Here is a 60,948-nt window from a genome sequence, read left to right on the forward strand (position 1 = left end):
CGATTGGGGGCATAAACACAGGCCAGGGTAACCATTTGGGTGGCAACAAAACCTTTAATGAAGAGGCATCTACCCTCCTGATCCCTCCAGGTGTCAACATGCTGAAACGGCAGGGATTTATGGAGTAATATAGCGACCCCCTTAGTTTTGGAATCCGGGGAGCTAGACGTGTAGAGGAGAGGAAAGTGTTGAGAATATAATTTGGGTTCCCTCCCGGCCCTGAAGTGGGTCTCCTGAATAAAGGCGACCTTAGATTTATCAGACCGCAAGAAGCGAATCAGTTGAGAGCGACGCTCCGGCTTATTAAGGCCCCGAACATTAAGGGTAGTAAACCTCACTTTATTCGATTGCATGAGTGTGACACCTAGAGAGACAGCAGAAGAGTGAGCAGAGGACACGCGCCATCAAGACAACAAAATCCATACAAATATAAACACAAGAACCATAAAACATAACAAAGCGTGGACAAGCCACGAGGCAGGCACCAACACGAAGAGTGCCTAGCAACAGGAGAGCCATAACGTCCAAACAATGGACAAAACCAAAGGCCTGGTACACAAGGAACCAGGATGGTCAGCTCAGGGAGCAGAGACAGCAGAAACAACACAGAAAGAAAAATAAACAATTACAAACCAATAAAAAAAAGGGAAAATTATAGCAGGCACCATGGCCCACCACATACCAGAAATATGACAAGGGAGGAAAGAAACCAAAACGGCGTAAGAATAGGCAAAAATAGGCAAATAAATGGGGATAAAACAAGTAAATGTGTAGAGGCATGTGTGGCCACCAAGGACCGTGGAATGCGCAACCGTGTGCTACAGACACCCAACCCGCCACTGGCAGGTGAGCGCTACGCTAGCAAAAGAGAAACCATGACAGGAGCCGGGAGCAAAAAGAAAGGAGAAGGGAAAGGCTTCCCGACCGCCATGGCTAGAAAGAAAAACGACTCCCGGAGGAGGAGAAGGGAGCAACAGAAAAGACCGACAGACACGGAGGGCTAACGAACAGAAGCGCAAAAGCGGATAAGTGTGTGCGAGGCAAACAGTCAAATAGCCCAGGGCCACAAAGTAGCTACCTAGCATGGCACACAGCCTATTGCCCTGGCAAAGGTTGTGGAGGAAAAAGAAAGCCACTACAGGAGTCGGTAGCAGAAAGAAAAAAGGAAAAGGCTTCCCGACCGTAGTGGCTAGGCAGGAAAAAGACTCCCAAAGGAGGAGAAAGGACGCAACAAAGACTGACAACTCAAACACAAAAAGGGGCTAACAGGGATGCGGAAGAGTGTATTCGAGCACGGGCTAACCCGGAAACCGGAGACCAAGGGAAGCGCTGCGGGGAAAACTCACAACCCGCCATCCAGGAAGGCCCTCAAAGGAAAGAGGGAGCCATGACAGAGATCGGTTGAGAAAAGAAAGGAAAAGAAAAAGGCGTCCCGATCGTCATGACTAGGAAAGAAAAAACCCCCAAAGGAGGAGAAAGAGCGCGGCAGGGACAAAAAGCAAAATAAAAGCTACCAAAGCGGAAAACAATAGGGGAGCCGTAAAGGCGAGGGACCCCCAATACTACACATCGAGTCCCGGTAAGCAAGAGCCCTGCGAGGCAAGACCAGGTACACGGCAAATAAAAGCACAAAACAATAAGAATAATAAAATAACAAAAAAGAGAGAAGCCAAAGCAAAGATAAACACAAGGAAGGGTCGACCCTCGCATGAACCCGACAAACAGTGCAAGTACCGGACAAGCCGGTACCAACAACGTCCGCAAGGAGAGAGAGGGAACACACGGGTAGTCCATGAGCGGTAGCCAACCGCAGAAGAGCCTAAAGTCATCCAGGACGATAGGGAGCGGCGATGTGCAGCCAGAGGTCAACCCTCGAAGCGGAGCCGGGCGATGAGAAGACGTGAAGGAGTCCAGGGAAGCGCCAGCAAAAAGTCCCGTGAAGAACAGCAAGGTAAGCTTACAGCGTAATCATGGAGAGCATCATTCCGGTCTGGATTTACGGCGCCTCTGGGGTCTGGCTGACCAGTCACGCGAGGAGACGCTCAATTTGGGTGGGAGAGGGAAGGAAAATTCCCAATCAGGAATAGCGACAGCAGGTAGGCCCAGCTTCTCAAGGAGGTCCGGTACATCCTCAGCCCGACGGACGATAAAGCGGTCCGGTCCCTTGCGAACCATCAGGGAGAACGGGAAGCCCCACTGGTAGGGGATGGCGGCATCCCGGAGGGCAGATGTAAGAGGCCTGAGCATCCGACGATACTGAAGGGTGATGGGAGACAGGTCGGGAAAGATTTGTATAGCGTTACCATCCCAATCCAAAGAGCCGGCCTTGCGACACGCAGCAAGTATAGCGTCCTTCACAGCGTATTCCGTGAGACAGCACACTATATCCCTCGGCGGGCGACCATCAGGCTGTCTAGGGCGAAGTGCCCGGTGAATCCGGTCAAATTTAATTACCGTGTCATCCGGTTGTTGGAGCAGGCGGTTAAAAAGAGCACAGGTCACCGTAGTGATATCGGGCCCAGCAACAGACTCCGGAATGCCACGTACTCGCAGGTTAGAGCGACGGCCTCGGTTGTCAAGGTCTTCGACCTTTTGCGTCAGCCGGGCAATAGTCTCAGCTTGTAGATGAAGTTGTTCCGAAGCGACATCCACTGCCGAGCGAGTAGCAACCGCATCACTTTCAAGGGTAGTGACTCTGTCGCCCATGTTTTGGAGGTCCCGCTTGATTTCCGCGAGGTCTGCTTTCAGCGGAGCATGAGTGTCTTGAATAATAGAGATAAGATCCGCTTTGGTAGGTAGATCTTTCAGGGTGTCCCGCCAACCGTCACCATCTCGATTCGTCCGCAGATGCGGCGGATCCTGGCTGGATTCAGACGGCAAATCCGAGGCCACGCTACAAGGACTGCCAGGTGGCGAGGCCTTCTCCAGGGAATCACGGGACTCCGCGTCCGGCAAATTGTGAAAGAAGGACTTCACAGAGGTAGGTAGCGGTCGACCCTTCGGCGGGGCAGGCTTAGGGGTAGCGATAGCCTTCGAGTGTTTCCCCATTTTCAGTAGAGAAGCGCCGTTTGGAGCTAATTAATGCGGCGGGCCAGCGGAGCCAGCAAGTTAAGCGTCCATGTTGGTCGGCTGTCAAACCACGCCCCCCCCCAATAAACATTCTGAGCTACTAAAAGAGAAGGACCTTAAAAGGTGGAGGTAAAGTGGATTTGAAAATTAATGGTCATCATTCGGAATCATTTCCATTTGATTTTTTTGCTTGCTTCACTGTAAGTTAGCTTTAGGTTATAGCAATTTAATGTATTATCACATTAAGAATGAACACAATGAAGGTCTACACCTTATGAATAGAAGCTTTGATTGTGATATATCATTTCCATAAATCTAGAAAGTGACAATATGTGATAGTAACTAGTATTTACGTAAGTTATCCAAAATTATGCTGTTAGACATTCTTCTTATGCATCCCCTCTTTGTGAGGCCCTTCATTGGCTCCCTATTTCCTCAACAATTACATTTAAAATCTGGTATGAACATAGAAAAAGCCCCCCATGGTACTGCTCTCTCCTATATCTCCTTAGCACTCTTTCTCTTTTTGCCACCGCATACACACACCCCATCCCCTCTAGATTGCATGCCAGCAAGAAGGGCCCTCTTTACTTAATAAATGAGGTTTGTTCATACCCTTTGAATATACAGTATGTACTGTAAAAATGCTGTGTAAATTGTTTGTGCTGTTTAATTACAAGATAATAATTAATAACATACAGATAATGCATTGTCATAGCTTTTGGTCAAGAATGAATGTAACTGAAATTAATTTAAAATAAAAAAGAATAAAATGTATAGTATAGCCACAGAAGAGTTTTGGTGGGGTTGGCATAATATCAGCTCAATCCAATGGACTAAAGCCACTTTACATTTATTAACAGAAGAAAATGGTAATGCGTGATTTGGATCCAGTTTGTGTTCTTATTTGGCATTTACCTATAAGCAAAAAACTAATATTTGTGCAGTCTAACGAATGCATCTACTCTAGTTTTTTAGGTAAGTCCACATTGCTATCTAGATCTGATCTAAGTTGGCTCCCAGAGAACTGAAATGCATTTAGCACCAAATCAAATATCTTAACTCAAAATTGACCTTAGTAAATGCATTCCATAGTGTCTACTCAACCATGTAAATAGTTGAATTAAATCCAACATCTAATAACTTTTTTTTAGTTTACCTGCATGGTCCAATGACACCAATGTGTGGATTGAGCTGAAAGCTATTTCTTTTGGCATGGTGTATTCTGAGTCACTGAATCATAAACTTACAAAGAAGCAAATCTTCTGCAGTGTAATTGTTTTTGCAGCATCCAACAAAATGGGACATCAAGTCAGATTCTGTATGAGATCTTCACATTCTACAGATCAGAATTATTCACAAATTCAACAACTTACAAAAATGTACCTATAACAAGGAGGGAAAACCTGGTATATATTACATATCAATTACTAAGGTAAGAACAAGTGAAGATTTTGTCTCAAATGACAAAAAAAAATTATATTTTTTATCTTTTGTCATACACACTGTAAAAAGTGTAAATTTCAACTAATCCCCAACTAATGTGTATAAATACAAATACATACATAATTTAAACTTTTAGAATACTATTCTGGAAAGAAATTCTGGAAACCTCTAGATATAACTTGATGAGGGGTATGCTGTATTAATATAAATTAGGATATTTTAAGCTTGGTTTAATTTTGCATTGCATGTTTTGCTTTGCCACATGATTAGGTGTGTAATAAAATGTAATCAATCACCAAAATATGAATTACAAAATGGTAAATTGTTACATAGGGACATGTTGGTTAATTGCAAAACATAATTAACAAGCAGCATGCTCTGTGATAAAGGTCATATTTTATTTAATTTCCCAAGCTTAGATTAGTTCTCTGTTGGACGAAATGTCAAAAGCAGTTCATACACTAAGGTGTCTACTCTCATCTAGAAATAATTAAACTGATTAGTTTGTACTATTTATAACATGACACTTTTATTCTGCATTAGCTGCACATATCGAATCACACAGACTTGGACATTGGGATGAGTCCAGCACTAAGATTAAACATATCTGCTCGACTTTGTTTCCTTTGTCTGCAGAGACCAGCATCGTTTCCTTAATAACGGTAAGGTATAAAGGCGCCTGCTTGGATCTCTGATTGCTCCACCTGCTGGCTGATCACTCACATTGGGAACAGCAGGGCATCCGTAATCTATAAGGGTTTCCGATCTATATGGGACTGCAAACAGTGCAAAAAAAATGAAAATGTAAAAACATTTAAAAAATGCCTATTTTTTTTTAAAACATACTCCAATATCCATTATCCATAACACTACAAGTAAAAAAAAAAAAAGAAAAACCCACTACACCAAACCCCTTAAGCCAGTAGTATAAAAATATATATGGTAATATATAGAGGGAGGATGTGGCCCTCTTTAACATAAAAAACTAAATATGCAGAATTTTACTGTACTGTGATGTTGAAGGACACAAATTGAGAAATCTGGAGCAAAACTGCAAAACAAAATATTTTATTATAGCATAGTTTTTTACATATTGGGGAGAGCAGTCTCATGAAGAGTGATGTAGATCTCTGTCTGTTATCTGAGATAACAAGGTGGTGGGCCAAGGATGCAGCACTGACCAAAGTGTTTGGTTCATGTAATGACCAAAGCCAAGCAATGTAGGTGGAACTCATTCCGGCCCTGGCTGAAATTTTAACATCCCTTGGTTTTAATGCAGAAATAAGGTACAAGGCTGGGACATTCCTAGAGTCACTGAGAAAGTTTCAAACTTCAATCACAGCCCAAATGTATCTATTTATTTTCAAACATACCTCTTCCTTGTCCCTTTATCCAATGGTGACAGAGACAATAGACAAGTTAAGAGACCATGTGCACCAATCAGCCTTGGCCCCCCATGACCTTGTTGCCGGTTCACCACTACTTTTGATAGGTAATGACCACTGCTGCCCAGGAACACCCCACAAGAGCTGCAGTTTTGGAGATGCTCTGACCAACTCATCCAGCCATCACTATTTGCTCAGTGATCGCTCAGATACATCAACTTTGAGGACAAAATGTTCACTTGCTGCATAATATATCCCACCTACTGACAGGTACCATGATAAGAAGATTATCAGTGTTATTCACTTCATCTGTCAGTGGTCATAATGTTATGGCTGATCTGTGTATTTGCGTGTTTCATATTTTGGTAGCCATTGTCTCTGTTAACGCACCTATATTTGCTATTTAAGATTCAGCCTGACAATGACTTTAATAAATAAAATGGCTGTGGCTTTTTCAAACCCAAGAAGTCCGGCAGTTGTGTTTTTATTATTTGGTTAACTGGGAAAAGACCTGGCTCATAAGTCTTGGCTACATCTGTCATTGTACAAGAGGTGATGAGAGCTATTTTTTAAAAGGTTTGGATAAAAGACAAGCTATATTTTTCATGTCGGGGAAAGAATCATATTAAATGTGTTGGGCACTAAACACTAAAATTGAAAGTTTGGGTTACTGATTTTTATATTGAAAGCTGGAATAAAACAGCATGAAAGGGAAGGTAAAATAAAGGGGTGCAGAAGAGTGGGGTTGCGATGAAGACAGCAAGTATTTTTCTTTTCGTTGTTGCTTTACTTGTAAATTGCAATGTTATATAACAGAGGGGAGAGAATAAAGTTTTTGTACATACTAATAATGAATAGATCCAATATACAATGTGACTTAAAGACATTATACAATCATACCATATAACGTATAAGATAAGAAAACTGTTTTCCCTAGATAGTAAAAGAGGTAGCACTTGGCCATCTATTTTAAGCTGTTGCTTTTTACTTAACCACATTTTAATCTAACAGTGCATATGCATTTATAACCCTTTGCATGTTTTCTTTTCTCTAGCCCTCAAGCAATTTGACTGTAGAACTCTTTCAATATTGCTGAGACATAAAGCGTTCTAACACTTTGAAGTGGAAATTGTAACAAGCCAAAGTGCTTGAATGATTCCGATAAAAAAAATATTGAATTTAAACAGCTGATGTAACAGTAAAGTAGACATGAAGCATATTTTTAAACCCTGAAATAAAAACCAAATGTTTTACTGCCATGGTTATAATATCGAACAGAAATGAAGTGGATGTTCGAAATGAACACTATTTCCCCTAGGGGTCTAAACATAGATTTTGAAATCAATGAATTTTTGTGATGGGGAAGACTCTTCTTAATATGGACCAAATACTATGAACTTTTTTTTAAAATAGATAACAATAAAGGGTTGAATTTTACTCAGTATGTTATACAAGATCAAATATGTGTTGTATCCATATATTAATCAATTTGTATATATATGTAGTTTTGGATTGATTATTGAATTTTAACTGTATCTGTCAGTACCATATTGGCTCGGATATAGGCCGCACCCGAATATAGGCCGCACCCTAAAAGTTAGGTGCTTTTTTAAAGAAAAAAGTTTCTGACCCCCCACGAGATGCTGCCACTCTATCCCCCCCGAAATATGCTGCCACTCTGTCCCCCCGAGATATGCTGCCACTCTGTCCCCCCCGAGATATGCTGCCACTCTGCCCCCCCCCGAGATATGCTGCCACTCTGCCCCCCCAAGATATGCTGCCACTCTGTCCCCAAGATGCCCCCCCCCACCAGACTTACCGGTGCAGACTCCACGGGGTCTTGCGGGGCCGGCGGGAGACGTCTATGCATAAGGCATATTCAACTTCCGGTGCCGGCACTTCCGCCGTGGGAAGTACCGGCAAGGAAGATTGTTCGCGCAGACGTTCACCGGCAGCGGCGATGCGACCATAAACAACCTCCGCTACCGGCACATCTGCAAGATGTGCTTTAAAATCTCCCTTGCCGGGACTCCCCCTGTGGGAATTCCCAGCAAGGGAGATTGTTAAAGCACACCGAGCAGACGTGCCGGCAGCGGAGGTCGTTCGCGCTCATCGCCGCTACCGGTGAACGTCTGCGCGATGCGCTTAGACAATCTCTCGTGCCGGCACTCCCCCCGTGGAAAGTGTTGGCAGGGAAGGCTGTCTGAGCGTATCGGAGAGTAGGATGCAGGTCCCCTGCACCGCTGCGGGGGATCTGTATCCTAACCCTGCTGCCTGCCCGGCGCCCGGGACTGCATGTCCCGGGCATCGGGCGCTAGACCCTGAATATAGGCCGCACCCCCACTTTAAGTCTTTAAGCGGAAAAAAGTGCGGCCTATATTCGGGCCAATACGGTATTTCCCTTTTTGCCCTTTTCCAAAATGGCTGCCGGATTTTGCCTTCCATAAGAGCCTTTATAATGTGTGATGCCCATATTGGACTGAGTTTAAAATACAGCCGAAGATTGCACCAGGACCTAGTACCTAGCAGAAACCAGAGGTTGTGTCGGAAGTGACACACCGGAAACCGGAAGTGCTACATCAGAAACCGGAAGTGACGCACCGGAAACCAGAAGTCTGTGGAATTGGCACCAAAACCAGCGTTAGGCACATTATAAATACCGTATTTGCTCGATTATAAGAGAAGGTTTTTTTCAGAGCAAATATAATCGAGGTCGTCTTCTAATTAGACCTCAAAAAAATTTTGCTGGGGCCAGGCTGCTTACCAGTGCTTTGGTCGCGAGCAGCGTCTCTTCTATTAGCAGCAGGAGAACAGGAAGCTAGCAAAGTGTCACATAATTCTGCCTCCCCCTCCTTCCTCTGGGGGCGGGGCCAGAGAAGTTGCTCGCACAGCCGGGCCCCTGTAGAAGTCTTCGAGTGAGAGATCTGCAGTTCGGGTAAGGGAGTGGGGGAGGGTTTTTGTGATTAATGTGTGAAGTATGTGTGATTAATGGAATGAATGAGTATTTAAATGTTTGTGAATGAGTGTGTGTGTGATAGCATGGATGTGTAAGGGGGGGTGGTAGCATGGCATAGGGAGGCTGTACTCACACTCCTATCATCCCCAGGTTCCAGCATGTACTGGCTGCCTTGGCTTGATAGGAGTGTGATTGCTGTTAGCAGTCATATATATATATATATATATATATATATATATATATATACCTCCAGAAATGCCTTTTAACCCCCTATATGCCACTCTGGCATATAGGGGGCTAAAAGGCATATCATGGGGCAGAGTGGCATATAGCAGGGTATAAGACATTTCTGGAGGCAGAGTGGCATATAGAGGGTTAAAAGGCACATGATGGGGCAGAGTGGCAAATAGGGGGTATAAGGCATTTCTGGGGGCAGAGTGGCAACCTTGGGGGCAGATGTGCATAACTGGGGGGGCAGGTTGGCAAATAAAAGGAAATAAAAAAATATATATTTTTCTCAATCATAGCTTTTATTAAATATGAAAAAATTGTTTACATGAATTAATATTTACTAGTAAAACTTTTTTTCCTATAGGGTAGTCTTATATTCAGACTTTTTGTTTTTTTCCTAAATTAATATTTAGATTTTGGGGGGTCGTCTTATAATCAGGGTCATCTTATAATCGAGCAAATACGGTATGTAACCAAAGGACTTGAAAAGACATAAATTCAAAACGCGTTGTGTTTTAAAGTTTACTTTTTATAGTTGGGGAAAAATAGGTTTTTATACCTAGTTCTCCTTATTTTAATAAAAGAATGCAGAAGGAAAAGAACTGTGTGGATGCTTTACTGCCTGTAGTGGGTTCAGAAGGAAGGCATCCTTTCGTTTACACCCCAAGTGGGCACCCTGAGCTGTTTATATAGAGCCTGTTCATGGATCTATCTCATGTGAATTTATTCTATACCCCATTAATATCATAACTGCATTTATGGGTTACACTATGATCGCTCTGTGTCTCAATTTATAGGGCTAAAAGAGAGGTCTAAACCACATTATATGCAAGTATATATACAGATATACTCTAAGGTTGTGTATTGGGGCATGTGCGCTTACACCTTTATGTTTATTGTTATTTGTATTATTTGAGTGGAAATTTAGAGTGTTTTTTTTCACGAGATTTCACACCAAACTTATCCAACCATATCTTTATGGACTGGGCATCATGTTGGGATAGAAAAGGACCATCCCCAAACTGTTCCCACAAAGTTGGAAGCCAAGACATTTTGGAATGCAAAGTCCCTGTTTGTGTAATGGTCAGGTGTCCCAATACTTTTGTAATAAAGTATATATATACAGTATCTCACAAAAGTGAGTACACCTCTCACATTAATATTTTATCAGTGACAACACTGAAGAAATGAAACTCTGCTACAATGTAAAGTAGTGAGTGTACAGCCTGTATAACAGGGCAAATCTGCCGTTTCCTTAAAAATAACTCAACACACAGCCATTAATGTCTAAACCTTGGCCACAAAAGTAAGTACACCCCTAAGTGGAAATATCCAAATTGGGCCCAAAGTGTCAATATTTTGTGTGGCCACCATTATTTTCCAGCACTGCCTTAACCCCTGTGAATTCAGTTAGAAACTGCTGCAGAACCAATCAAAAGTGGGCTGATGATGATCAGATCACTCCTGGCCAATAGGAGTGATCTAATCATTATTGCAGCCCCTGGATGACCCTGCCCTAGAAAAAGAGAAGGGTCATTTAAGGTAATGAAGAAAACTCACAAATTATTAATACAAAATACATAATTAATATTACCTGATCAAATTTTAAGTCACTGATTATTGATCAGTCTCCCTGATCAATGTCAGTGGCCTAAACTTGCCACTTACAAGTGATCTGATAAAAAAAATAGTAAAAAAAAGTTAAAAAAATTAAATGTCCCATTTTTTACTGCACAATATCTAAGAAACATGACTTATCTATGCATGTGGGGTATTGCTGTACTTCGGGGGTGTTACTGAACACAAATCAACACTTATTTTGTTCTTTCACACATCCACTCAAAAAAAAAAACATGGTAAAACTGTAAAGTTGATGTGAAAAATGTTTTCTTTTTTGTTAGACTTTGGAAGGCACTGGTGTTGAATCAGCTGCATGGGACAGGGCAATGTTCCCCTATCTAGATTCCCTGAGCTGTCTTGTTTTTGGAAATATATAGTTTTAGGGGTTAAAATGAAATATGTCCCATATTTCATTTTAACCTCATAAAACTATATATTTCCAAAAACTAGACAACTCACCAGTGGCCCAAAATAGCTTGTCTGTGTCATATTTCTCACCCAATATCTTCTCTGCACCATTTTGTCCCCAAGCAGCTTGTCTGTGCCATCTGTGTCCCCAAACAGCTTGTCTGTGCCATCTTCATCTCCAGTTTGTCTGTGCTATCTTTCCTCTACACAGCATGTCATTGCCTCCAAACAGCCTGTCTGTGCCACATTTGTCCTCAGTTTCTCATTGCTCCCAGATTGCCTGTGCTATCTTTGCCACCAGATTTTCAGTTCCCCCAAGATGCCTGCCTCTGCCATCTTTGCGCCAAACAGTCTGCCTGTGTCATGTTTACCACCAAAAAACATCAGTAAAAAAACTGGTGGTGTGGAGTGGGGTCATCTGGGGAGCTGGGGCCATCTGCGGAGAGGAGCTCATACCATTTGTGCTGTAAGGCCCTCAAAATTTCTGTTGGACGACCTGACGTAGAGTGCTGAGGTAAAGCTATGCAAAAAGGAATATGGTGAAAGTTTTTTCTGCTTTACTGGAAATTCCACAAATAACTACGGAAGTGTCTGGACAATATTATTTGTATGATGGCTAGTTCCTCTCTGTGCTCTTTTTAATGCTTTTCTGTGCAGTACCTTTTTGTAAATACATGACGTCAAACTGGATACTACATATTGAGCATAGTATTAACAAGGTATATTATGTTCTGCTTTATGTTTTTACTTGCTCACTTACCTTAATTACAGGGGTGTACTTTCTTTCTATTACTTTGTAAATTGAGCATAAATACTATTTGCGCTCAGCATTTTTGCCAAAGAAAATAGTTTTTTTTAATTTTTTTTATATCTGGCCAGATGTCAGGAATGCAAAATTTAGACAGGTTATGAGCACAGAGAGATAGTGATTGAGCATACTAAAATATATACAATAAAATGTTTCCTGCATTGCTCGCACATTGTGATGTTACAATAAATATTTTATTCATTTTTTATCCATACAGGTTGACAGCTCTTCAGAACAATCTAGAGAACTCTTTGCTGTGGCACTTATGAATCAATAGGTATTACACATATCTGCTCTGTGTCATCTGTACACACTGCATGCAAAGCATATTAATGTGTTTAGGTCACCTCGAGCTTATAACAAATTGAAGTGTATTTATCAAACAGATTATATTATCTGAGAGAACATTGTAACTTTATGATATGGAATTCACTAGAGCTGGTTTATGAAAGCATAGGGTATTGCAACTTGATTGTTGTGAAAACCCATAGAAGACAACCCCCCAAAATCAAAATATTAATTTAGGAAAAAAACAAAAAGCCTGAATATAAGACTACCCTATAGGAAAAAAGTTTTACTAGTAAATATTAATTCATGTAAACAATTTTTTCATATTTAATAAAAGCTATGATTGAGAAAAATATATATTTTTTTATTTCCTTTTATTTGCCAACCTGCCCCCCCAGTTATGCATATTTGCCCCCAGGCTTGCCACTCTGCCCCAGAAATGCCTTATACCCCCCTATTTGCCACTCTGCCCCATGATGTGCCTTTTAACCCTCTATATGCCACTCTGCCTCCAGAAATGTCTTATACCCTCCTATATGCCACTGTGCCCCATGATATGCCTTATCCCCTATATTCCACTCTGGCATATAAGGGGTTAAAAGGCATATCATGGGGCTGAGTGGAAGACGACCTTCTGATTAGAAGACGACCTCGTTTATAAGACAAGGGGTATTTTTCAGAGCATTTGCTCTGGAAAAAACCTCGTCTTATAATCGAGCAAATACGGTACATACGTAAGGGTTAAATTAAATGATCTTTGCATGTATTCTTAGTGGAAACTTTAAAGATATTGAACAATTTGGTTTTTATATCAGGCAGCTTTAAATGAATAGTAATGGTATAAAGTGTTGTGGGATAATTCCTCCAAACAGATTTGATTTTGGTATGACGGTAACGATTTTCAGGCACTGTCCAACTAATCTGCCCCAGGTCTCATTTTTTTGTGGACAATGGGGAGCATGGGCTAGTTGGAGAGATGTATTGTAATAAAGTCTTGCTTAATGTAAGAAAAATTTACTTTACTTGGGGGGTAGTGATGTCTGGAACAGCCTCCCAGCAGAACATGTATGCGGTCCACAGAACCCCTGAGATTTTACTTTTAATTACTGTAATAAAGTCTCACTTAATGTATTTATTTTGCTGTATCTAACCTTGATTATTTCCTAGGCATTTTACCTTTGCTAATGCTTAATAAACAGCACCTGTTAAATGTATTGGACTCTGGATGCTCAACATTGTACCCACTTTGAACCTTGACCGCATTTTCTAGGAATGCTGCCAAAAATGCTAATCATAGCTTGTTTAAGCCTGTCTGACCCCAGACTAAGTAACATTTTGCAACTGTCCCAGAAAATGTGTGAAAGAGAGAAATGACTCAGCTATAGCAGGCAAAGGAATGAACAAAACTTAATGACATTTTGGTGGGTTTGCCATTATTTTCATTTGTTTTATTGGGTCTCTCCTCATTATTGAAGATTCTTACAAAATAAGCATTTTCCGTTAAAAACCAAGTTCATACCGAGTTCATGTCTTTCTCTACTATGTGGATGCACCCAGGTATATTGTATTGATATTCAGCAGAATTGATTTTCAGTTTTGTTAAAATAGATTTGTCACGGTTTCCAAATATAGCTTTTTCAATTCAATACACTATAATAATCATGTTAAGGATTAAGAGAAAAACAATATACCATATTTGCTCAATTATAAGTCGACCCTGATTATAAGACGACCCCCCAAAATCTGAATATTAATTTAAAAAAAAGAAAAAGCCTGATTATAAGACGACCCTATAGGAAAAAAGTTTAATTCATGTAAACTTTTTGTATGTTTTTATTTTCTTTTATTTGCCACTCTGCCCCCAGAAATGCCTTATACCCCCTATGTGCCACTTTGCCTCCCTGATATGCCTTTTACCCTCCTATATGCCACTCTGCCTCATGTTATGCCTTTTAACCTCCTATATGCCACTCTGCCTCCAGAACCTCCTATATGCCACTCTGGCATATAGGGGGTTAAAAGGTATATCATGGGACAGAGTGGCATATAGGGGGTTAAAAGGCATAACATGGGGCAGAGTGGCATATAGGGGGACACTTACACACCCAGACACTAATATACCCACTTACATACCCACACCCTAATATACACTCAAGCAACTAAGAGACTTCACTCACTATGATGCCTCAGCAGGCGCTTACTGCAGCTCCCACCGGATCACACACAATGACGCTGTGTGACCCCGCTAGGCCCCGCCTCCTCCAGAAAATTACCGGATCTGCCGACGACTTTGGGACGGCACAGTGCCACCGGGGTCCCAGTCTTTCTTCTGATATCTCCGACCGGCTCTGCTTCCCCGGGAGTGGGCGGGCTATCCCGGCAGTGAGAAGGTACGCACATATGCAACCTCCGCTGATGTCCGCACTTTCGCCGGCGCTCGGTGATTGACGCCGGTGGAAGTGCCAGCAGCAGCTGAGGTTATCAGACAGGAGGATCCAGGTCCCCTGCAGCGCTGCAGGGGATCTGGATCTTAGTCTCATAGTCAGACCTCTATTTGAGGTCTGATTAGAAGACGACCCCGATTATAAGACGAGGGGTATTTTTCAGAGCATTTGCTCTGAAAAAAACCTCGTCTTATAATCGAGCAAATACGGTAATAGTGTTTGCGGAAAATAATGATCTGCAAACATTTTCTCCACGGATAGGATAGCCACCTAGCAACAGTTGATGGGTTAGGCAGCAGCTTGTGTGCATAGAGTTAGTGGCCCAACCACCTGTCTGTGACCATGCTTCGATCGACTCAGCCTACCTATGCCACTCCATTGGCTTTCATTTCTGATCAAGAGTTGTTGGTTTCACAGCTTTCTTGTGGATCCAGGCTCATCAAGGACCCCTGCGAGTCTGTTGCACTCCCTTACTATAGGAAACTCAGTGTCAAAGCCTGCCTAAAATTGTTCCCAACTCTCCTTCCTAAGAACCAGGTAGGACCTAACACCCTCACTGAACGTCTTCTGAAATGGAATGTGTCAATACCTGCCCTTCCCTATGCACAAAGAATCCAGCCTCTCATGTCATTAACTTTTACTGGTCTCTAGGTAAATTAACTTTTACTGGTCTCCAGTTAGGAGTGTATTTAAAGATGAGTGAGAAGATGTAAGTAGAGGAACCACTATAAAGCGTCAGAATCCTGAAGTCCACAGTCAGCAAGTAAAGAGACTGACAGATAGGTTGTTAATAAAGTGATGGGTGGGGAAAATATGTCTGGAAACAGCATTTATGGTGGATTCTAGAGGGGCAAGACTGGTATGAGGGAGACCAGCTAAGACAGGGTTGCAATAGCCAAAGCAGGAGATAATGATGGCATGGACAAGAGGCTTCTTTAACTAGTATTGCTCTGAATGCTACCTGTGTAAAATATCTATCGTCTTCTCCATTCTTCATGCCTTTCCAGGTAAGTTTTTTCCTCTAATCCATGAACCATTTTAGTAGCCCTTTTCTGAACTTTCTCCAGCAAATCTATATCCTTCTGGAGATACAGTCTCCAGTACTGTACACAATACTCAAAGTGAGGTCTCGCCAGTGCTCTGTACAATGGCATGAGCACTTCCCTCTCTCTACTGCTAATATCTCTCCCTATACAACCAAACATTCTGCTAGCATTACCTGCTGCTCTACTGCATTGTCTACCTATATTTAAATCCTCAGAAATAAATCCCTTTCCTCACACATTGCAGTTAGGACAGTATCAAATATTCTATACTCCGCCCTTGGGTTTTTATGTTCCAGATGCATTATTTTGCTTTTATCCACAATAAATACCAGTTGCCACAGCTCTGGCTTATCCCTCCAGGAACATCAACCCTGTTGCAAATGTTTGTGTCATCAGCAAAAAGACATACCTTTCCATCAATACCTTCTGCAATATCACAATTAAAAATATCACTCAGCCACTGCCTAATCCACTCAACACTATTGGGATCTAAACTCAGAGATTGCAGTTTATTGATAATGTGGGACAGTGTCCAAAGCCTTACTGAAACCCAGATATGCAATGTGTACTGCACCACCTTGATCAATTACTTTAGTCACCCAATCAAAAGTTTGGCATGATCTTCCTGAGGCAAACCCATGTGACTTCAGGTGTTCAACAATCCTATCCTTTAACATAGTTTCCATTAATTTCCCCACTACAGTTGTAAGACTTACTGGTCTGTTGTTGCCAGACTCCTCCCTACTGCCTTTTTTGTGAATGGGCACAGCGTTCGCTAATTTCCAATCCCCTGGGACGACTCCCGTTACCAATGATTCGTTAAATAAATCCATTAATGGTTTTGCTAGTACACCACCAAGCTCTTTTAATAACGTGGGGTTTATCCCATCAAGCCCCATCGACTTATTTGTCTTTACCCTAGACAACTGAAGTACAACCTCTTCCTCGATAAACTCACATATATCAAATGACTCAGCCTTTTTTCCTGAAGTCCCTTTCCCTCATTTTAATTTGTAAAAACTGAACAGAAATTATCATTAAGGCAGTCAGCTAGACCTTTATCCTCTTCTACATACCTTCCTTCTACTGTACGCTAGCATGTAGTTCTGCATGTACATGTTATTCAGCAAAGATGTAAAGAGCAATACTTTATCCTAATTTATCTTTTTTGTACTGATGTCTCAAGTCCTTGCCCTTTAGCACCACGTTCCTGCTATTCCTGTGCCATTTTTTGCCCATCAAGTGCAATCAGCTCTGCATTGCTGATGCATTGCCTGACTTCTATACCTACCATGACATAACCATTAGCTTCTTGGATAAATTCTGTTAAGTGCTTCTCTTTGGATCTGTGTATTAAACCCTCTGATGTACACCTGTCACAGAAACATGTTCCAAGTATGACTGGTGAACAGGATAAGTGAACACAGGGAGTGAACAAAGTGCATTTCCAGTCATGTATGATTAAATAATTTATATGTACTAAGAAGTCTTTTAATGCAAAAGCATAGAGAAATATTTGATAGTAGGTTCCTTCATCAATCTGAACTGGTGTGTCAGAGTCCCTAATGAGAGCCAAAACTCATCAGTGAAAATAGGTTTGAGTTAAAGCTGCAAAAACATAAAACAAGATCATTTCAAATTGAAATGCAGCCCGTCGAGCAAAAAAATTATTTTACAAAAGCATGCCTGCAGTATATTTCTTTTGAGTCACATTCCATTAAATGATGGCCCCTGGGTTACTATAAGTGAATTCTAGTCAATAAGGTGATCAAGTACATTTATGAGTAAGAATCTATCATTTATGGCTAATTCTATTCATATTTGCAGTCTACTGACAATATAGATGAGAACATAAAAAAGAGGCCTAAAATTATAATTTTAAGAGGTGTAAAAAAATTTGAGACAAGAAAAAGAGATGAGGAGAAGGGAAGTGTTGAGATGAGAGAGTGTGGAGAAAAGAGGTAACTGGGGAAGGAGAGAAAAAGAAGACTCATGGGAACACGATTATAGAAGGGAAACATCTGCCTTTTTAAAAAATAAACTCTCTCAGGTTAGTTCCTATACCTATCAAATGTCCCAGCTCCAAAAGGACAGTCTCAGTATCATATCTGAATCCCACTATCCAAAAATGTCTTATTACTTTATCATAAATGATGTTCAATGGATATGTATGCACCAGATCCAGAGGTGTGAAACTCCGGGCCTCAAGGGCTATAACCATGCCAGATCTACTGGATATCCCACCATGGACAGTGGCAGCTCAATCATAATGGCTGTAACTAGTTTAATCACTTGTGTCCAAAGAAAGGATTTACCTAAGTTTTGGTCTATTGTGAAGACCATGAGACCTGGAGTTCCAACACCCCTGTATTGTCCTGCGCAAAAAAACAGAAACACAGACACATACTCATGTTACGTGTATGGTAAGTCAGTGGATGTGGTCACCAAATATAGCATTGTACAGTGAGTGCAATGAACTGTGTTGGTAACTAATTTTTTTTTTAAATTGCGGGGGTGGGCGCAAAAGAGTACTCTAGCCTAGGGTGCCACTTGGTACAGGACCAGCTCTGTATACACTTTGGCTAAAACATACACATTAATTGTGACAGATGATACAAACTTACACACTCATGCACACACTCACAGTTACACATACACACATGCTGACAAACACACATGCACACTCATGCTAACATATATACGCTCATGTTAACACGTACACACTTACACATACATGCTAACACACACTCACAATTACACAAACACACTCACCTAACATACATACATACATACTCACTTCCTAAATTGCGTATCGTTTCTTTTGCTCTCTCTGTCCCTGCCTCCTCCTATATATCACCCATTTACCTTCCTATTGTTAAAGAAATTAAACAATTCCAGCATTTCGCTTACATACTATAAAACTTTTTGCTGAACAATAAGATCATTTTTGCAAAGTACAGAGAAAACTGCGCCCAAACTACAAGAACACAAGATAAGAAGACCTACTACACCCAGACTGCTGGTCCATGAGATAAAAGAAGACTTGCGTCACTATGTGTGATGGGTGTTGACGTCATTTAGACTATAATAAGTCCCTCATTACCTTGATGAGGAGCGCGCTCTCGGGTTACACTAAGTGCATGTCTATTTGTATATCACTCCGTTGTAAGCCCTTTGAATAAATTAATTCACTCAATTTGGACCAACTGTTTCACGTTGATTTTTCCACAACACTATCTTCTTCTTTAGAGGCTCATACAGTGTGTGCAAGCAGCTGTGTTTTCACAGCAGGTCATGTAACAATGCGTTATGTGACCCCGCCACATTCCCATCTCCACTAGTGGGACTATCCAAGTAGGACTGGCCCCTTTTACAAATTTCAGAACAGCATAGGGAACGATTACCCACCTGCCCCAGGGCCAGCCGGCCCCTGAAAACAGTAATATTTCCTTTGACAAGTGTGTTTTGGACAAGGCTGAGTCTACCAAATGAGTTCTGCTACTTTTTTCCTAGGCTTGACTTCCATCCAACAAAAACTCCACGTTTGTTGCATTTTAAACTTTAAAATTAAGTCAGCAGAAAAGAACTTTGCTGTAGTAAAGATTTGATGCAAATACAGTTGTCAGGAATTTGAAAGGTATAAATTAATTAAGCCACCTTAAACTCAATATTTCTAATGCTTTTTATTAGCATTTGTTACATTGTCTTTCCATGGGTGGGGGACCCCCAAATAAAAAAAAAAGAAAATACATAGATTAGCGTTGTCTGAGGAATTGAAGGTAATACAGCCAAAATCCTAAAATATACATCTCAGAAATGACATATTCTAATAAAAGTGGAACAATGTAATCAATTTGTCAACGCACAAGTGTAATTCTATGGTATATGATCTTTTTTAAAGGAAAAAAAAATCTTCAATGCTTGTCCCGAAGACTAAAAGACCATGTTTTTCTTTTATGTTCATCACAATGATAAGTTCACTTAAGTTACATTATGGAACACTGAACTATTTATTACTAATGAGATCCTTGTCTAGAAAGTATGTGTTTGCCACATGACGAAAAAATCTAGGGCATGAAAATAGGATTGTAAGGGAGACAGTTTCATATAAAAAGGCTTGATTGCACATTTGTGATAACTGTTTAAAATCTTGTCTTTTAATCTTGTCTGTTTAAAATCTTGAAAAAAACTGTGTGTATATATATATATATAGTTTCTGGTCAGTCTCCTCTCCCTTGGTATCCATTTTTTTCAATTTACATAGTTACATAGTTAATAAGGTTGAAAAAATACCTAAGTCCATCAAGTTCAACCCTTCTACCTAACCTTCCTATTCTTGATCCAAAAGAAGGCAAAAAAACCCTAATTAAGCTACTTCGAATTCTGCCATCAGGGGAAAAAAATTCCTTCTTGACTCCAAGAGGCAATCGGATTCTTTAAAATGTGCATGTTGATTGCCACATGCATTCACAGTTTTTTTGCTTGTGTCTATGTTGACCCATACATGTACGGGCTCAAAATGCATTGTTTTCCATTGTCCTTAAGGGGTTAATCCGCCTAAGGATTTTGGAAACACAGCATTTAAGAAAAATAATAACATAATAATATTTTTATTATTTTTGTGTGTTCTCTTCCTTGATAGCAACTAGTTTCATTTAATCTTTTTTAACTACTCATCCCATAGGATATCACACCCCACAAATGATATAACTTCTGGAAGCCACCCTCATTACCATTCAAGATATTTTGTTAATAATGTTTTTATCAGTAGGTCCTGAAACAAATGCTGTTCGACTCCAAACACTTTGTTAAAATCAATGATAATAATAAAAAGGTTAGAATGTCAGTGCAAATCAAAGTAAGGACTAATCAGTGTTGCATAAGATATAATATTAATAATCTGAATGCGTCTGTAAATAGGCATTGTGGTAAAATCCAATTTAATACAAAAGTGTTTTCAAAAAAAGTGATCTGTGTGAACAATAAGTGATTTCCCAGCTACCCAAATGCTTCCATTGACAACAGGAAAAGTTGCTTGGGCTCTTTCCTAATTCTATGGTACAGTGCAGGTACATAAGGCTCAAGCACTGCATTTTGAGTAGATACTTAAAGCCAACCCTCATACAATAATCCCAGTCCTAAAAATTCTTCTGTACTAAAATTGGTGTGTAATTTTAAAAAATGCACACGTGTTAGAAGAATTATTAATAAGGCTAGGTGAGCAGGTATTGGCTAAAGCCTAACTCAAGCCCAACATCAAGCTCAGTCAGGCTAATGAAGAAAGATGGAATATGAGAAGGAGCCAAGCCAGCTTAAACCCCTGCTTGTTCAACATTGTTCACTTCCTTTTCTTTTGACAGCAATAAAAAATAGGCAGACTAGATGGACCACATGTCTTGTATCAGCCATCAAATTATGTATCTGTGTTGTACACCAGTCTGGCTCATCGTGCTGTGCAAGAGCCTGTTGTAACTGAAGTACAGGACCAGCTAGCTCCCATTATTGACCATTTATTGGGCCAACATAGATGAAGACTTAAAGTCATGTAAACTTGGAAAATTCTAATCAAACTACTGCACTGTTCATATACAATAACATATTAACCCTGATAAGAAGGAGCACAGTGGAACAGAGAAGAACACAAGCAATTAGTGATCTCTGTTGAATCTTGCCATTCCGTGTCACCACCTATGAGCATTGGGGCTGACCGTATTCATATTGTTCTTACTAATCTTTTTAATATTCCCTTGGCCTTTTACAGTATTAAAAATGACATGTTTTGCATATTAACTTAAACATCACAGTGACTGCAGTACTCTTTTTAATACAAGTGTTTGCTGAAAAGTAGCATACTATTTACATACATGTTTGAAGATATATTCTTCATTGTACATACAACGGGACAATTAATGTATTCAGCTCTGCTGATTTCACCCTTTATATAGGCATTGATTTTCGGACACATCTTCTCCATTCGCTCAACACAGAAAAGGCATACAGTACAAAAAATATATATATATTCACTGGGTACATTCACATATTAACAATAAAAGACAGAACTGTCACTAAATGGAAATAGCCAAAGGCTCAGACTGAAAATGACATTTCAGAAAGGATGTCCTCTCATTCACTTCAGTCCTCAAGGAAGTCTTTCGGTTGACTGCAGATAGAGAAAATTGCTTTTTACACACAGACGATTTTTTCATTCTCACCCACATTGAATCTGTTTTACCAAATGAAATTGCATCCTGTCCATTTACTCAACACACTGCATCGCTATAATTTATTTTCATTGTCTCTGTGTACATAGTTGTTTGGGGGGTTTTTTTATTTATTTTTTTCTTTTGGTGCCTTCATTAGTGTGGCAAATGTCCTTTCATTTCAAGTGTTACAGATTAATTTTAGATCTCTTTGTCCCATTGCACTTTATAGATCATGTCCTCTCACAGTTTGCTTTTTCGAAATTATCACACAAAACAGACATCAGGTAGGTGAGTTAAAATAATGTTCTTGGCATAGTAATGACTTTTTGTTTTTAACCCTTAAGGTTTTGCTTGAGTCAATGCCTGAATTCAGTTCACCGCAGTACAGAGTATGCTTACTGTTATTTCCGCATGTCTCGGTTTCCACTCATTTCAAGTCATTGTTAATTATCATGTCATCGTGTACATCGCAGCAAGATGTCATTTTTCTCTTCTTTCCAAAGGTGGAAAAACTATTTTTTTCTTCGTGTTCTATGTAGAGCCCCTGCTTATTGGCCAGTAGCGTTGGGGTCCCAGGAATATAAACATTATGCTGATAATCCAGCGATGGTATGTGCTGCTGGAAAGGTAAACCATATTTCGGGCTCCACACCCCGTTCGATGTTGGAGTCGTCTTTTTTACATCTGAAGGAGGAAACATAACATTTAAAATATTGTTTTAAATATAAATATATTGTTTTAATATATTTATAATATATTATATAATATAATATATATAATATATAATATATAAATAATATAATATATAATATATATAATATAATGTATCACATATATGTATATATATTAGAATATAATATAAATATAAATATATTGTTTTTAAAAAAAAAACATACTTTCAGGACATGTTTGAACATGCCACCAACACACACATATATATATATTCTATCTGAACCCAATTAAACTTAGCAGAACGTCTCTGATCAGGACCATAGCTTTGTGAGTCAACTGGATCAGTGATGTTTTAGTCTCTTTAGTCAGCAGCTCTGGCATTAAACAGATCAGAAGCTAATGTGTGTTCTTCATAATGACTCTGTAATTACCATACAAAGAGGAGACAGATTCTGTCTGACAATTTAAATATGTAGTTCCTAAAATAATAAATTATAAGACTTCTGGAACTGTCATTCAAAATATGTTATGTAGCTTTAGTCTACTTCTTTAGAAGGTTGTTTGTTAGACATAGAGAAGGGATTGAAAATGTACATGTGTTAGTTAAGCAATTATGAGGCAATTATTACAAGATATGATTAGCGATACAGAAGGCCCAGAGATAATACAATCATTAATTACGCTCAGCAATGTTTACTCTGAGGCTGATTTCATTTTCACTGGAAGTTGATCTAAATTAAGAAAGGCTATCTAAATTAAGGATGTTTACATAAACCAGTATTTGAAAAAGGGACATGATGACTAATAAAAAATATGTGGAATATTAAAAAAAATTGTACGAATCCATAAAGGACATCGGGTTATTTCTTGGTTTTTAACAAAGAAAGTTTAAAATACAATAAGACATGGAATTAATTACAAATTAAATATAAGCTATCATGTTACGTGTTAAGTTATTGTTTAGTCACTGAGATTTTAATGTGTGCTACGTCACCAAAATAAGTGACACAGAAGCATGATGGAGTTTGGGGGTCACTCCATTTCTCAAAATATTGTAACAATAAATGTAAATGTCGTGGTATAACCTACGGTGCATTTATTAAACTTTCTAACTTGGACTTGCTAACTAAATATATTTCTTAGATATTGACGCCCAAAACTCTTATACCAATATGAAGGACCTCAAGAACCGTGTTATTCTCAAATAAGAACAAGGGATGGGAGGAAAACAAATCATATGAGCAGGGCCCTCTTCTCCTTTTATACTGGTTTATTATTTTTTGTGATTTTCAATGTACCCTACCGACTGTTATATAAACCCTTACATCCCAATTCTTACTTCCCCGGACCCCTGGCGGAATCTCAATGAATTTCCATACAGTGAGGAATATCACTATCGCTCACTCCTTGGGGTTTCACTAAAGGGAGAATTGTCAGGAGAGCTGTGGTTTCAGTTCCCTCACTTCAGTATTCATTATTAAGCCCCAAGACTGTCGGGTTTCTCCATCAAGAAGAACTGAGAGGGCCCTGCATAATGCATAGTTCTATGGGTAAAATTTGACACTTATTGTCTATGTATAAAATTGGTTCTGATATAAAGTATCAACAGAGGTCTTGCCCCATACCAACCAGAGAAATAGTCAAATTACCAGATTGATTTGATTACTACGCACAATAGGGACAATCTCCAGAATAATTTTTTTATACATATACCCCATAATGTTAACACTTTTTAGAGCTCGCCTCTATAATGACTACGTCATTGAGTAAGGTGTTCAGCTTGCAGTTTTTAAAAAAAGTTTGTTTTCGTGTCATCATGAACCTAAGGATTTTGAAACTGGAAAACTTCACAAACGTTCATCTGGGATTTGTTCCATAAAACAGGGCATACATTTGTAGACGTTTTCTTACCTAAATAAAAACATTTTGGAAAGTCTTTCAAGTAGAATCAAATCTAGCCTTTTTTAACATTTTTTATCTAAAAAAAAATGGTGGAAGGACAATATGCTTTTTACAGTTATATTTAATTCATACTTTTCATAAGAATGATTTCTTTTTGAACATTGTGGACAGAGACCACATGACATCTTTGAAATTAAACAATAACCGTTGTTAAAAAAATGTTTATAGATCGCTGAAGGTAGCTCTTGCAATGATAAGGCTAACCAAAGCATATTCCTTCCAGCATTACAGAGATAATTTAAAAAAATCATGGTTTTATGTGTCAAAATATTAAAAGAACAAATTTTCGACAATGCAACATATAAAAAGTATGTAAAATGAACAATAAATTAGGTATGTGGTGGGGGAATATATATTTATATACATATACTGACCAGTTACAGGGGAAACTAGCGTACGTAGTCTGTCATGATCTTTTTTAACACCTTTTCGAGTTCCAAGGTCTTCAAGACTCTGAGAACTAGAGATTAAGAACAGGGAAATATGTATTTGTTTTCGTAAGTTATAAATATTTGTATATTTGTGAGCACCAGAGAGTACGAGCAACGCCCTCAATTCTTAGTCAATGAACTTTGCAGGATTTCATTCAAAACCAGTTTCGCTACAGAGTATTTTTTGACCGATACGCTAAATCACTTAATAATAAAAATAAATTGTCCCGTTTAAGGGAAAAGAGACATCTGTGTCTCTCTTCCCCATTCATTTACGCACCTTAGACCAGAGACGTTACCTGGGGCAAACATACCAAAGGGATGCTAGCTGTCACCCCCAAATATTTACCCTTCTCTATGCCTACATTGGCACTCTAAACGTAAGGAAATGTGTGTTGGGTGACCTAGCTGCACCTTGCCTTGAGTGCTATTTGAGGATAGGCCCTGCCTCAGATTACTCCAGGATTTCCACGGCCAACCTGTCCAATCAGATAACATAGATTACGAAGAGATGAGGTTTAGGAGGCCAGACATGCTGGGTCCCAATGGACTCTTTCTGGGCCTAGTCCAATTTGATCCCCCCCCCTTATACAGTTTATAGTTAAATCAACGCTTGCAACTTTACTTTCAAAACTATTTTTTTTTAAAAGGAATGTTAGTAATAATTACTGCAATCAGCCTTTTCATGTGTGATTTTCAAAATCTGACATTTGCAAATTCTAGAAAAAAGTCTGTTTTGGGGTAGGGATTTATCATCAGTTTCAAGAAAATCAATGATTTACCAAATAATTGCTTGTGCATATGAGAGCATTGAAACTCTGTATATCAAAAACAATAGTGGCATTAAAGCGAACACATTTTGAAAAGGTAATTAAGCCTTGCTCATTCGACGAGTATAATTTCCCTTTAACATCATCAAAATGGGGTGTGACTTGATGACAGTAATTGCTCTTCAAATTCCTATGAAGTAGCATGATTAACTGCAAATCAAGAAGCATGCAAATTACATACTTTCCTACAATTATCTACTAAAAGATTCACACATTCGGAATTTATTAATTTTAGTAATTATAATACTAATAATAATTGTTATTATTATTATAATTAATATGCAGTAAAGACTAATATGAGGCATATACTTTGCAGTGATGTACTGCACATGTTTCACTGTGTATATTACTGTCAAGGATGCTGAAAAGGATACATCATAGACTGTTGTTGAGCTTCCATGATCCTCATCTACATTCCAATAATGGTTTTGCTACCCCTGTTGGGTTGGCCAGGATCATATACAGCAAATATACACACAGCATCTTTGCCAAAATTGTAATTTGCCAAAAAAATTGCTGCCTGAGCCAGACAGGATGAAAAGTGACTCGGGCACTTTAAGACCAGCAGACCCTAAATTGGCCACCAGCAGTGGTGTATTTACTTTTGGGGCTGTTCTAGGCCAAGGAAAGCCTTTAAGAAGCTGGGCATCCGGATACGATGTGATATCATGGCATTCTGAGCTAGCACAGCCTCCATAGCATAATTAGGTCAATTGGGGAGATCAAAGATCTCCCTTGTAACCATCCCACTGGAGTCCCAGGATAAGTCACTGGCCACTTACTCACTGGTCATTTTCCCTGATATACAAGATGGCCAGATTAAGCCTGGCAGCTGCAAAAGGTCTCGGTAAAATATTTTGAACATCTAAGTTTTTGTCCCAGCCTTTAACTATGCTGACGAATTTACTGGATATGGGTCCAATGGCAGATTTGCATGCGGAGTGCAAGAATTGAATTGAAAGTGCATGAAAATAGGAGGGTTTCCTGGTAGTCTGATGTCCTAGTACGGGGCATTTTAAAGTTGGTAAATATGGTGCATCATTAATCCAGATAGACATTTCTGTATTTTGGCTTAATATTTTAGTCTGTAGTGTATTTATATGGGAAGATGCCCTATACCTGACACAGGGCAACACCCCAAGCTAGCCTCCAAGACCTACCTTAGGCAGACAACCCTCTTCCGTGTGCCCTGCACCCTCTGTGCTGACTGTCAGGACATCACCAAAGGATAAGTGGCACAGGGAAAGAGATGCTACAGAGGTACGCCAGCTAGACACAGACCTCTGTAGTATAAATGAGCCGCTTACAAACAAGCTCAATAAGCAGTGATACAGCCTGAAGCCACATTGCTAAGTAGGGAAATCTTCCTCTGATACTGCTGCCATCCCTCAGGCATGACTCCATAGGCCCAGGCAAGAAAATTACATGTAAGGCTATTTGGAAACTATGTAAGATGGCCAGACATTAAGACCCTCTATTAGGATGGTCATTGTGATGATAGTTGGGAGCTATGCAACCTGTAATCAAAGTGGAATGGTGAAGTGTCCCCATTAACTTAAGCCACTCATTAAACCAATGCTCCATGGTAGGTATAAACAATGCAAGTGGAAGAGTCCCACATTTAATATTCCCACTTTATAATGTCACAGTCTACAGTCCCGTGTCCATAGCAATGCAAACACAGCATTTCTATGTTTATCAGACTATATGCTTAATAATAATGTCTAATAAATACTACATTATTACTACTTGTAATTATATTACAAAGTTCAATCTAAGTTAAGATATACCTTTTGAGACCTGGCTTCTGTGTCTTTTGTGGCGACCAATCTGTATTTGGAAGTTTAATCTGTAAAACAAGACAGAAAAGCAAACTTAAATGAGGTATAACAAGTTATTTGTTTTGTCCTTTAGTGAAGGTACTTTGCATATTGCTTGATATCATGTTTTCTTAGTTCTGATCTTATCATGACCCCCAACTGGCAAGATTTTTAGCGCATCTCTGCATGGGACCAATTTGCATACACTCAGCTTTAATTACATTTAAATGGAGATGATTTGCAGGTGGCTTGGATATAAAGAAGCTGATCTGTCGGAAGAATCCTTTGGAAAACATACAAGAAAAATCCTTAAAGCAGACCTGTCACTTTTTCCAAATCCTACATTTTACTGTTCTGTATACTAAATAAACTTATGTAATGGTATGAAGTTATAAACAGTCTCAACAAGCACTACAAATGTATTAGAATAGAAACACTCCATTGGTATGCCATGGAAGCAGCAATGTTAACTATCTGTTCTTAATGTTTATAGACTTTATGACTTTATGACTATATCCTTTCCACAATATTCCCAAGGGTTAAGGCGGAGAAGGGACAAGACCTGAAAACAGGACCAGTTAAAATCTGAGATGGTAAGGGTGAGCAGATGTCCCAGTTTTCAGAAGGCAATGATCTGGTTAAGACACACTGACCCCAGTTATTCCCCAGAAAAGAAGCAATATCAGCTATTTCAGCAGTAGAACATTAGGCAACTTTAGCCTTATTGTAAATACAAATGTGTTCCGTTAAAAGATTTTGTAACTACAAGCAAGTGGTTAAAACTGAGTATCTAACAGGAGATTCGACTTTCATTTGATCATCTAATTCAGAGGACACCTCAGATACAATTGTTCACAGTTTATTACCACTGATGAAAAGTTATCTAACTTTTCTTTAAAATTATATGAGGGAATTGCTTTTTTTAATTTTATTTATATAATTTTATTTAATTTATATTTATATATATAATTGTTTTTTTTAACATATTTCTTAAAAAATAGAACCTGGCCTAATACCTGAAAGGCAAAATGGTCACAAACAGATTTTCATCCAGAAAAACTGAATTAATCTATTTAATAAGGAAATATGTCCCAACCGATCAGGTAGAATGGCAACGGTCAGTGGTGGAACTACCGGGGTCGCAGGGGTCGCGACTGCGACCGGGCCCCGGCGGCAGGTAGGCCCAAGCCAAGGGGCCGCCCGAAATCGGGCCCCGGCGGCAAGGGGGCCCAAGCCAAGGGGCCGCCCGAAATATTTTTTCAGTTTTTATTTATTTATTTTTTTTTTAAATAAGGCAAGCCGGGCCACGGAGCTGGCGACGGCTGCCTAGTCATTGATGCAGCGTGAGGGGCACCGGATCGCATCAAGCATGAGCATGAGGGGTGAAAGGTCCGCCCCCTCACACAGACTGCAGGAGCAGTGGATCGTGCCACGAGAGCTGCATGAGGGGTGAAAGGTCCGCCCCCTCACACAGACTGCAGGAGCAGTGGATCGTGCCACGAGAGCTGCATGAGGGGTGAAAGCGCCGCCCCATCACACGGCTGGAGCTGGAGCTGGAGCACCTCACTCACTGACATCCTGTTTGAAAATAAAATGGCAGTCTTCATCTATCAGGGCCCCAAAGTGGAAGGAATAGTTAGGTCAGTAAAATAATGTATTTAAAAAAAAAATTGTATGTGTGTATATGGCATTAAATTATTATTTAATTATTATTTAAATTATAAACATAAAAATAAATCTATGTGTGTGTCTGTGGAGGGGGACAAAACGCATAAAAAGGCCCTTAATAGATTCTTGCACCCGGGCCCTGAGGCGTCTAGTTACGCCCTGGCAACGGTGTAACCTGGAAGATCAGCTGCTACAAAAGCATATACTTAAGGTAAGAGCTATGGCTCCCATGATTCCCACAGGCAGAATAGGCATCTTGGGAACCCTAGTCTATATCTAACAGAGTTCAGAATGTTAGCCATCATTGGAAAGAGGTGTTCAGACATTTTCAATAAGGCAACTACTTAAAAAGCATCCTGATGGGTAACACAGATATTAATGACGTCCTGTATTCGTGTTCCATGACGTTATGGTCTCTTCATCCGAACTTAGATATATTTGTTTGAAAGGATTACCTTAACATTGTGTGTTATGAATACATTTAGTGTTCTGGCTATCCTATGGCTTTTGTGATTTGCAGAATTTAAAAAAAACTGTCATTTTTTAAATAGAAAATCTCCAGAAAATTACACTGATAGACAAACAGAAAGCATAAGCACTATTTAGTTTTAATACGTGAATTTAGTTAAGCTGCAAAGGCAATGGAGTTCTTTGCTCATTTTATAATAATCCTGCTTTACAACTTTACAAAAGAGAAATTCCTGTTATGGTATAAAAGCTTTATCTGCTCTGTAACATGCTCTGTTGGTCTTTTATGAGTAACAGTTACGGGGTAAAGTTCTAAATGTAGAGCCATTCTCGTAGAAACCAATGTAATATTACTGCCATTTGCCTCACATTTCATAATTAATCCTAGAGCTGCGCTTTATAAACCTCAGCCATCAGACAATATGTAACAAAAAATGGCTTTATCACCACAGCAACTAACGAGGGTTGTTATGGTGATGAGCATACCTGGAAAGATCCACTTTCTTTCTAACCACACCCACTTCCTTCCTACGGGGTAGTGGCTTTATTAAGGGGTGGGGTTAATCCCAAGTAGCCTTTAGTGGATAAGTGGTACAGCAGGAGGGAAGGAGGTGTGGTTAAACACCGCTCGTTTTCACACACACAAAAAGAAACTGACTCAGAGAGCCAGGGAAGCTGGGCTTCACCTGTCATCCTATGACTTGTCAGTCCCGCCTGCTACTATGGGGAAATAGCTGACATGCTCCTGTCTGGAAGGGTGCAAGGTCACATGACCACACGTGTGACATCTTTTGATCCCAGGTGACCCCCGTCTGACCCTAATTGCCTCGTTCTTGGCCTAAATGGTCTGTTTTATCTCGGGACCTTCAGTGTCCAACTGTCGTTTGTTGGTGTAACGCTCTACGCTTGTTCCTGCGTGATTTTCCTGCTGTGACCTGGCTTGAGTTGACCAAAGTGACCTTGCTCGCTGTTTCCTGATTTGGTGTGTTGAAGGTGCCCTTCTAGTTCTAACCCAGCTACATTAGACCTTGTCCATTTGTCTGAATATTCTAGCCCCTGCCTTCCGCTTGTTCCGGGTCCCGGTCCTTGTCCCTCACGTCCTGGCCTAATTAGCTACCAGGGATCCTCCACTTCCGAACCACTACAGTAGCAATGACCATCTACTGATCCCCCCCAAATAAGCAAACAGATGTTGGCCTGGGTTAAAAAGCCTGGACCACTGCATGAATCAGTTTGCCTAGGCACTGCAGACTCTCCTTGTCTCCACTGATCCTTCTCGTATCCAGACTCCAGTGGTAGCGCCTCCCCGTTATGTGAGTGAACTGTCTGGTTGCAGGAGATTTATGAACCTAGCAGAGCTCGAGTAGCATATGCACCAACAGAGCACTGGCATGGGTCTTGTGACAGAATGACCTGTCATACAGGGCCCCAAGGTAGTCAGAGATGGCTCCAGCCTGGCTTCCAAACAAAGATAGCACAGGCAGGAACTCCATTGTTTAATTAATCCCATCAATAGGATTGCTGCCTGGGGATTAAAGGTTGGGTTGTATGCATGTTAATTTATGTTAATGCAGTTCTCTGGATATATGAGTCTATGTTTTATATCAATAAACTGTTCATTCCTGCTGTACTCAATTCAAGGTAGTTGTGTGTCTAGTTATTGGGTACACATAGCAGGGCTCAAAGGTGTGCATGCTGGCTGGTGCTGGAAGTTATTCCGGGGACAACAGGAGGATACATGTGGGTGATCTCTGGGAGTTACTACAGCTCTCTTGGTGAACCCGTTACAGGTCTCTCCTCTACAATGGCTTTGTTGCCACCTTCAGACAGATGTTTGACATGTCAGGCTATAGTCACACTGCTTCGTCCAGCTTACAATAGACTATTGTAGCATTTCTGTGGTAAGTCATCAGTGCCACTGGTTTCAGTATGGACCTGGTATATGGACCAATGTGCTACATAGCTAGCATAGCTACTTTCCATGTTATTTTAGCTGTAGGCTGCTGCTAGATATACAACCATCTTCAGCATGAGGAAAATAGGCATCTGCCCTGTATTACCTTAGCAGCTACCAGTGTCTGGAGATTTGTACAGCCACCGGAGTAGAGCTCTCCACTATTGCTTCCCCTATCAAGGTATGTGCACCACTTGGTTTTGCAGAGCACCAGGATATGATGTCATATACAAAGCCCAGCATCAGACATTACACAGACCTAGAGGAAGGAAGAGTTAGTGGATATGTCTATGCCAGCATTTGCACAGACGCCTGCCACCCTTGTACTGCACCGCCAAGGTAGAATGGTGCTGCTTTGGAGCTCTGGGGTACAACTGGGCTTGGAGTATTTGTGGCCTCTAAGGAAAGCTTGTCCTGCCCCCATTTGTATGCATCTATACCCACAGTTTTGTCATTATATTTATTTCATTAAAAATCAATGGGTTTTGATGGTTTGGAATTCCATATATCCCCACTCATTCTGTCAGCTAATATTTTCTAATACAAATAATGACTAGAGGAAGTGGGCACAATTCTTTAAATTGCTATTTTACTGGTAATAATGCTAATTCTAAATTAATTCAAGCATTCTTTTCAGGGAGTTGAAAAAAAAACGAATGGTTCTTCGTTATACTCGACAGCCATTAATTCTGATTCATGTGACTTTATTTCACTACATAATTAGCTAGTTGGGAAGCGTTTCAAAACTAAAGCAATACAATGCTGACATCTAGTGGGAGAATCCTCATTATACTTAAAGTTTCCTTAAAATTTCACAAATCTTTTAAAAGATCATGTAACTACTTTCTATAGTGTAATCTATTAAAATAGATTATTTATAGTCATACAATCCAATAACCACTTTTTGAACACCTCTAACAAAAATAGCTCTTTTAATGACTCTGTTAATAATCTCTACCCACAGCCATATGTCGACAGATTTTAGAAAAAAAACACAATGATAAATGTATTTGTCATAGTGCCAGTATTTTATCTCAAACCTTCCCTATAGCATTATGTCTTTTTTAAGCTATAGATATCCTGCCATCCTGCATGTTTGACAGTTCAACCTAAACTTCAAAATGGTCAGGAATATGGGGGATATCTGTTACACCACACTATATATGTCAGTAAGTAAGAAATTAAGTGGATACCACAGAACGAATAAATAAAAAATGTTCATGAATTATTAGGAACTTGTGTATTTGAGTGCAATATCAAAAAAAAAAAAGAAATGTTGGGGAGACTTAATCCTCTGTTTCTTTCCAATACTTACTGGCAACATGGTGTCTGTGTTGAGCAGATGATATCTAGGATAATCAGATTGCACAGGATCTTGGAATCTGTCCCAATTCCAAAGCACAAAAAAATCCCAAACTGACAGTTTAACATACAGAATCCCAAGAAAGAGATTAATGAAATAGACACCAGAAGATACAATGTATCTACTGTAGAGAAGTTATGTGTGCAGACGTGTGTATGTGTATGAATGAGGGAGAAACATTATGTCCATGTTTGTATATATGTGTGACGGATTGTTAGTGTATATTCAAGTATACATACGTCAAGTAGCAAATTTGCCAGTATTGTCCCATTTTGGAACCTACTGCCATTCGGTGTTGCTCTTGGCAAGGACAAATAACTATGTAAAACACCCATTAAATTTTCATTGTGACTGAGCAAGCAACCAGCTAGTGCTTCCTTAATGAGAATAATAAACCTACAGGCAATGTGTCAGGTAAGAGCTCATGCACACTTGAGTGACATGTTCCTGCTGAAGCAACATCCTTTCTACAATCACACTCCTGCAGTCTCTAAATCCAGAATGTGTGGTCAACCTAAGTGAACACAGCCTGTAAAAACCTGAACCCATCTGTTTGAAGACACCTATGCACAGAGAATACCAGTCTATTCACTCATCCTTAAATGTAGTCTTTGTTAAATATTGGGAATTCTTGGGAAAATGCATAATTTCCGAGAGTGTGAGCTGATGTCAACTGTTTAGTGCCTCCAAGTTTTGACTTGTAAATTATACTTATGAGTTGACCTTGTAAGGGAATAGCTCAAATGTTTTGTCAAACATGATGTTATTCTCTATTTGAAAATGCATAACTCTTATACAGTATTAGTATAAAATTGTAATAAAATAGTTCCCATTTATTTTACACCAAATTCTGTCTTCTGTTCAGAAGCACATCTAAATCCCAGATTTAAGATCTTTAAAGTCTATGCAACGGGGCATAATCAGGAGCTACATTTTTAAGAATACTTGTTTTTTTTCTGAAGCACTTCCATCCTAGTGGATAAACATAAAAGCCATGCATGATATACTCTGAAATGATTAACTTTGAAGATTTATTTCTAATAACTTGTTTTCCTTGGTTGAATGTGGGAGTTTGATAATTCTTTCAGCATGCTTCTGAATACTTCTAAAACTAACATCGGTATAAATAATTCACTCTCGGCTGACCGTATTTCACTCTTCCTACTCTCTTACATGATTAGTTTTTCAGTGTGTTGACTGGGCCATTTTTGTAGTGTTTCAATAGTTCTAATTAGGCAACAGTCTTATAAACAGCTTTCACTTTAAGTATATAGCGTTTACGGCAATCATATCCACACACATTGGCAGTAGAATGGGTCATACTGAAGCAAGGACGGACTGGCAACAGCCAGATGGTGTTAATGCTACAGCATACAAAGACATGTTAGAGAATTGTTTGCTTCCAAAGCCCCCAATATTTTACATTTTCTTTTATTGGGGGGAGTAGGGTTTTATTAGAGTGAGGGTCCACCGGCACTATCACATTCACCGATCCCTGCATGTCAGCCATTTTTCCACTTATATGGTTGCCAATGAAAGCGTATGTATTTTAGATTATTTTTAAACTTTGGAATATATGTCATTATTTTGAAACTTTAGGCAAAGAAGGAGCTGATGACCCAAAAAGAACTGGATTAAGACTGATGTGACCTTTAAAAAGGATTTCAGTTCAGCAGTTCAGTTGGGAGAGGCAATTTTCTTTATGTGTTTCACTATCTGCAAGATTACCTATTAAGATCCTTGCTTTTTGGTAATACGGTCTCCCTTTGACGATTTTTGCAGATTTTTAAATGCTGGGGAAAGGATTGATCTTTAAAACAGGAAACCCATTGGTAAGCTAGTTTTGTAAACGATTCCCATAGATTCTGTACATTTAATGAAATGTTAACATATATCAAAAAGCGATTTGGGAATTTCATAATTTACCATATAATCCATAATTTATGTGATCTTTCATTATATGGTTACTGCACTTACTACTCATCCATTGCCTTGTGGCTAATTTCCTTGAGACTCCAATATCCAATTTAGTGAAACACGCTAGCATAAGAATATTAAGAATAAAGTATGAAGTAGAATCTAGGTATGGGTGATGTAAAACACTTATAGGAATTTATGTTAAGCGACCAAAGGTTTATACTCTTTTGGTGCCCGATATTTTATAACACTAAAAGGATGCATAATAGTCTTAACTGTTGCAAGCTCTGCAGCAGAATAATGAGATAGCCCTGACACGTCCTTTCATTATTCTGCTTCTGTGAAAATGTGCCTTTTTGAGTAAAAAACTAATATACCGCAAGTGCCTGTAGCAGTGAAAGAGTTAAAAAGCACAGAGTCATTTTTCTTTTGTATTGCAAAACTGTCATTAGAAAAACGGGTCAACATTTGGGGCCGCTGCTCAATGCCCTGTAAAACTAGTAGACTGTGCCCTCAATAAATGAAAACACTGTGTCAAATTTTTCTCATCATCAAATCATACTTTGTTTTGCAACTCTGGCTTCTACGGGGGATAAAGAAAATCTGAATTCATAGATTTTTTCTTTTTCTTTTCTAGCAGTTCATGTTTTGCAAAGATCAGGGCTTTATATTAACATCTGAACTCCATCAGAAAACAGTAATAGACCAGCACTCCCTGCTCTCGGTCTAGGTAAGCTAGTACTCACAAATCATCTGGCGCAGTAGGATTCTACGAGTGTCATAAATTAGTATGTGTTAAAGCCTCCCTAAATGGGCTTCACATCGTGTGAAGGATCTAAGTCGGTTAATGAAGCAAGTTAATGACGACCATAAACGTAGAGCACTGATAGATCAGTGGCAAAAAGAAATCCTTGACCTTTTCACTGATGGCTCATCCTACAAAGTAAAACCTTGATATGACTCCACTCTATCATCTCTCTTAGAACTTAAAATCAATACAGAGTTACTACCTTAGGACACATATGAATAATTTCAATAAACCATTAAAAATAAAATAAGTTATCTGTATGGGAATTCTAGGATAAAAATCCATTCGGCCAAGATAAGATCATGTCATCATGTTTATAAAAGGAATATTCTGTCCAGCTCCCAAAGTGATGCCAGAGACAACTGGGATATGATATCTCTAGAACACAACCCTTTTCTCCACACATAACATGTATAAAATTGAAAATGCCAGAACTGATCTGCAGCAGAGAGACTCTTTTTGTTGTTTAATAAAATTGCGTTACTCTTACAGATGCCATATAAAAGCCTCAAGGACACACAAGGTTTACCGGTAGTTAAGACAAATTACAACCATATTATGGTAATAATCCCTTTTCCCCTATTTGTTTTCGTATTACTTGATTTTCTGCACCCCAGAGTGCTATAAAGCCCCAGCTGAGAAATATTACTTTCAAGAGGCAAAAGAGAACGAATATAAAGAAAACAAATGGGACAGAGAGAAATTGGAAAAAGAAAGGCAAAGAATAAAAACAAACACAAAAAAGGGAGTTGATGGAAATATACAGTATATTAAATAAAATCTGTAAAAAAAATGTAATATGTTCTAGCTTCAATGCTAATTTAAACATATGGCACTACTGTATTGTGTTAAACAGCTAGTTTACAAGTCAACATTTCCTAATGCTTAGTTAGTATTCGATGGTGCGCTTAATGTCTGGTATGGATCAACTGACTAATTAGAATGGACATACATCAATACACACCTGCCCTGTATTGCAGTAGCAGGAAAGTCATATAATGGAAGCTGAAAACACTCTATAACACCAGTTGGATATGAATATAACATTGGTGGTCAAATACTCAACAGAAATGTCTTACAAAGAAAGCATATTTGAATATACCATATTTGCTCGATTATAAGACAAGGTTTTTTTCAGAGTAAACGCTCTGAAAAATACCCCTCGTCTAATAATCGAGGTCGTCTTCTAATCAGACCTCAAATGAGGTCTGACTATGAGACTAAGAGCCAGATCCTCCGCAGCACTGCAGGGGACCTGGATCCTCCTGCCTTGTAACCTCAGCTGCTGCCGGCACTTACCCCGGGCGTCTATCACCGAGTGCCGGCAGCACCGGAGGTTCCTCAAGCTCTGAGGGCAACCAGATGCTGCCTCTGATGTAGAGGCACCTTAGCAACTGACCTTTCCTCCAGACTATGGTAAATTACTTCAAACAACTTGGAAGCTCTCTCTTTCAATTTCAGTTGTCTGACTGCTTCATGCAAAATCTTCATCACACAAAAAAAGAACATTGTGATCAATATTGTATGTATATGCGAGGGAGAGTATGTGTGTGTGCAGGGGCGGGCTGGCCGGGCAGTCGGCAGACGAACATTCATGGCAGCCGCAAAGTAAAAAACTAAGCGGCTGCCACCGGGACTGAGGGGTGCCGGCACGCCTCCAAACACTATGCGCGCGGCATGCTGTGGCTGTGCGTCGGGACTTGATGTTAAATCCCGGCGCACAACACTGAAGCCACGCCCACCGTCGTCCACGCTCTCTGCACCGGAAGGACGGGACACAGAAGAGGAAGAATGAAGAGGAAGAATGAAGAGGAAGAGGAAAAGTGACAGTGCCAGAGGAAAGGTAGGAAAATATTAGTAAGTGTGTGAGAGTGATGGGTGTTATGCTGTAGTTTATGATGAATGTTTGTGAATGAGGGTTTCAGATTGCATGGAAGTGTGGGGGGATAGCATGGCATAGGGAGGCTGTTTTTTGTCCAATTGTGGTGTGTTAACAACACTTTTATTAAAAGTAAATTACATACCAAAATTAGACAGAAAAATTCAATAACAGTATTAATATATATATATGATTGCAAACAGCAATGCCTATCATGCTAAGTCAGCCAGTACATGCTAGAACCTGGGCATGATAGGATTGTGATTGCTGTTAATTATATATATTATATATATATATATTAATATTGTTATTGATTTTTTTTTTGTCTAATTTTGGTGTGTTACTTTTAATAAAGTATTTAAAAAAAATAAAATTCGGTTTTGGCCAAATGAATGCTGAATTTTCAGTTTCGGTCCAGAATTTTCATTTCGGTGCATCCCTACTATATACTAAGCCAGTCACTGAAGTGTTAGGCCTACACCACATCAATGTTTGGCTTAGTATATAGTGATAGGGGTTGTACTGCAGTATTGTCAGTGTCTGGCTCAAAGTATAGGCACACATTAACGGTGGTACCGCATAATCCCTAAGTATATAATGATAACAGTTATGCTGTACCACCGTCAATGTGTGCCTGAGTATATAATGATAACAATTTTGCTGTACCCCTGTCAATGTTTGCCTAACCATAGAAACTATGCAGTTTTAAAGTGTGTGTGTGTGGGGGGGTGCCTCATACACACACACAGGTGCCAAATACTCTAGGTACGCCCCTGCATCATGCAGCAGTCAGACCCAATGGCCATTCCTCAGTTCTTCGTCCCATGTCTTAAAAGGGGTGGGATACAGAGCTGAGGCACGGCTAGTGGACGCTGGCCGCTTTAATTTCATTAGGCGCCGGTGGAGTGACTGCCGCACGACGGCCGCTTTCAATGTCGCTCGCAGCCGCTTTGGTGGCGCATTGGGCCACTTGACTAGACTTGCCCTACAGGCCTTAGGCTGTCAGCCCTCCCCTGTGTGTGTGTATGTATGTATATAAGCAATGCTTGATTGACATATGCTAGCTGTCACACCCACTGATACCACACACCCGGTGAAGCCACACACCCTGTCCCTGTATCCATACCAAACACACTGTCTTCCAGATCTGTAACTTTTCCAAATTGTACATTTTATAGGTCCATAAACCCATGTAACCTTACAGATATAGCAAAGCAAAAGCTATAGGAAGTTTTTAGTAATGAATTGTTGATATGTTATGGGGCAGTTCCCCTTTTTTGTAGGCACCCTAAACTGCGCTTTTAGCTTTGCAGATAGTATGAAAGAGGCCTCACAGTCTCTGCAATCATATCATCATGGGCATCTTTAATGGGGGGCAAAATGGGGCTTAGGCCCTGTTTCACCTTAGTGGCCCATCCCTTGACAGCTATCTCTTGGTCACATCAACAGGCACCATAGCCTGCAGGCGAACATCTGTTTAGGCTCCTTCACAGACCTCGCTACTAATGTTTTCTCCATTGTGGTCTGTGGTCTGCACACTGGTTATTGCAGAGCACCAGGATATGACATCACATCCCGGCGCCCTGCAACAGGAAGCAAACACACCGCAAAGGAGTAAGGCTTAGTGGAGCAGCTAATGCTTTTGGTTGCATAGACCTCCACCTTCTTCACAGTCCAGTAGGATTGGTGGCCCATGGGCTAGATTGCCCCATGCCTCACAATGTATAAAGATAGCCCAGCTTATTGATGCAACCCAAAGCCATTAGCAAAATTGCATATTAGCCCTATGTGCGACATGTTATTCATGCAACATGTTAACCTTCTCATCCTGTTGAGTTGTAAATTGTGTATGTGACACCATTTTATGAACATTAAATAAATATATAAATATGAAAACATGAGTACCAGTCCATAAAATTACATTATTTAATATTGTTTTAAAAATATATATATATGCCAGGTAAAGATACTTGATCAATGATAGCTATGCACTAAATGAACATTATGGTTCTTAAAGTCGACAATCTACATTTCATTAGAATATTTCCTCTTTAGTTCACTGATAAAGATATTTTGATCATTTCACTTCAAGTGTATTTTTGTTAAGTTTACAACTCATTAATCCTATTAATAGTTATGTTTCTATTTTTCATAGAAGTAATGAGCCTAAAATGATCAAAATGCATCACAAATAGGAAGTCTGACATAATTCCTTCTCCTTTCTGTGTTTCTTGGCGAGATATTTATTCTAGTATGAATGTCATTTAAGCTGAAAAGGACATTATGTTTGTTATTATTTACAGGAATGAACACGTTTTTAGCACAGACAATAGAATGTAAGAACACATCAACAGACAAATCTAGTAATGAAAGGCTGCCAACAATCTATTAGTAATAATAATCCATCCAGATTCAAGAAATCAAGCGTAAAAAAATTAATTTTAGCGACAGGGTAATCGTGCTTTGGGTTATTGGAATAATTCAGGCTGTTGTTGGTTTAAAAACATGTTATGTAGTGTAATATTAAGGGCTTAGCCTGCTCAACACACAATTATGTCAGACAAATGATTAAGATTTTGGCTTTTTTTTAGCTTTTCTATTGAATTACAGAGACTATCGTCTAATCAAGTAAATATACAGTCTATTTATAAAAGCCAATATGCACTTTAGGAAAGCCTGGAGGCTGCCATTGTAGGCAGTCTTGTGATGTTTTCCTGGTGACTTTCCCTACTTAAAACCCATAGCTGAGCTGTTACTTTAAGGTAATTCTACGTTTTGTATAGATAATTATGTCCTTTTATCCATAGACTAGTCAGACTGTCCCTCTGGGTGATTAAGACTGAGCCATTCTGTTGTTTACCACAAGGCAGTTTGATGAGGTGTTTGCCTAGTTGATAAAGCTAAGGTAACTGAATTAGAACACATACACACTAGTTAAAAAGGTAAATATTTGCATATTCTCCTTATCCTTGTTTCTGCGTATGATGTGCTTGCCAACGCAGTCATCAAGGCAATGTACGATCTGGAATTCAGGGTTCATATATTTATGTTCAAAAAGGCATACATATAAAACAGAATTCTATGATATCCATGATGCCTGCCTTATAGAACTTGTAGTAATTGCTCAAAATCCACATCATTTGTGAATCCAGAAACCATATCACATAAAAACCTGAGAGCGATAATAACCATATAAAGGGGGACCACATAGCTATATAATGCAATAAAGGGCATTAAGTGGCTGGAGTTTCCCTTTAAACTTGAAATACTTTACTGATTTCTATTTTAGCAGCTTTTGTTGGAAGAAACATACAAGTCGACGGTGTGAGCATGCAGTGCAAGGTATCATGCAGAGTAACTCATGCATAGTAATTCCTTTTCCCTGTGCTTGCTTGGTAGTTACACAGCATCCCATATCTATAAATATGGATGTAAAGTAATATCTACCCATACACTTTTTATTTACCAACAAACAGCAGGATTGTTTTGGACTGTATAATGCATATGGTAAATGTATTTATTTGCATTTATCAACTGTGCAACCTGTTAGTTCATACATTCTAATGAAATTTGAATGGTGTATGTTTGTGAATTGATTTTTTTAATATAATTTCACATTTGTACCTGTTCTTGTATGTAGGTTAAATTACCTCTGCCATATACCATTAATCCCTCTTTCAGAAATAAATAACATGCAGATGATAGCAATGGTTAATTGTTAAAAATGTGGAAATGGAAGTAGAGTTTTTAGGTGATTTTAAATTGCAAATTTAAATCTGTTCTCTGTTTATTTATCACATTGTGTGATATGGATGACAAGCCTTATGCAATCTTTATATCAACTGCATAAACCAAGTTTTCTACAAACCTATTGTGCCCACCAAGGACTGATTAAGGTTTGAGTTCCTAGCTCTTCATACAAACCACAAACTTGGTGTTTTCTACTAAACATGAAACAAAAGTGTTGAAAATTGAGCACATGTTTAGCAATGAGTAGTGCATACCAAGGACACAAAACTTTCCATCATTATACAGCTACCCATGAATACCCAACAATAATATATAATGAACGAGCAAACTAAAAGCCTTATACAAGTCACCGGTTACTTTAAAAACATGTGAACTGGGAATTCCACAAAAAAAAAGGAAAAATCCAAAATGTCCTAAATATTTTATGCATTCTTTATTTTGCTACCCAGTGGTTTGGGTTAAGAGTTTAGAAACTCTAATGCTCTGAAAATGTATTTAATATTACTTATATTTTCTAATTATTATTTAAAGCACTATTTTGGGTTCAATTAGCCCTTGCTCATAAATGAAAGAGCAACATGTTCATTGTTAAATGGAAACTGTCATCATCATGGCCTTTAGCATTAGTATATTTGTTGATTAAAAGCTCATATAGCCTGTACATTTTGTTTGCCAATCACTGTTATTGCTTTGAAGATATTAAGTTTAAATGTCCCTTATGGAACAAAAAGGCAAGGACAATCCACTGTGAAACAACAACCCTTTCCTGAGGTCTACTGCTTTTGAAGGACTTTTGAAAATACAAAGATTTGTTTATAGAATGTGTTTTAAATGCATCTCTGTTTGAATTAATTGTATCAGTTATCTAATACATTGACGTGTCTAATAATTATAGAGTCTCATATATTTTATTTGCAATTGTTGATATCTGCCATCTTTGAGGCAGATTTCTATACATTTCCAGAGGTTCACAAAGACAGATTCCCCTGACATAAATCTATCACTGTTATTACAGATTATTCCCTTCTGTCCATAGTTGAATTGATATTCCACCGTTGGTGATATTTGTTTTACAGGTGGGTACCTAAACATTCTAAAGTAAGGCACAGACATGGCAGACACTTTTACTGGACTTTTACTGGAGTGAAGGTCACAATCATTTTTTTTAAACAATACTAAATAGTTCTCCTAGGTTAAAATGTTTCATTTCATTTTAGGCCTAAATGAGAAATATTAATGGATTGACTGTCAACATACACATTTATATATTTGTCTTTGCAAGTGCCTGCCAATACACACACATATTCATACTTCCCCTTACACACAAACATCCTAGCACTTGCCCTTATAGACACACACTTAATAACCCTTACAGAGACACACTTGCCCTAACATACACATTCTCCTTCACACAAACTTTTTCAAAACACAGATTCTCTCCCTCTTTTCTCTGTTCTTTTTCTCTTCCCTTCGTCTTTCTCTCCCATTTATCTCTCACTTTGTGTTATCTCTTAAATTTCTATTCAACTCCTCTATTTCTCTCTCTTCCTTTTCTTCCTATCTCTTCCCTTCTCCCTATTTCTTCCCCTTCTTCCTCTCTCTCTCTCTCTCTCTCTCTCTCTCACACTCTCCCTCATTCTCTCTCTCTCTCTCCCTCATTCTCTCTCCCTCATTCTCTCTCTCTCATTATCTCTCTTTCTCAGGGCATCTGGAGCCAATGTGTAGATAGATGTAATTTTTAAAACGTTCATGGTTGAACTACATATTTATTCCTTTCATAGATAAATAACATAAAATGTGTGTTTGCTTCATTTATTCCTGTTTGACCACTATAGTCTTTTGGTCTTTAACTTGAAAATACCCCCGGTTTAGTTTTCCAATTACTGCTGTCTAGTCTAATGGCAGGTACAACTACCATATTTACTATTGGCACATGCTCTCTTTTTTGTGTAAGCAATGATCCAGTGTTTAGAAATATTAACCAAAAAAGATTGTGTATTATCCACAAATTAATAACATTGGCAGTTGTTTACTCAACATTGCTTATAATGAGATACACTTGGAAAATAAATAATCTCACCTAGAATACCCAAAAATGTTTTCACCCTGCTATAGACCACAAATAGACCCCTTGCAATCTGCTAAAACAAAGTGATGTAGGTGTTCACAACAACAACGTTAAAATGTCTATATTCATGTATGGGAAGATTGCAATTTCACACTTCAAAAGGCTTTTGGAAGGAGACACTGTACAGTTTATATGGGTAATTATACCTAGCTGGTGATTGGGGTATAATTTTCCTTTATTGGAACTATTTTGAAGAACAATACATCGGCTCTTTTGATTACGTTAATCATCGCTGTGCCTTGTATATAAAATGTGCTACCCTACCTTGGATATTATTTAGGATTTGCTTTTATTTTAGTATTTGTAGCAATTTCAGTATTTTCTTATAACATTGCGCCATCTGGTGGTTATCTGGCTACTCTGCAACTCGCTTAGATCATGTCCTCCTTTGTGCCTGATATCCAGCATGAAATTAACAGATACCAAGCGGATCACAGAAAATGGGATAATAGCAGGAAATCAAGGTCTTGGTTTCTCAAACAACACCACCTGGCACACAAGTGATATCCAAACTCAGTCATGCATAGACATCATAGCAATTTACAAAGCCTGTGATTGCTGTTTTCAGTACCTAAGCCTCTGTCTGAGGCTTTTCATGTCTTCTATATACAGGTGCTCATTTTTTTTTCCCAGCTACATGAATTGCAGTCACGACTTGCTACACCCAGGTAAAGTGATACAAATTCTGGATACAAGTGGTAAACCGTAACCTTGATAGATTTCTAAAATCTTTAGGGTCGCTCCTATGCCAAATAGCTCCCTAGGCAACAAGCACCTTTGTTTAGAATGCGAATGTGATCATAGATATGTTGTGCATGATTTCTACATATAGGGACATTTTCTATAATTACTGCCAGTGCCCCTCTGGTCCAGACACCCAAGACAACTGCCCGACTTGTCTTGCACTAACATCAGCCCTGAACATTTTCACAGGTATACAACACTTCTTTGTGTGTCTTTAAAGCATGGATGTGTGTGTTGTATGTATTAGTGAGGACCATATATATATATATATATATGTGTGTGTGTGTGTGTGTGTCTGTGTGTGTATGTGTGTTTATGTGCTTGTGTGCGTGTGTGTGTGTATTGTGGTCTGGCATATGTAGCACTAGCACTTGAATAACCTTGGGACACAATAATATGGCTTTTGTCTCCTTATTGCGATCCTTTGATTCACAGCACAAGTCACACTGGTGCTTTGTTAGTCTTCGGCATGTCTGTATAAGAAAGACATATCTACCCAAGCCCAGGCGCTGTGCATAGTAATAGGGCTCCCCCAGCGTGCTGAAATCCCAGTAAAGCAGATAATACACTATTGTTGGAGGGGGGGAGCAGGATTTATAGATACACCGATCAGTGATTCACAGCTCTCAGACACTGATTTCATGTGTCACGCATAAGGCGATGACAACACAGCCATAGAAAAGATCCATTTGGTCCATCCTGAAGGACGCCCTTGGAGTTTGAACAGAATAATTGTGAGACATAAATTACTTACACAGGATGAAAGTGAGGACACAGGGAAGATGTAGCATAAAGCTAATGCCCTTGGATGCTTATGAGGAATACATGAACAGGATGCTGTGCGCACTGGCTGCTCCTGTGGTTGTATTTTGATTTTACTGCTTATAATAAAAATACTATTTCAGCATACAGAGGAGAGAGCTGTTTAATGAAGTCCTTATTTTTGAACTGTTACGTTAACTGTGAAATCATCCACTAGAGACTTAAATATTCCAGTAGGCATTTATAGCTACCATTGCCAACCAGATCTTGACTTTGCATGATGGGAGTTGCAGTTAACAAGACTGTATCTAGCAGGTGATATTGGTGGGTTAGAGGCAGCCATTGCCAGTCTGATGCTATTGACTGCAATCCCCATCATCCATTGAATGATGGGAGTTGAAGTCAACAACAGGTGAAGTGTTTGGAATATTTACCACTTTGGAGGGGGTAGTCTTGTGCTATATAATTTTGCACAGTATGAGTAGTTAGCAGGGATTTAAATGCTGCCAATATTCCAAAACTGGCATTTCTGCTGGAAATGCTGAATTGCAACATCTGATGAGGACTACAACTCCCATTATGCTCAGCAATCTGAAAGGATTATGTAGTCCAAAATATCTTAACTGGTAGGGAATGCTTATAAGCAGGGTGCACAGAATGAGTAGGAATGTTTTAAATGTACAGCTCTCAGTTAACCCTTTTTTAACAGTAGTAGCATTGCTTATGTTGTGTGAGTACCATGTTCATGTTAAAATGTTTCAATTGAAACTGAAATTTCTATCATCTACAGTGGATTGCAGCAGCTGCTAGATGTGGATTATAATCCCCACTTTAGAGCAGAACCTATTTTCAATTTAATACATTTTGTGTTAGTTTATATATTTGTTTTTACCTCGGTAACTGCATTGTTTACAGCAACTTGATTCTTCCCCTCTCCTCCTGGGGCCACCTTTTCTGGGATTTTTTCATTGTTTTGAGTGGTTGAGTTATAGGGTTTTAGAAACATGAAGTCACTTTTAGCTGATTCTGGAGTCAGGCAGACTTTATAGCAGTAGTTTTGAGGTGCACTCCCACTAGATTCCATGCAATTCGTTTGAACTTTATTCCCAGATGAGATCTGTAGATTGATATTTGAGTTTTTAAAAACACCCCCTGGAGACTCTGATCTCAGACAGCAACAGGTAGGGATAGAACACTTGTAATCCTGTAGCGACGGTCTGTCTTTGTGGCATTTAATGGCTGTGAGGACAATTATAGCCACCAGGAATGTAAAGGACACAGAGCCAAGGGACACTATTAAATAGAGTGTTAAAGAGGAGGTGGCATCAGGGTCTGAATTTAAAGGCACATCGTTTAATTCAGACAGGGTTTCTGGCATGCTGTCCACAACAGTGAGGACTATAGACACAGAGGTGGATAAGGACGGTTGGCCATTGTCTCTGACTTGGATAAGGAGTCTGTGTCTGGTGGCATCTTTGTCTCCTAAAGCACGCATGGTCCTCAGCTCTCCGGTGTATAGGGCCACACTAAATAAGGTAGAATCGGTGGCTTGGAGAATCTGATATGAAAGACGAGAGTTTTGGCCAGAATCGGCATCCATGGCTGAGATTTTGCCCACCAAGTACCCTGGGTCGGCATTTCTGGGGATAACATCAGTGGCTACAGTACCATTTTTTGGTAGTGGATACACAATAACAGGGGCATTGTCATTCTGATCAAGAATAAAAACATTGACGGTAACATTGCTACTTAAAGGAGGGAATCCAGCATCTTGGGCTTGGATCCTGATCTGAAAGTTACGGATCTGCTCAAAGTCAAAAGAACGCAGAGCGTAGATATTGCCACTGTCCGAATTAATTGATACATAAGTGGACACTGGCATCCCCTGAATTTGTCCATCCATGATAGAATATGATAAATATGCATTCTGGTTACAATCGGGGTCCAGGGCAGTCACAGAGCAAATAGATGCCCCCGGAGGGTTATTTTCCGTCACATACACGGTATAGGAGGGCTGCAGAAAGGTGGGTATGTTGTCATTGATATCTGTGACTTGAACATTGATGATCTTTTTGGTCATTAGCGGAGGAGAGCCAAAATCCCTAGCACTGATAGTGATATTGTATTCCGACATCACCTCCCGGTCCAAGACCTCGGTGGTCACCAGGGTGTAGTAATTCTTGTAAGAGGAATGCAGTTGAAAGGGAACGTTTTTGGGGATATCGCAGCTGACGTCCCCATTGTCACCAGAGTCACGATCCATCACGCTGATCACAGCGATGACTGTGCCCGGTGGAGCATCTTCCATGACTGGGGTTGATACAGAGGTGAGGATCACCTCGGGGGCATTATCATTGACATCCAGCAGGTTGACCAGAACTCTGCAGTGCACAGCAACAGCCGATGGCCCCCTGTCCTTGGCTTGGACGTACAGTTCATAAAGGTTGGCTTTTTCGTAGTCTAAAATCCCTTTAACCCTCACCTGGCCGCTGCGAGGTTCCACCATGAAAAGGTCCCTTACCTTCTGGGGTGCGTGCCCACTGAAAGAATATTCGATCTCCCCATTGGTACCCTCATCTAAATCAGTGGCATTTAACTTAATCACAAGGGTACCCTTAGAAACGTTTTCTGGTAGACTCACCCGGTAAAATGACTGGTCAAATGTGGGCACGTTATCATTGGCATCCAAAACACTGATGGTAACCAAAGCAGTGCCAGACCTTTCGGGAATCCCACCATCCAGGGCAGTGAGAAGCACCCTGTGAGTCTTCTGCTGCTCCCTGTCTAAGGGTCTCTCCAGGACCAGCTCAGCAAATTTGCTCCCATCGCTTCGACTTTGTATCTCCAAAGAGAAAAACCCATTAGGACTTAGCTTGTAAGTGCGCAGGGAGTTGCTGCCAACGTCTGGATCCTGGGCACTCTCAAGGGGGAAACGAGAACCGGGTGCTGCAGACTCGGTCACCTCCAACACATAATCATGCCAGGGAAAGCTCGGTGCATTATCGTTAATATCCAAAATCTCCACCTCAACCCGATAGAGCTCCAATGGGTTCTCCATAACCACTTGCAAGTGCAAGAAGCACACTGGCTGGAACTCACAAACTTCTTCCCGATCTATCTTTTCGTTTACGAACAGAATTCCATTCTCCAAATTAACCTCCAGATGCTGCTTGTTGGTCCCAGACACGATCCTAAAACGCCTGGGTGACAGCTTTGAAATGTCCAAACCTAAGTCCTCCGCGATGTTTCCCACAAAAGCTCCATGGTCCAGCTCTTCTGGGACAGAGTAGCGGATCTGACTGTACGTAGGGACCAGGCAACAAGTTAGGAGGACAGGAATGACCTGTCCCAACCATGGACCTCTTCTCCCCGCACTCCAGAGCATCTCAGCCGCTGGTGATGTAGCCACTGTCTGTGGTGCTCACTGAACACCGGTCAGATCTAATGAAACCCAACAGATCCTCAGGCAAAATCCTGCTCCAGCCCCTCTCCTCACTCACTGGGGATCCTGACTCCACCGAAGATCTGTTAATCCAATCTGATAGCAGAAAATCGGAAGCTCTTTGCTTAAATGTGAAGATCGCGCAGCACGGACTTCTGTGTCTTCAATATACTTTCAACTCCACCATCCCTCTCCCCAAACAAGCCCTCCCCAACTATCTTCATTTCAGAAGGGGCTGATGAAAAAGGAGGGACCCAAATCCACATTTCAGCTTCTGTATTGGTGGACAGAGGCACAGCGAACTAAGAGCTGCAATCTTACAGCTGTTATGTTTAACCCTTTACACGGAGGCAGCTTTTGCCAAGCACCTAGCGCTGAAACGATGGACCAGTTGCAGAGCAGATGTTTGATGCTCACCCTTTTGGTATCTGAAGATAATCCACAATCCAAAACAGGAGTGACAAGCTAAATGTCTTTGTGTTACATGGAATGTCTAGTGTTGTCTAATTGTGTGACACAGACCAATAAAGGGAATATATAAATAATAATGTCAGCAGTCTAGAGACAGCAGCCTGGGTGAGTATTTCAGTATGTATCTACCCACACACGTGCACACATCCATTCATTCTGGTATTTAACTATATCATTACTTATGATTTAGATTACTGATCAGAAAATTAATGGGTGGATATGACTGTAAACTGTCAAAGTTTGGCAAAGATGTATGGCATGTCTTATATTTAAATACTTGCCAAGTGTGCGTATATAACATGGCCAACACCGCATATGAGTTACCTGTATAGTGTACATTCCCATATAGATCAAGGTATAAATTCTTTAAATTTCACACTATCTATCTATCTATCTATCTATCTATCTATCTATCTATCTATCTAAGTCCTAATCTCTCTCTCTGTCCATCAATGTATGTATGTATGATAAAGACAGAAACAAGCAAAGTTCTACACATACATTTAACTATGGTAATGACATTGGGTGATTGTTAGTATACATGGACATAATTTGCCTTGTGATCATTTAAAAGTTTATTCTGCTAACTGTGATAAACCAGTGACCCCCAAACAACCGAGATGTATCTCTGGGATATCTTCCTGCAGATGTTCACTTCATCAGAGCAGTAGATTAAAGGGTCCAGATATTCCACCAAGAGCCAAATCCTGCATATAAATAGTCTGACATCAGTATCCATGCATAGACTTAACCTTTAGCAGATGGTTAAGCTTCTGCGGAATTGATTACATTTTGATGCACACCGTTTTCCTTGTTAATACTGATTTTTTAATTATATCCTAGGATTACAACCTAGGCAGCCGGATAACCGTTAATACCAAAGCAATACTGATAAAGGCTGAGAGCTCCCTTTGTATGTCACATCATCAGATGCAATATTCACAATGTGTAACTACAGAAACACAGATGTTTATTGGTAGACTGTGTCGCCAATCCCTGCCACTTGGTCAGAAACAACAAACCAATGAACACAGACTGCCAAAAGGAAATATATACATAATCCCCAATGCACTTGTGAAACTAGTTTTCATTTCGGATTTGGCAGTTCTGTTAAAATAAAAGGTTAAAATAATTTTCCACAGTCAATCATATTTAATTTTCACAGTAGCTTGAATAGGATGGGCTTTGGTGGGTAGTAACCTGTCCCTGAACAGGAATATTTGGTTACCGCCATAAGATATGGACTTTACCCTTCACAGCGAATGAGATCAAGGGGTTAAATTGGCATATTTCTGGTTTAAAGTTCAAAGAGGAGTGTTAATGGGTTAACTATGACTCATTTCATGGGTTAATTTTATATGAAGAGGCTTTCTTCATCTTCGTTTATTTTTGATCTGTTGCAAAAGAAAATTGGTTAAATGGAGCAATTTAATGTTTTAAGTCTAGATATAGAAAATCTAAAGTCTCACCTCTACAATCAAATAAAAAAAGAAACAAAAAAACAAGATTTTAATGTAGCATTTTATTTCACACAGCAATTTCATAAACCAATGAAGGCAAAGTCATCCATTGACCTAGAGGGCCTCGTTCCATATAGAGAACAACCGTAGTATTTTGGTAGGCAAATTCAATTTAGTGATAACAAGTACAATAATTTGGAACACATCATCAATTATATTTATTAAAATAATATTACTGTTAATAATAATAATTGCACAAATTACAAAAAGAGAAGAATCCAAAATTACCAATGACATTAAAAACAATAATATAAAAAATGAACAATATACGTACAAACAAAAAACATACTTGTACTGAAGAGACATGAGCCCTACTTGCAGTATATTTAGGAGGTTGGGGGGAGAATGAGACTGAAGGTAACTGACCAGTTGGGCGAGGATAATTTATATGTAGGGAGGATCAGGTGGCCTGGAGATCTCAAAGCCTTAAAGGGGCATTAAGCAAACCTTAATTATATGACATATTATGTTTGCACAATCTTTATCTTAAAGGGACAGTTTACTATCCCAACCTCAGTGGTCTGATGACTCTCAGCACTGATTGGCTGCCTAGAGCAGCCAGTCAGAGGCAGGAACACACTCCTATTTAAATCAATGGGAGCACTTTCAGTGCCTACCCATGGATGGGTTTCATTAGCTGCCCAATGTTTGCCGAGCCAGCTCGCATCCCTCAGTGTTGTTGCTCATCTCCTTGGTATGACAAGCTAGCCTGTGTAAAAGGCTATTGCGCCAACGATACAGATGGGTCACCACACAGTTCCATTCTGTACTCAGCTACCACAAGAGAATGTATTGACAGCATACAAATACCTGAGGTATCCAGTGACATAGTAAATAATGAAGGAGACCTCAAAGGAAGAGATGTCCTTTAGGCATTTTGCCTATAATACTATTTACTAGGGAATTAATCCAATAACCCATAGGTTGATGAATACACCAAGATGAAAATCGGCACCAGTTCTTGATCGTAGTATAAAAGATTATTCTTTAAAAAGATTTGTCCTAAATCACCTTGCTAGAGCTGTACGCTTTTATAGCAGGCGTTGTTCATAAGCAACATGTTATGGTGACATTAGCACTTTTACCACCAGAGGGACCTGAAAAACATTATTCACAAAGCAGTGACTAGAAAGAATACATTTTCTAATCAAGGTTGCTAAAACCATCACTTTAAAAACATGTATTCTGCACGTGTGTGCTTTTCTGCTGTGGCCTTGGTGCATACATTGTCATTGAACACTGAATCTTAATGTCCCTGTGTCAAGTGGAGGACTATTTATCAACTCTTGAGTGAAGCATCAGCATATATGTGGAAAATTCCGTGTCTGTGGTGTACAAACTCATGCACTTAACATATCAGGAGATTGTGGGTGACTTGAACATTTTAACTTACCATCTTACCAATGCATTACGAAGAACCAACATCTCCTAGAAAAATAATTTAATTACTTGAAGGAACACTTTAATGTCCTCACCAAAAAGGAATGCATATTAAAGTACTTTCCACATACTTTAACATGCATCCTTAAAAGTAATAAATAAAATCAATTACCTTATTGAGAATCTTCTTGGGAGCTGCAGCACTGACTATTCTCACCACTGAAATAAATTAGAGTGCTTTTAGTAGTTTTTATAAGGTCCCCCCAATCTTCTGCACGGAAAATAGCTGGTGGATAGAAAGGGGCAAGTGGATATGGAGGGATTCTGCACTACTTTTAGTGAGAGATGGAGCTCAGAGTTCTCAGGAGGCTTGGGACAAACCCTCAGGGAACTCTTTTATTTTTAACGGGCTCCACTTTTTGTGAAAAGCAGCATTCCTCTTTTTCATGGTGTTTTTAAATGCTCCTAAGAATGACCGAGCAGGGCCCCTAAGCCTCCTAAGGCCCGTTTTTTTAGACATACCCAGTGTTTTTATGTGTTTTTTGCTTTTTTTTGCAAGTTATAGGGCAACAAGTACAAGTTAGAAAAAAACAATTTTTTTCAGATCTGGTCATTCTGTGCCATTTGGGGCACTTTTGAAGTCAGTCGGTTCAATTTACCACACCATATAGGTTTAATAAGTAGACACCACCAGTGTATTTCAACTCTACTAATTCCACTACCAGCTTTTGTCAAACTTCATTGCAGCATTTTTTTGCATATTTTTTTCCACAAACATTGTACTTAAGGTTTGGATTTACAGCTCCTGGTATGTGTCACTGCCAAACAACATCCAATATGTGTTCAGCAACATCCTCTGAGTACAGTGATACCATCCATTCATAGGTTTGCCGGGTTGTTGGGGGGCTATGAATTTTGACATCTTGTCAGTCTGCACCTATGCCCAATTTGGGACATCTTCAAAAGTGACCAATTCCATTTACCCCATCAACAATCATTTTTGAAAAATAGAAACCCCAATGTATTTCAAATTCTGGTATTTTAACTCTTTCCATGCCAGATTTTTGGGGAAAATACAGCAGCATTTTTACGACTTGCTCATAAAAATAAACACTTTTCTTTTAACTGGATGGTTCCCCTTATGATGTCATGGTGATATCACTGAGGTCTTTTTATTTTTACATTTTACTATTTTTTTATTACTTTTTTTAATTTTATTTTACTGATCATATCTTTTCACATTAAGTTAATATAGGAAGATTTCTCACTTGCAGACGAAGCTTATCGGGGTTGTCACTGTCACAGAAACCCCATGAGGCTAAGGACACATGGGGGTAGGCTATGGGGGCTCTATATGACCGGAAACGCTCCATGTGCCTGACCTGGAACCGCGTTGATGCCCAGCAACAATTGGAACTGCGTCACTACGGACACCTGTCATCCCACCATGTCACTCTTTTGGGGTTACACTATGCTTATGGTGGGCAACACTCCAAGGTGGTTACGCACTGGAGGGAGCTCATTTGGAAACCCTGGTTTTATTACTCATCTTTCAGGGTTTTCCCAGCCTTGGCTATGGAACTCTGGCCCGGCTACCGTGCGGGCTATTCCCAGGGACTTTTCTGACACTGTCACTCTCCATTGGTACCCCTCAATTGACACTGCTCCCTCAAAATCACCTCAAAATAGTGACTCTTTGTCAGGTGGGCATTGCTGGCCATAGAACTGTATGGAGGGGCGGGCTGTCTGGAAGTGATGAGATTATATTCCTGATCCAATTATCTTTGTGTGTATAAATAGCTATGCTTGTTTCAAATAATCAGAGTGCATGTTTTCCACCTCAACATTAATTGTGTCTGATGATTGGGGTGGGCTGCTATAACAACTAGTGCCAGCACAGCTCCATTAGATTGCTGTCCCGCTATGTCTCACCAGCACTAGTCTCGTCCAGCTATGAAAGAGGTTAACCGCTGGTGTCTCGGCAGAAGGAAGCGCAGTTTGGTGGGAACACCCATATATATATACTGTATATACATACACACATATATATATACACATATACATACAGCACACGCACCATAATCCCAGATTGTAGGGGCTATAGTTGACAGATGTACTCTCTCCAACACATCAGCTGTTAAATGGTTAACAGGCTGGCAGTCTGTTACATTTGGATACATAGAAGACCATCCTTGATCTGTGAAATAGAAGATATGCAAAATATCTTACTTAAAAATTCAATATCTCTTACTGGTCGTTGTATTGCACGCTGTATGACACATACTAGAAAAAGCACTGGGAATATCTAGTGGCCTTGCTACCATCAATCTTTGTTATTGTAAAGTAATTGATATCCTGAGGGTCTTCTTGTATTAAAAAAAGTGGCTGACAGGTGTAATGACAAGTGATGTAGAAGGTATCTAATCACTTGCATCAGACATCAGCCTGAGCAGACCAACCAAGCAATCCTATCACATGCTTTCCCCCCCTCTGCTTAAATGTCTAAAGGTGGGCATTTAATATATGGCATATTAGCATGTTACGGTTTCATTTTAGTTCAGTCTGTGCTTCATTTGCTCTGAAAATACATTTTTTATGGATGTGCTGCCTGACAATATATGTTAGAGATTATCTCATTTAATACACTGTGTCTTGTTCCCCTGACTACCTGTACGTGTACCAGTCAGCCTATAATAAGAAAAGTGGTGGAAAAAATGCAAAAAAATAAAGCGTGCATTGAAATAGCTCAAGGGAAAGAACTCATCCTTTTGGCATTCCCCTTTCAGAAGAACAGACATATGTTACAGTCAACTTCACCTCCCTGTAGGGAACACGCAGGCGTCCTGTCCAGATGTTGTTAAACTTTACATGAGTGTGTAAAGTGCTGACATGGCGAATTAAATGAAAATACCTTGTTAGTGAGTGGGGACAAATCTAACAAGAATATATGTTAACTAAATTCTTATTAACCATCCTCTGCTGAAAAAAAATGATGAGCAATAGTTAGTAAATCAAGTGAAAAAAAATGAAAACAGGTCTATCTTCATGTTGTGTACAGTACAATAAAAAGTGATTTGTAAACCATGATGTTTTGAATGCAAATGCATCAAGTCATTTCTTGACATGATCGTGGAAGGCAGAGATAATTTATTAAAGCCCTCTGGTTTCAAAACTGTTAGAAAACAGGTGGTAGCATAAATTACTCTTCATTTATAATAGTACAAATTGTATCGCTCCGTGTGCTTTTTGTTGGTGTAAATTCTGGCATATGAAGCTCTGCATGTGCAGGTTTTGTACTGGATGCTTGGCTTAGCAATGCTGATAGCTAATGAGTAGATCATTTAATACACAACATTTCACCATACCAACCTCACCATGAAATGTCCCAATTTAATAACCTGTACATATTCTATACAGGGCTGGTCCTACTATGCAGGAGAACAATGGGAGTGTTGAGCTGTAGGCAGAGGTTTATGCAGGAAGATGGAGCTGGAGATATGGTTCACCTATGGAGCTAAAAACCCTTGCCCAACCCTTAATTCTGACATAGGGCTCAGTTGGTGGTTCCCTGGTGGCTTGCAGTGGTCTATCTGCAGCAGGCAATACCACGTTGGTATGTAGGAGGTCTACATTGCGATGAAGTTCTCTTTTGAGTGCTATGTCCCTTTAATTACATCCATTTCCACGTGACCTCTTGCTGCCTATTTAAACCACAGATGGTTTAAGGATGGTGCTAAGTTGTGTTGTGTGTGTGTCGTCTAGTCATTTTGAAGTTTACAGTTACTATTGTTTCCATGTTGCTTTTCCCTGTTCTCTGCCAGACCTCCTTGTTTATCCGGCTATGTAATTGGCATAACCCTGCCTGTTTCTGACTACCTGTTGCTCCTTCTGCTCCTTCTGTAAGGAATTAATGTCAGTATCTGTGTTATTGATTACTCTTTTCACTATTGACCCTGCCTTGAGTGCTTATTCTGGTTTGTGTGCCATGCCTGCTCGTATACAACAAGGTGTGATGTCACTAACCTACCATAAGTATTAAAGTCAGGTTTTGAGTTGATGGAAACACATTAATGTCATTCAGTTGTTACTCCAGTAAATTTCTCCTTTAAAAGAATTTTGCCCTTGGCCTGACAGGATCCTGCAAAATATCAGCCATGATCTTTACATAATCAAGGCTTTAACATGCAACTACATGCAAATACTTTGCCCGGCAGCACATTCTGCTCATGGGGCAGCGAGTATCCAGCCTCTGTCTGCATCTCAAGGCACCAGATAAGCAATGTGACTTGCAGCAAAGGTAAGTAACCTGCACCATCTGGCACCAGTCCACCAGGCATTTGCCTATTTGTCAGATGGCCAGTCTGGGCATGAACATAGTACTCATGTCTATCATAATTTTCTCTGTCCACAAGGTCATCTATTCTCCCTTTCTGGCCATTCCTCATTCAGGGATTCACTAAAGGTTTAATCTTCTGAGCACAAGAATGATGAGGGAAGTGTTGCTAGACATTTCTCTGTAAATCTCTCTGGCATTGGAAAAGTTTTAAACTCGCCTGTCAAGTACCAGACCTCATGTCCCCTCCCCAATTCTGTTATTAAAATTTGACTCATGTTCCTTATCAAGTTGTCTCTCTCTATGATATATTTCATTCTCCCCAGCTATTTTCCCCACCTCCCAATCTATCCTTTGCCTACTGTATCTCTACTATGGTTAAAATACCTGTCTGTCTTTATTTAATAACCACTTGCACCCTTTGACTACTAAAAGAGTGTTTACCACAGTAGATTGATGGTGCTAGATAGTGACTCATTCACAGTTCTGGTGGTGAGACAGTAAGTACAAAGAGTGATCATAACATGTTTTTTAAGACAATAAAGTTCTGGTGAGGCATCCTATTCTTTATTTAAAATGTTTTTACATTAGACTCAAGTACCTTTCCTACATACTTTTCCAGACTTTGCTGGGCATGAGTGGGCATAAGTGAGAGTGTGTGAGCTTAGGAGAGCGCAATTGAGATTGTGAAAAAATGTGAGTGAGCATGTGAGTGAGAGTATGAGAGTGTGAGTGCGTAAGAAAGTGTTATTGAGAGAACATGAGAGAGTGTGAGTAAGAGAGTGTGAGTGAGTGTTCCACCACCTGGCTAGCTATATAATGATAAGAGTTATACTGTACCACCATCTGCGTGATGGTAGGAGTCATAGTGTACCACAGCCAGGCTTGGTATATATTGATGTGAATTATACTGTACCACATTCACGCTTAGTATATTGTAATGGGAGTTATCAGTGCCTGGCTCTGGATATAGTGATGGGACATATGCTGTACCACCGTCTGTGTCTGCTTGCTAAATAATGATAGGAGTTATACAGTACTACTGTCTGTGTCATGATGGGAGTTGTATCCTAATTATGTGGGTTTGGTAGAGTGAACGGGGCTTTGGACAGTGGGTGTGGTACATTTTCAAACTGTGCTTCAAATTGTCCCTGGAATTTTTTTTAAACGTTAACTATGTTCACTTATTGACATACATTCTATACAATAGGAGCCTGAGATTGTTAACTTGTTACATGTGTTTATTTACCTTCCATGGAGGTCCTGGTAAGTGTTTTCCAACTTCCACCCCTGTTAATTAATGGCTTGACAATAGATGTTTTACTATATAGCCCATGTCTCAGAGATCAGAAATATTGGAATATACCTCAGACAGAGGGAAAGCTAGAAGCTATCATCATATTCATACTTTAAAAAGAGTTGAATAAGAATGTATTTGTAATATGTATATGTAATGTATTGTTATATAGGTTTTTTCTAGTTCATCCTGTTCTGGATCTAAATAGCTGTGTCTTGGTTCACGTTGTTAAATGTGTGATGTTTAGTTCTTACTTATTTGCACGTGTATAATGCACATAAATGCAAAATATACCAGTGGTACATTACCAAATACCTTCTGTATGCCTAATAATAAAATATACAGACATCATTAACAGCAGGTTAGGATTAGATTCAATGGGCCCTCTTGTGTACTTAGATGCCTTGGGCCCTCATGCCCTGCAGGATCGTCAGCGGCCGTTGTTAGGCTTCTAAAAGGACACAGCAAGACAGACAGGTGAACCTCATTTCAACACCAATTATAAAACACCATATATATATATTCTAAAAATATTCTTAATATTCAGTTAGCAAAATCAGGATTGGCAGCATGCTGTGAAATATTATGCTCTATTGTAACCACATGAAACATAATATTGAAATATTTTAGTTTAGCTGGACTGGTATTATAAGCAGAGGAAAAGATGAACACTGGTTGATTAATTTGTGAGCTTCTTTGAAGAAATATGCTTTCAGTCTTTTATTAAAGACTGAACAGTTGGTAGAGAATCGTATTTCATTTTACTCTTTTGGTAAGTTTAACTTAAAAGTTATTATAAAATGATATACATTTTAACTGGTACACTTCATAGACATGCACTATAATGTCTTTACTGTAAAGAAATACACATCTTCCATGGGACAGTTTACTTCGAGTATGGGATTAACGTCTGACTTTACATTGTTTTACCCAACTTTTGTTTTTTTTTGGCTCCTGAGCTGGGATCAAGGATTAACAGCTGCACAAAAGATATAGTCATGGAGAACTACACACGATGATAAAAGTATGGGGTGGCCTGAGGAGGTACCTTTTTATTGTGTGCGCATTTGCTGGAGGTTTTGCTCATTTAATACATTGTATACTATCGACCTGTGCATTAGGATTAGTACCAGTTGCAAATTTACAGAGTTTTGGCAAATTCCCCATTTGTACAAAGCCGCGAAAATTTGATCATACCCCCCACAAAGTGGATGAAAACTCTGAACTTTCATCTGAAATTTCATTCACACGCTCTAACACATTCAATCGCTCGTTTTGGAGGAAGTTTGCACCGGGTTATGTCCGCATGGATGCAGATAAAAACAGAAGATAAAAGAGAGAACAAGAAGATGTGGAAGGCGTTAGAAGTGGTCGGTGTCACACCAACCGATGTAGTACGTACATGGACTGGCTACCCGGTAGAGATGGCACAGCCAATTTCAGTATGTGAGGGGTTAATTCGATTGTATAGGCATATGGCGCCAAAAGGTCTTTTTAGATAAATTGGTCTTTTGAAGCTGGGACTCCAACCAAGGCCCTCTGCAAGGTGTGAAATTTCACGGGGAGGCGGTGCCTTTAAGTCTGCTAGCCGAGTCATTCACCATATGCCTGTATCCCCTCATGTATAATGGATTCTTTGATATGCTAAGTGACCACTAGCAGTCAGGAAAACCATTTCATATCCAGGTCATATCCAACACATATCAATAATAACTCATATATTCATTATCATACCTCCTTGTGTGCATACCTAGAACGGGGAAAGCGCACCCTACAAAAAGAGTACAAACATGGTGGCGCCACTTAACCAGTTTGGAAGGAATTGTGAAGTCTATGATGTCTAGTCATAAGTAGCAAGTGTGACATATCTATGGACTTCACAATTTGGACTGATATGTTTCCACCACACAAGGGGGAGGTCACTTATGGTACCCCTTCCCCTCCGCTTATACCACCTCTGGGCCGGCTTGGAAACTCGAGATGAACTGGGAAAGGGTATGAAATTAAGGAGAGAAGATTGGTCAGTGTGCTTACTAGGGGCCAAGATCTAATTTTGAGTAAGTCGCCATCTTTCCTTGCCGGAGCCCTACGGACAGAAAAACTGTTACTTGACCATCCAGTGAGTAGTTAGGTTTTCTGTAATTTTCTCCTTTTTTATTTTTATCTGTTGGTGTAAATCTGTTTATCATCTTTTTTGTATGCACTGTGATTTTTTTGTTCATAATAAATATTCATTTATTAAGTTCTGCCTTTGTCTGGTAAAGACTCACGTTACCTGAAGAGACTGTTTTATTGGTAATTTTAAATCACATAATTTTTGTGTTAAAATATACTGTGTGGGTTTTTATAGTCTGATTCACTTGGGGTACCAAGACACCCCATTTCTAAATTGTCTTGGTGGTGGCAGCGTTATTTTGATATTTGTTATATCATTATAGTTAATTGCGGGTGGTATTAAGGGTGGATATTTGTATTTTTATCACTATTTCCGGTCTAGTGCAGACAGATAGTGAATTTTAACCCTTTTACCACCAGAACCAAGTCACGCGCACGCTTGGAGTAGAGTGCGTTCGTGACAGTCGGCAGGAGGGAAACATTTGGAGAACATGAAAAAGAGAATGAACGGGAATGAGAGTATCATGAGAGTTTGAGAGAATGAGGGTGAATGTGGGCACAGGACAACAAATTTCAATCCAGAATTAAAAATATGGGCAGGGAACATAATTTGTTGCTCAAAAACAAACGGAAATATTCATCTGAATTGTTTTTGGCTCGTTTATGTCTAGTATACAATGACCCCAAAAGTTAATTCTGGATGTCCATGTTTTGAGCCCATTCACCAACATAGTGGTTAATGACAGTCAGGGCCGGCCCGACAATGGAGCCGATTGGGGCAACTGCTCCAGGCGGCACTTTTGAAGGGCTCTAGCTCGGTCTCGGTGCTGGCTTGTAATGCTGAGCGCCGGAAGATGACGACATTTCCGGCGCTCAGCATTACAAACCGGCACCGAGACCGAGCAGGGAGACTCGCCGCAGGACTGCTGAAAGGTAAGTACAGGGGGGGAGGGGGAGAGGAAGGGTAGATAATGGGGGGGCGGCAGGGTAGATAATGGGGGGGGAGCGGCATTTTAAACTTTGCCCCAGGCAGCATTTTGTCTTGAGCCAGCCCTGATGACAGTATTCAAAGAAATGTATGCATTTGTAGGTTTAATGTACAGAAGAAAGTTTTATTTAAAAAGCAAATATATAAATTCTTCAAAACAGATGTAATCTATTATAGTAAAATAGGTCAGGAATATCTTCTAGCCCTCATGAATGCATACATATCTAGTTACTTTACTTTGGCTGGAAATTGTAGATCGTTTTCATCACTGAGTTCTGCTGGAAGCATTGAGCCAGCTCCCTTTTTATTGATCTCTAGCTGTGCGCATAGAACCTATAATCT

At 39.6% G+C, this 60,948-nt stretch overlaps 1 protein-coding gene across 1 annotated transcript; it reads right to left on the bottom strand.

Moving 5' to 3' along the window:
• Positions 1 to 22,331: 22,331 nt before the first annotated feature.
• LOC149287372 (protocadherin-10-like) lies at positions 22,332 to 48,445 on the bottom strand. Its single transcript, XM_089493049.1, has 4 exons — positions 45,953 to 48,445; positions 27,590 to 27,648; positions 24,913 to 24,998; positions 22,332 to 22,588 (listed from the first exon to the last, which is right to left on the bottom strand). Exons 1-4 carry the CDS (start codon positions 48,443 to 48,445, stop codon positions 22,332 to 22,334), a joined length of 2,895 nt encoding a protein of 964 aa, XP_089349175.1.
• Positions 48,446 to 60,948: the final 12,503 nt, after the last annotated feature.

Source organism: Sceloporus occidentalis, unplaced genomic scaffold (assembly GCF_023333645.1).
Source record: "Sceloporus occidentalis isolate IW3139 unplaced genomic scaffold, rSceOcc1.0.p SCAF_62, whole genome shotgun sequence".
NCBI lineage: Eukaryota > Metazoa > Chordata > Lepidosauria > Squamata > Phrynosomatidae > Sceloporus > Sceloporus occidentalis.

Bases quoted from the DNA above. Each gene is read 5' to 3' on its own strand.
- LOC149287372 (XM_089493049.1), bottom strand. From the start codon at position 48,445: ATGCTCTGGAGTGCGGGGAGAAGAGGTCCATGGTTGGGACAGGTCATT. The intron at 27,649-45,952 runs GTAAAAACAAAT...CTTGTTTTACAG, and splicing joins TAAACAATGCAGTTACCGAG to ATTAAACTTCCAAATACAGA. The intron at 22,589-24,912 runs GTCAGTATATGT...TTCCTCCTTCAG, and splicing joins GCTAGTTTCCCCTGTAACTG to ATGTAAAAAAGACGACTCCA.